Below are 70,807 nucleotides of genomic sequence, written 5' to 3' on the forward strand. Positions count from 1 at the left end.
ATACTTGTATGTTGTAGTACTTGGACTTCATTGTTTTGACTTGACATTGGAATGAGAATAGCACTAGGTTTCAATTACTTGACTCAATCACATGATGAACAAGATAGAACCAATTGAGTCAAGCCTCCAATGTCATTGGTACCTACACACATTTATCCACGTTTTGATGGTGCCCAAACTAGGTTGGGTCCTCTCAAGTTAGGAGCAACATACTTTGGTAAAGCCTTAGTATGAATAGCGGGATGTTTTGCAATAGTAACAAATGAGGTACCATCACCATCCTTTCTAAGCATAATATTTGCATCAATTGAAATAAGCTTAGAATTGTTACCTAAGGGACATGAATAAGCCATGTGTCCCCTTTCCCGGCATAAGTAGCATCTTCTCTTTTGTTGAGCCTTTTCTTTCTTACTCATTTGATGCTTCTCATTGCCTTGCTTCTCATAGTTTGCTTGAGCCTTCTTCTCAAGCTTGTTTGGGCAACCCGAAGCTAGGTGACCCAATATTGCACAACTATAGCACTTGATGTGAGCATGTGGATTCTTCTCTTGAATCTTGTTCTTGCTTAACATCTTGGCATCTTGAATATGAGTTGGATGCCTTGCTCTTGCTTTGCCACCCCTTCTTGTTCTCTTTTTCATCATCTTCAAGTCATCAACTTGATCATCATGGTTGCTCTTGACTTGAGGTTGGGATGCCTTCTCTTGCTCAACTTGTGGCTTTGATTGATGTTCTTGTTGCTTCCCCAATTGCTTGGTTGGGCACATTGCGGTGAGGTGACCCCAAGTGCGGCACTTGAAGCATTTGATATGTTTAAGCTTCTCTTCTTTCTTCTTCAACTTGAGCTTTTCTTTGTTGGGGCAACCATTTGCTAGATGTCCCATCTCATGGCATTGAAAGCACATGAAATGAGATAGCTTCATTTCTTCTTGCTTCTTCATCTTCCTATTATATTTATTCTTGCCCCATTTCTTGCCTTTGGCTTTGCTCTTGTTGGAACCAATGCCACTCATGTCACCGAAGCTTCTTTGATTTTTGATTATGCTTTCAAGGGTGACTTTTGATTTTGTCCATCTCTCTATCTTGTTGCTCAAATACTTCACTTGACTTTGGAGCTCTTTGTTTTCTTCTACAAGGTTAGTCTCATATTGCATAGTAGAAGAAGAACAAGCATCTATATGTGAAGTACATGGCATAGACAATAAATCATCACATGAGGTGGATACATGTTTCTTGCCTACATCACAAGAGTTAGCAACATTTTGCAATTGATCATTTGACCCATGTGATGAGCTCTCACTAGTTTTAATTCCTTTATTACAAAGCTTGCTAGTGAGTAAAGCATGGTTTAGTACCAAGTTCTCATGAGCAACACTAAGCTCCTCATGAGTCAATTTTAACTCCTCATGTGAACAACTCATGACATAAAGTAGATGCTTTTGTTGTTCACATGTGTCTTTGAGAAAAGAGTTTTCCTTTTCAAATTTGATTGTTTTGGCTAACACTTCCTCAAATAATTTGGTCATGCTAGCATATCTATTCAAGAGCTCATCATATGAATTAGGATCAATCACATTGCAATTTGATACCTTTGTGTCACCTTGTGACATGAAGCAATGTGATGATGGAGATGAGCTTGACGTAGCAATATCATCCCTGCATGAGCCAACTTGATCATCAAGTATGCTTGGAGTAGAATCATAATTTGCAAAACTTGAATCATCATCAATCATGTCAAGTGAACTTGTTGTAGATTGATTATCATCGTCATCACTTGACCATGAGGTGGAGCAATCTTCCACAACCACCATGTCATGGATGTGCTCATCATCCTCATGCACTTCCTCCTTGGTCTTATAATCATCATGATCATCGGAGGCCGCCCCATATTTCTCATTTAGATAACTCCAAATATCATGGGCAGTTTTCATATCCATGATCTCACGAAGTATACAATTATGCAAAGATCTAAATAAAATGTTAGTAGCTTGGATGTCTAGATCTAGGCATTTCTCTTGTGTTGGAGTTAGATTTCCTTCATCTAACACATGAGAAAAACCTACATCCACCATCCACCACATTTGAGGGCAAATAAATTTAAAATTGCATATCATCCAATTTTTCCACAGTGCAAAGTGTGTGCCATAAAAAATGTGTGGACACTCAACATCTAGCCCATAAGTCGCCATCCTCTCGGGTCGGTAAGGACCACAAATGAGAGACCTCGGCTCTGATACCACTTGTAGGGTCGAGATGGCGGACTAGAGGGGGGGTGAATAGTCCTTTCTAAAATTAATTACGCCGGCTAACCGAAACTTATGCGGAATTGAAACTATTCGCTTAGCCAAGACTTCACCCCTCTAACTATGACTCTAAGGCACCTCCAAAAAGGATCCTACACAAAGCAAATGGAGTGCCAAGCTAGTAAGAGCTCTCCTAACAATTCTAATGCCAAGTCACACAAGCCTAAGCACTAGTACTTCACAAACCGGGGGAGCTCCTAAACAATTCTAATGAGCAAAAGCACAAAGCCAAACCTAAGCTCACTAGATGCTCAAGGACAAGGATACACAATCCAAATCCAAGTGCTCAACTTGCTTAGCTACACAATCTAAACAAGAGCAACTAATTAAGCTACACAAGCTAACTAGTTACACTAGGATCTCTACTTCTAGCTACACAAGCAAGAAGTTGATTAGCAAGCTACACAAGCTAACTAATCACTAGAGAGCAACTACACAAGCACAAGATATAGAAGAATGTAAAAACAATGCTTGTGATTTGGAGAATGCAAACCACCGAGAAGAGTAGACAAAGTTGACACGGTGATTTTTATCCCGAGGTTCACTTGGTTGCCACCAAGCTAATCCCCGTTGAGACAAGCTCCAAGGTTGCCGCCGATCCTCTTGCTAGTGGTGACTCTCAAGCCACACTCTCCCACGTGGAGTGCTCACACCGAGCTCTAGCACATGATCCGGCCGGACCACTTGTTGCTCTTCACGTCTCGCTCAACTAGAGTTGCTCTTCGCGGCTCCCGCGGGGTGAGCACAATACCCCTCACAAACTCTTCTCCGGAGCACCGCACAAACTTCTTGCGGGCTTCAACGGAGTCTCTTGCCACCAAGCCGTCTAGGAGGTGGCAACCTCCAAGAGTAACAAGCACACCGGCTTGCAACACGATCACCTAGTGCCACTCGATGCAATCTCTCAAAGCAATCGCACTAGAATCGCTCTCTCACTCGATCGGATGATTTCTATCAAGTTAGAGTGAGTAGAGGGCTCTCAAGCACTCTCACACATGGACACCAAGTCCCCAAGGTGCTAAGCCATCTCAAATGGCCGGTCACACCCTCTATTTATAGAGGGAGGCCCAAAACTAGCCGTTACACTCAAATCCCACGAAAACAGAGTTTTCGCGGACTGTCCGCCTCACAAAAACCGGACCGTCCGCCATTCAAAACCAACGGCTAGAACTGCAATTATTATGTGTCAGAGTCGACCGTTAGAGCCCTTCGCGGACTGTCCGCGCCCCTGGGGCGGACTGTCCGCGGTTCAAAACTTCGAGCCAACCGATTTGCAAACGTCTCTGACTAAATCTGGAAGTTACCGGCGGACTGTCCGCTCCCTAGGGGCGGACTGTCCGCGGTTCAAAAAGTTAGCACACACAGAACCCGCAGTGTTTCTGTCCCAGAAATTTCAGTAGGAGGCGGACCGTCCGCCCCCAAGGACCGGACGGTCCGCAGGTCATTTTGGGCACCCAAGACAGAACAACCAAGTTTCTGCGCCCGTTTCCGCTTTTAAAGGCGGACTGTCCGCCCCCATGGACCGGACGGTCCGCAGGTCATTTTGGACCACCCACAGAGCCAAAAACGGTTCTGTTTGAGCTCAACCGAGATAACGGCGGACCGTCCGCCACTCAAGGGCGGACCGTCCGCAGGTCTAGCGGACCGTCCGCAGGTCTATTTCCAGCAGAAATGTACCTCGGTAAAACGGCCATAACTCTTAGCTCCGAAGTCCAAATTAGGTGATCTTGGACTCTATGGAAAGCTAATTCAGAGGGCTACACAACCCAACTGAATACTTGATCCAAAACACAATGGATCAAAGCAGTATTCCAATCCAAGGGACAACCTAATTTCCGGAGAAAACCGAAAAACCTTTCTTGCTTCCCAAAGTTGATCAACATCAACTCCAACTCTTTCTCCTTTGCAAATGTGCCAACACCACCACGTGAACAACACCATGTGCATGTGTGTTAGCATTTCACAATCATTTTCAAAGGATTTTCACTTGATCTCACCACGCCACTCGATCCTAGCAACATCGCAATGTTAGATCGCTCAAGTGGCACTAGATGACCGATATGCAAACAAGTTTGCCCCTCTTGATAGTACGGCCATCTATCCTAAATCCGGTCATGCACTTCTCTACACAACATTTGACCGGTGAAATGAAATGCCCTACAAGTCATACCTTTGCCTTGCGCATTCCATTTCATCTTCCCAAATGTTGATGCCTCACAAGCACCAAACTCCATCAAGCCTTTTGATCATCATTACGAGTCAACACTTGGCTTGATCTTTCTTAAATGATATGATCCACTCCATATCATCACATGACTTCTTTGGTCCATCGATCTTGACCTTGCTCGCTTTTCACCGTTGCCTCGGTCCATCGGCGCCAAATCTTGCCCAAGCTTCACCGCCTCGCGGTCCCTCGCTTCAAAGCCTTGACTTGCCCTTCTCCATTTCAACCGGTCCATCAAGCCAAGCCTTGTCTTGATCTTCTCCACTTTGGTCACATAACTCCATGTCATGTCTCATATGCAATGAGCTCCTCGATCACACTATATGAGCATAGCATCAACACTTAGCCATTTCTCCTCCATGGCACATGTTGCTCATACTAGTGTCTTTGTGTGGACTAATCTCCTGTGTATCTCAACATAAACACTTATTAGTCCACATAAGTTGTCACTCAATTACCAAAACCAAACAAGGGCCTTTCAATCTCCCCCTTTTTGGTAATTGATGACAACTCTACAAAGATATGGAAATTAAGGATATTCCAAGCTAGCACTTCACACATGTGTAAATAGCTAACTTGGTTTGGATTTTATGTTTCTTATCCACCATTAAGACCACTTGTAAAGATTGGATAAGCACCATAAAAATCCGACTTGGTAGTGATAACTCCCCCTACATGTGTGCTCAAGAGATTTGGTTTTAAACTCACACACATGCATAAATATGAAATTTGTGGGATTGTTATCACTACTAAGTGATGCTAAGGTATATAGGATAAACCTTTGAAGCGTGATACCAATTTGAGTTGCATCCTTGGAGTTCATTCCTTAGCATCAATGAGTAACTAGACATTCATCAAAAACTCAAGATACCTCATGAGATCAACAATATTAGCAAAGCTCTTGATTCACTTGTAAAAAAAAATGTCTAGCTACAATCTATGCATGCTAGTTGTTAAATCATCAATCAAGTTCTATGACTAGCATACATCACACACAAGCAATGCATATATAAATTTTAAAAAATGCAAGCAAGCGCATGAATATGCACATATCAAATGCAAACAACCAAGTTCATGAGCTTGCTCCCCCTACTTGTGTGCTCCTCTTGTCCAAGAATATTGATCCTCCTCAATATTGCTCCTCCTGATCCATGTCCATGATTGCACTCTCATCTCATCTCCCCCTTTGTATATCTTTGTTCATTTCTCTCCCCCTTTGTCATCAATGACCATAAAAAGGCCGAAACCACATGAAATTGGCCATGTGAAGATCAATGGCTACCACTTGAGGTTGTACCTCTTGTACTTATAGGGTTACCACTTGAACACCCCTTATAGGCAATCATATGAAGCATTTGTGGTTTGATACAAAGAGTTGGACTTGGGTAGATGGTTGAGTCTTGAATCTTCATTTTTGATGGACATCCCTTCAAAAACTAGCCGTTACACTCTTTTCTGCGAAGTTGCGGACCGTCCGCGGTTCAAAAACCGGACCGTTTGCCGTTATAAACCAGTGAGTCAGAGTGCATTTAATGCGTGTCAGAACTAGCCGTTAAGCCCTGGCGGATCGTCCGCGCCCCAGGTGCGGACCGTCCGCAGTGAGTGTTCCACATCACCAGAGACGAACATCGTCTCTGGTACAACTTTGAAATCAGCCTGCGGACCGTCCGTGCCTCAGGAGCGGACCGTCCGCAGTTCATTCTTGAAACCCACCAGAGACAACAATGTCTTTGGTACAAACTGTCAAATAGTAGGCGGACCGTCCGCGCCTCAGGTGCGGACCGTCCGCAGCACAGACCATAAGCCCAAACAGAGAAAACACCCTCTCTGGTACAATTTGAGTTAGAGCTGCGGACCGTCCGCCCACCTGGGCCGGACTGTCCGCCAGTCACACCTAAATTCTACCAGAGCCAAACATGCTGTCTGGAACGATTGCGGACCGTCCGCGCTCAAGGGAGCGGACTGTCCGCGCTTGTGCAGTTAGCTCTCAAACTTGATCTTTTTCAAATCTTTTCAAAACGTCATTAGCCCTCATGCATACAACTAGATATTTTGAGCAAAATGGCACTAAAGACCCGTCAAGCACGAGTACACAACCCCTCTTGATAGTACGGCTATCTATCCAACAAATCCGGTCACTTTTCATCCACTAAACACCTTGTGACCGATAAAACACAAAACCCCTATTTTATACCTTTGCCTTGAGCCCAAGCTTTGCTCATCATCTCCAAAACTCCATACGTTCACAACCAAATCTTTTTCATCCGAGGATCAACCTATACTCATTATCTCAAATGAAATCGTTAATCCACAAACCGTTGTCATTAATTACCAAAACTCGAATTAGGGGCCTAGATGCTTTCAGGTGCACATCTGCACTAAGCAATCCTCACCATGTCTGCATTTTGGCCACGGTTATCTACGGTTATCGTATTGTCGAAGAGGAGTTTCATTGGTAAATTCACTTTTGTGCTGTGGCGGAAACTCAAACACTGGTTCCGGAAAGGAATCAGGTCCAAGAGGCCCCTCCCATATTATGGGGTCTCCCTTTCTTCCCCATTTTCCTTTTCCAAAACCGTAGTAATTCTTCCCGCTAGACCCACCTCTAGACATTGGGTATACAATGAGCTTTGGTGTTTGAGTGTGGAGTGTAAATGCACCTGAAAAGCCTACAGTACTCGCACGATCTACAGCGCTCACTCCTACCACTTTAAACACGGACACGACCTCTCGTTGCTCTTGACTTGTACCCTCGCACGCTCAACACCGCTCACTCCTCCCACTTTAAACAACGACACGATGTCTCACTGCTCATGACTTCAGCACTTGCACGCTGCACAGCGCTCACTGGTATCGCATCGAGCGTATTATCGCACGAACCTAATCGTCGTACTGTCACTGCATCAACCTACTCGTGATTATTGCACTGCCCCGACACATCCCATCGCCCGGAACACTGCACGGCACCGGCCTAATCATCATAATTTCACTGCACGGACACATACCATCGCCCGAAACACTGCACCGGCCTACTAATCATAATGGTACGTAATAGACACATCCCATCATAGTCTGCACAGGCCTACATAACATAGTATGATGGAACAAAGTAATTAACAAGCTACAACATGTAAACTAGATGCATCCGCGCTTGCCCCCTCTTCTCCTGCCACGTCGCTCTGCAGCCTGGGCCGCCCTAGTGTGGTGCTGCGAGTACGTCAGTGGATCCGGTGGGATGGTCTCGCGAGTGGACCGACGACCCTGCTCAGGAATAGGCGTCTGCTCCACCTGACTGTAGTCCTGCGTCGCGAGTGGGGCACCCCCCAGCTGTGAAGTGCCGACGACCTCCTGCGTCGGTGTAGAAGAGAAGAATGTGTTCACCCACTCCATCTGCGCGATGTCGTCCACCTCCTGAATCTCCTCATCATCGTCTGTCCCTCCCACCTGCCGGTACTCTGATTCACAAACCTCCATCCATCAATGTTCGATTAAGTATGTACTTGTTATCGCAAATTAACAACTCGTCTTAGACGTACCTAAATCGTGTATTGGACGACGAAGAGATGAAGATCCGGCGTCGTCCGGATCTATCGACGGAAACAACGACGAGCCGGGCGCTATACGAATAAGAAGTACAAGTTAATGAATAAAGTTTTACATGATACGGTATTGTAAGTGACACGAGGTTAGAGTACGATTTACCTGCCGAGTACAAATGTGCCGGCCGCGGCACGTACGTGGGCCGAACTGCAGAACCCGAAGGTGTCGCCATCGTGTCAGGTGGCGGTGGCGGTGGACCTGACTATGCCGCGGGTGCAGACCGTCGTGACGATGGACCGGGCACAGGCACCGGCCCCGAACTGCGAGGTGGGAGGAAGGTGTCATCCTCACGACAGGTCACGGCTCGTCGAAACCGCTTGCACATGTCGACGATCTTTTGCAACGTGCTCTGGTGCTGCGCGGGCGTCATGTCATGGTACTGGCCCATGCTCGACGAAGCCTCGGACTCAATCGCTCGTATGACATCGTACTGAACCGAGAAAGTAGTAACATCATATGCAATCAGTTTTGTAGACTGCAAAATCAATCAAAGAAACGTACCGCTATGGCGAAGTTCTGGTCTCGAACTACGGGGTACGTCTCGGACACCCTTGCGGCCTTGATCCGAGCATCTGGTGGAACGTGCACGACACGTGTGCGTGTCCTCGGCGGGTACAATCGTAGGTAGTCCGCGAACGCCTCGTCGCTATGCGGCCGATCCTCGAAAATGACGTCGTCGAGGGCCGCGGCCCAAGAGTCGACGTAAGGATGGACCTTGTTCACGTGGTACTCCTCGATGTGGATGTCGTAAAGGATCGGCTTCCTCGTCATCCAGTACTCGTGATCTCGCAGGCATAAGGAAGAAAGACCGCTCGGTGCCCGGGCGTAAATGTCGGCTGCAGTGTACGGAGTCCACCTCACGTCCGTGTCTACAAGAGCGTCAAGCTGTCCCACGAAGTCGTGGTACGACTTCCTCGTCTGCACGCCGACCCAAGAAGGCTGCATAATGAAAAAATATGTTAACCGCTAAATCGTACAGTTGTGAAGGCATGTAACAATAAGTTAAACAAACGATATAATGTACCCTCCTGAGGCACCATAACGAACCCATCATAGGTCTGTCGACATCGTCGTGGTCTGCGGACAGCTGGACGTACGACACGAAGTCCATCTCTGGCCTACCGACGGGAAAGCGCTCATACGACCAGAGCTGTAACAGTAGAGGACACCCAACAAAAATGGGCTCCTCTGCTGAGACATTCGTCACGCCCGTGCAAAGACCCCTGTAAGTCACTGCCAAAACGGCAGAACCCCAGCTGAACTGTTGGACCTCGTGAAGTGGAGCATCAGCTATCGACCTCGCCAAAGGAATGAGCTGTTTGGGGCACGAGTCACCCTGGGAGCTGCAGAACATGACCCAGCCGAATAGCCACAGTAAGTAGGCCTCGAAGTGCCTGGCAATCGTAAAGTCATCTGCGTTTGCCCTCATGTAGTCCGCCTTCAAAATGGTACGAGTCGTCAATGCAAATACGTACGAATATAAGTACGGAAAGATTCAACATTTATGTACTCACACTGAACTGAAGGAGCCACCTCTTTGTCGGTCCGTGTGCGTGGTTCACAGGCAAGGGCCGGTACGGCAACGCTAGCTCGTTGCGCTGAACCCCAGCGAACCGAGCCAAAAGGTCGTCGCGCCACGAGAGTCCCACGTCCTCTGCACCCACGGCTCGTCCAGGACACGGCGAGCCTAGAAGCATCGCCACGTCCTGAAGAGTAGTGATCATCTCACCGACCGGGAGGTGAAATGTGTGCGTCTCCGGACGCCAATGGTCGAGAAGTGCCGCGAGGAGGGACATGTCGAACTGAAACCGTGGAGCCCTGTCCCTAGGTCGACGTGCAGGGTCGGCCATATCTCCCTCCACAAGTCGCGCAATCGGAAGATGACCTGAAGCGCGTAGCCTGCATCGCGAAAATGAAACATCAATTTAGAACAAACGATTACGGAAACAATTAAAATATGTGACAAATATAACCCGTACCTAGGAACCCAGCGATGGTATATCGGCATCGTCGATATGGGCACACGAGCCCGAAACGTCCCTAAGCTTATGCCACGGACCGCAGACATGTACGACCAGTGGCGCTTGTCGACGAGAGCATCGAGCAACTCAGGGGTGGCTCCTTCCTCGTGCTCCATACCTGTATAATTAGATTTATTAGAAAAAATTTCAGAACATAAATAACAATATTAAGCATAATAACATTAAGTAATTGAATCGTCCCCTCATAAGAGAAGACTTAAATGTGATATAAAACACCAGCCCCAGGAGGCTGATGCCACATTTATTACATCAGATGGTTCAAAACCGTACAAACCTTGGAGGACACTCGATACAGATAATGATAATAATTAACCAAGCTACAACATAACACCAGACCGCAAACCACATGGGGTCTAGCACGGGCTCAGAGTATTGCGACAGCGGAGGCATCTCGACAGGGCCGGTACCACAGGCAAGGTTGGGTGCAGAACGATAACCCTACTCAACGTCGTCTGGCACGAAGTCTGGGTCTTCTTCTGTAAAAAGTAAGAATGGGGTGAGTACAAACGTACTCAGCAAGTCCAACCACACCCACGGAGGGGGTTATATCAGAATAACATGCATAGGTAAATCAAGGATAAGGTTGCGGTTTAATTTGCAGAAAAATGATATTTTATGCAGGGGTTTATTTAACAGGAAACCTTTTTGAAATCAGTTTTTGTAGAAACACGGAGTTCAAATTTTAAAACTGCTACCGGACTCCCCGTCCGTCGTAGCACACGGCACAATTGCCGGACATAATTTCAAAACAACTCACACCAGCCCATCCCAATGAAACACTAGTCATGTGACCACACCGTAACTCGCCCAATACCGTGGGCATGGCTATTCGAATAGTTTTTAGCTCTGCAGAGGTGTGCAACTTTACCCACAAGTAGGATACCACAACTCGAACACCGTCGTGTCGGTGTAGATCCCAACATAGCCATTACCCACCTTAGCTAAGCCTGACTAGCCATCACGGGATCCACCAAGGGTTCATCGACCTAACTCTAAGGTATAACCGGGGTATAAGTCACACCGAACATATCCCTTCTCCTTGGGCACCCGTTGCTCTCAGCCCTCCTGATGGCTATCACACCAACTAGTGGGATTTATGCTACGCCGTTGCCCATTCAACGGTCGAGTGGTTTGCACGATAGTGGAGTTAGGTGAGATGACACACCAACTCGGTCCTTAACCACGACAAGATGGATATCTCCCTTCCTTGCCCTGCCACACAGGCACAAGCACACCAATCGGCAATTCACACAGAAATGCCGTCCATCCCGTCCATACTCATCTTTCAAAAATCCACATTTTATCCCCTCCCACACACACACATTTTATTTATAAAGTAAATCATATTATGAGTAAAGTCCTAAGCATTCTAATATCGATTAACGTCCAAGCAAAATCAGTCATTAATCTAGGTGGTCAAGGAATGGTCATCACAAAACAAGGGGTGGCTATCCAACCATGTTTTCATGCACGCAAAACATATGCAGTTTTATAAAGCAGGCCATTGGGTTGTGTTTATAAAAACTAGGACAGAAACATGCATCAAAGGATAGGATTGAACTTGCCATCTTCGTAGCCTTCGGGGAAGTCCTGTCCTTTGGGCTCGGGGTCGTGGAACTGATCCTCGTTCCCTCGCTCGTAGTACTGCTCGTTAGCGGGCTCTCCTTCGTTCACACCGCGGTCTACAACACACACAAACAAGCATCCAATCAATACAAAGATCTATCGTTGAGCTCGAAACGGAAACACATAAAATATGGAGATAGAAGTGGCATCCTTGAGTGGTTTCCTAACAACATGGCCGGAACTAAGTTAAAAGATACTGGGTAAGGTTTCGGGTTGATCAGAGCTCGTTCGATACATGAAATGATAGGTTTTGTAAGGGTTCAGGGGCTAGATCAGGAATCAGGGACCTAGTGGTAATTATTTCTTGAGAAGGCAGGGGCCTAACTGTAATTTCTAGAAACCTTTGGACTAAGCTAGAAGGGTCAAGGGTATACTTGGAATTATGTTTTTATGTGGAAGGGTTTACTTGGAATTAGAACAAAGGGCAGGGTTCTTTTTGGAAAAAAGGGTTATAAGGGAAAGGGTTCTTTAATAGAATGGGAGGTGAGGGAGGGCCTAAACACAAAATGGCCACTCATCCCCTTCCTCCCATCGCAGAACAGGGGAAGGGCGCCGGCTCGCCGGTGGCGGCCCGATTCGAGCGCGCTGGGCTTGGGCGGCGGCCGGGAGCGAGGGGGAAGGGGAAGGGAGGCGCACTGGAGGGGATCCCGGCCTCACCTCGGGCTGGGATGGTGCGCAGAGGCGGGGCGACGTGGGCCGGCGGCGACGGGCGGGAATGGCTGCGGCGGCGGCGCTACAGGTTAGGAGAGGGGGCTAGGGCCGGCGGGTGGGGTTGTGGGGTTGGCCGGGGAGGTCGGGGCCCCTTTTATAGCCGAGCTAAGGCAGTGGAGCGGCGGGGTGGGTGAGACGCGGCGGTCGCGGCCGGCGAATGGTGCGGGGTGCCTTTAATGGCGCTCCGACCGCTTGCCCGTGTCGCGATGCGGCAGCGCGGCCTGCGAGGGCGGGCCGATGCGACGGCTCGGCAGCGGCACAGGGCAGGGGGAGGTGCGCACGTGGAGGGGCCCGGTGATTAGGCTTGGCGTCGCGTTGCAAAGCCCGAGTGGCGGGGCGGCGGTGCTGCTGCGTGTGCGCGCGGCCGGCGGCGAGCGCGGCACTGGGAGGTGGCAGCGGCGGGTCTTGGGGGCGCGTGGAACGCGTGCTCGCGGGCGGCCGAGACGCGTGCACGCACAGGGCGAGTGGCAGCAGGGCGCGTCGCGTGTGGCTGTGCCGGAGCGGTGGCGTGGCGAGCTTGGCGGCAGGCACCATGAGGCGCACGCAGAGAGGCAGCGGCGGTGCGGGGCAGGCGCGCACGTGGCCGAGCAAGGGAGCGGGCGTGCGAGCGCGTGCGCGCGGGTGGCGCCGGGCGGAACAGTGAGCTCGCGCGCGGCGGCGGCCTTTGCGGCGAAGCAGAGGGCGGCAGGCGGCGGTGCACGCGCGCGCGTGCGTGCGAGGGCCGGCTAGGGCGTGAATGCAGGGCAGGAGAGCTAGGGGCGTCGGGGCGCGGCTCAGGGCGGCTTGGCACGGCGCGGCGCACGGCCCGGAGCGGTGGTGCGCGAGCGGGGCAGGAGGCGCGCGCGGGAGCAGAGAGCCGGCCGAGCCGTGCGCGCTCGGGGAGGAAGAAGAGAGAGGGAAAAGAGAAGGACGGAGAAAAAGAAAAGAGAAAAGAGGAAAAGAAATAGAGGAAAAGAAAAGAAAAAAATGGGAGGGAAAAGAAAAAGGAGGGGGGCGGTGCGCGCCAGCGGCGACTGCGGCCGCGGTCGGCCACGCGTGGCGTCGTCACGCGCGCGGGCGATGGGAGGTGGGGTACGCGGCCAGGAGGGGATGGAGGAAAAAGGAGAGAGGGAAAAAGAGGGGGCGAGATTCGCGGCGGCCGGTCGTGACGCGTCGCGTTGGATGGGGAAAGATGGGACGCGGATTGAATTCGGGTGTCGGGTTGTTCAGAAGAAATTCTGGGGCGAGGGTCCAGGGTTTAAGGGGGAGTCGAGCTCATCGACAAGGAAAACAGTTTTAGCGCATGATTTGAATTAGTGAGTTTTCGGGATGTTACAGTAATACAACAAATACTTAATAAAATACTAAATAAAACATAACATAATAAACTAATAAATGATGCACAACAAATTACATATCATATAACTTCAATTTCCAATTACAGCAACAAAGTTGAACATACGTTTGCGCCACACATTACAACAAATATTCGTACGCCAAGACGAAATCAGTTTACGACATACTCCCTCCATTCATTTTTGATAGCTATATTTCAAAAACTCAAATGTTCATAAATGATAGCTATATTTGCTATTGGCATGGGATGTGGCAATAAGTAGCATTAGTAACGAGGAGTTTCCAGTTAAAGCATTGGAGGACCAACAAAAAAATCCGTGTTGCATTTATTATATGATAAGTAAGGTTATTTTTCTTGGTCATTGTGTCAAGGTGAAATATAGCTATCAAAAGTGAATGGAGGGAGTAGTAGTTCTTAATATTACATAATTTAACATCGAACATGATTCAATAGCGAATGACACAGATGACAATCGTCATCGATCACATAAGGCCATCGTTGTTCGGACGGCGGCCACGACGACCCGTTGCCTGCGTTGCCGGATTTGGAGTAGCTTCTGATGGGCCCGCTCCATCTGTGCGGTCACTATAACTCAATGCCGTACAATCCTTGTACGTATGACCCGTCTCATGGCACTTCGAGCAGAGGCGGACGTCTCGACCAGCCTCCGATCGATCCATGTTATTTCTAATGTGTTTCTTCTTGCGTCGGCCCACCCCTTGAAATATTTCTGGATCTAGATCCAGAATGTAAGTTGCATTGTGTCCAGGATCAGTTATGAAGTCTCCCAGGATGCGGAACCCATAAATCCCGTGCCTCCAAGTCATCAAAATAGTTTCCTTCATGAAGTAATTTGAGACATACATACGAGGTTGTAGTCCACCAGCTTCAAAACAGGCAGCAATGACATGTGTGCACGGCAGGTGCAGCAGCTTTGGCTTATGACATGAGCAAATACAAGCATCAGGACGGAGAACACACTCCTGCACATGCTTCTCACGCCGGCTCCCATTCGGCCTTTGTCCCTACACATCACCTCGTACAGACGTTCCATAGAGCCAACTGGAGTCACCCGATGTAAACGGGCCTTTTTGAAAGCTTCCTCCATATACTCCGTAACCTTGTATCCGTAAACTTTGCGATTATCGACCATATCTTTCTGTGCCACAGCGTAATGGTCCCTAAAGTACTCGCAAGTGCGATACAAAAAGAACTCCACGATCCCAACAAGTGGCAATGATCTTACACCACGCAGCACCCAATTGTATACCTCGGCTAGGTTCGTAGTCATTAAACCGTACCTAGCACCTCCTTCATCAAACAGTGAAGCCCATTTCTCTTTTGGTTCGTGCTCAATCCACTCCGAGAATGTCTTAATTGCCCTTCTCCTTTTGCGCCTAACATTCGGACCGTCCAAGCCCACGTCTTCAAGTGAGACCTGGTCGTCCTCCTCTGTATTGACAGATCTCTTCGCCAACTCCGCCGTTTGCTTTTTTGTTAGCTCATCCAATTTTTTTCCATAGGAAGTTGAATTTTCTTTCCTGATTCTGGCTGCATAACTGCTTGAATAGCTTCATAAGGGTTTTGTTCTTGAACTGACTATGAAAGTTTGCCCCCATATGCCTCATGCACCACCTACTCTTTAGGTCCGGCCAAAGTGCAGTCCTACTACGCTCAGTAGAACCATTCTGTATGTCATCGATTGCTTGTAATATACCCTTGTGCCGATCATGAATCAAACACACGTTCTCTACATCTTTGATAATCATCTGCTTCACCATTTGCAAAAACCAATACCATGTATCCCCTGATTCTTTCTCCACAAAGGCAATTGCCAAAGGCAACAATTGTCTGTTACCATCAGCTGCAACAGCTGTGAGGATTGTGCCTTTATACCTTCCTGTCAAAAATGTCCCATCTATACAAATGACTGGCCGGCAATGCGGAAACGCCTCAATGCAAGTGCCCAAGGCCAAGAACTGCCGTTGGAGTACCTGCTTTCCAGGCTTCTGGGCACATGGATACGTTTTCAAGTCGTAGTAGCTACCAGGATTTCTAAGACATATAGTGTGCAACAATGCCGGCATATTGTGATACGAAGCTTCATACGTCCCCCACCTCATCTGCAGCGCTTTCTGTTTCGCTCTGTAAGCTTTGTTGTAGCTAATTTTATATTTAAACTCCTCCTCAACAGCACAAATGATTGACTTAGGTTCATAACTAGGATTATCCACGATCAAAGGGTACATATAGTTAGCTATGAAACCTGCACTAAGGTTGCGGTGCTGTGGTTCTAATTGCTCAAGCAGGCATGTGTGCTCCATAATTTTTTTGACCTCCCAGAAATCCTGCCACTTGCCCATAGAAGCGTACACCCTGAAAGGACATTCACTTCTCACACAACGCACGTCATATGTTCTCGGACTGCTCTTGACAACTTTGAATTGTCTTTGCAAAGAGAGAGTCGACCAACATTTTATAGCTTCCTTCATATTGCCACTGTTGGCATACACCGAACCGATGCATACCTCATTTTGCCTGCACTCCCAAGGGACCGCTTCACCTTCATTTACACTTAATTTTGAAAAATCATACCCGGACCAGTTGTGTGGGACATGATAATCATCGTCCTCATCATCATCATCCGAGGAGTCATCATTCATTGCATTGTGTTGTTGTTCACCCTCCCTCTGAAACTCTTCAACTATCTCTGGAATGTTTTCCCCTTCATCAGCCTGACCAGTTGCTTGACGAGGTTCGTGTGCAGCATGTCTATCATCTTCTAAAATCTCGAGTTCACCACCTTCTTCATGAGGTTCATGCATCGTTTCGGTTTCTTCCGATACTATATCTCCGTGCCCTTCATGATCTCCACCCGCTTCAGTTCTAAAACTAATCTTCCCGAATGCTTGAACAAACAACACAAGCGGTAATCCTCGGCTACTAATTATATTGACATAGTTCCTCCAGTTTTGCGTCCCTTCAAGCGGCAATAGCTCCCAAAATATTGGTTCCCTTCGACTGACCACTGTCATGACAGAGATCTCATGTTCATCTCGACTAAGGCCGAAAGCTTTAAATAGCCAATTGGATATTGAAATCCAAGTCCTCTCTCTAGCTCGGGGTACTTTTTTTTGATCGAGCTAAACTCTGACAAATCTACCCCTTCAGGACCATATCTAACTTCTCCTGACCCATAAAACACTTGAAAATACAAATCATCTGACATGCCTGCCAATATTTACGACAATAATTACTCGTCCTTAGAATTTAATCAATGCTAAAAAATATTTCTGCTATTTTTACATCTATCTGAATTGTTTCTCTACAATTTCTATTACTGACAACAATTTCTGTTTTTATGTAATATAATATCAATTAATAATATTTTTATGAGACTAATATATATGTTTGAACTCATTAATATTTTCAATTATATTCGTATGTAAACTAATATTTTCGATTTCATGTTCTACGATTTTATATTAAAAACAATTATATGTAAATCACTAATATTTATTTAAACTATTTCTACACCTAAAACTATATCTAAATCACTAATATTTCTAATACTAATCTACCAATTATTATTAATAAAACTAAATTTTAAAATATACCTGACACGAGTAGGCGCGCGACGCAAGGTGGCGAGCGCGCGGCCGGGGGAGCGCCGGCCGGCCAAATCCCGGCGCGCGGGGGCCGGGCGCAGGAGCGGGCGGCGGAGCGGACGGGCGGCGGCGCTTGGCGGGCGGCGGCGCGGGGGTGCGAGCTGGGCGGCGGCGCTTGCGGAGCCGGGCGGGGATTAAGTGGGGGGTCTTACCGCCGGTTGGTCCGGCGGTAGGTACTTACCGCCAGATGAGCCGGCGGTAAGCTCCAGCTACCGCCGTTTCAATTGGCGGTAAGTTCCCGGCCCACCAAGGCCCATCGGCCGGCCTCCTACCGCCATTTGATCCGGCGAAATGCTGTCAGGTGGGGCATACCGCCGGTGCATCCGGCGGTATCTCCTTACCGCCAAACGAACCGGCGGCAGGGTGACATATTTGCAAAAAAATATAACGACATATATTTTTGATAAATCGAAAAAAATAATATAAAAATAAAAAACTCCAAAATCGCAAGACAATAGTTTTATTGGGCTCTCAGCCCTTCATAGACTATGGGCTCTCTATGGGATGAAGAAGGGAGGCTGCTCACACTAGCCCAGATTTTATATTTTGAACTTAAACTAGTCTAATAAATTGGTCCACATATGTAATTCAGTCAAATTTATTTCAGGGAAAAAAAATTTTATTTAGAAATGATTTTTTAATTGTTCAAGTAATACAAAATTTTGTTCGGGAATAAAAAATTGTTCCAGAACAAAAATATAGTTATTGGGCAATCGCCGAGCGACTCCTAATATTTGCGTGAAGAACGGGAGATGGACGGGAACTTGACCGAAAACCTCTAACTATTTTTGTTTCCAATTTTATTTTATTTATGATCCGCATAGAAGCTAAAAAAAATTCGGAGATCCGTCTATACAAAAAGGAACCAATCGGAGTGAAAATAGTGCATGTAGTTTCCGGGTAATGAAAATAAGGATGTGACTTTGCTAAAAAAAATATCAAGATAACAATCGATGGGTACAACACATTAACAATAGTGTAGCATGCACAGGAGTACATGTACATCAGTGCATAACACGTGACAGATCTACAATATAGAATGACAAATTGACACACAAGGATATTCCAAATAGCATGGTAACTAGTAAGCCCAATTGCAAAGTGCAGAATTCAAACAGAAGTTTTGCACCTCGGCCCTTCTGGGGTTCTGGGGCCAAGAGTCCCAGTGTGACGTTAGGATCCTTTTCTTCTTGGGCCTCTCGGAGAAAACAAATCACCATAACAGGAGTCCGAAGGAAGGAGCGATGGAACTTATGGACATGGGAACTTATGGACACGTCGTCAGGAAATCAAGGCCCTGTTTGGTTCACTAAAACACCTAGTACTACAAAAAGAATTTTGTATAGATGAAGTACTAAACGAAATTTATTTTTAAAATCTTTTCACGGATGGGTACAACTTTGCGCAACGAATCTAATGACGATAATTAATCTGTGATTGGCTACAGTAATGCTACAGTAGCCATCCTCTAATCGTACGGTCAAAAACCTCTTAAATTCATCTCGCGGAGTAGCGCAGGGTTGTGGAGTTAATTTTACAAACTGCATTTATTTAATACTAGTAATTAATGGTCAAAGTTTCATAGTACAACTATTACTAGGGAACCAAACAGGGCCCAAAGCAAAGAAAGCTGACTTCCAAGCTTTTGAATTCGTCCATGAAGGTCGGGAGGCAAACTTTGAAGCGCACAGACTAGCAAGGAACTCTCTTGGCGAAAGGTCTGAAAGGTCTGGTAGACATGTTTGGCACTTTGGCTCCTACAGCCGCCTGATGGCATTTGCACTCATATCAGTGCTGGCCCTCTCTAGGCAGCGCTTGTAATCTAAAAAAAAACATAATAGTAATTCCTGAAGTTGGACGTAAGCTTGATCCCGAGCAAAATTGAAGTGCTTTGCCTTTGAGAGCACAATTAATCAACATATCAACTTAGCCTGTCAGAACCAAGTGACCTGCCAAGTAGTGGCGGATCTAGAAAAATTATTAGGAGGGGGTTATTCACTCCATCTTCTACCTATAGCTATTCCTTTCAAACTTCAATGGCTACAAATTCATAGGAGGGGTTTAGGAGGGGCTCCATACATCTAGCACGGGTAGGAGGGGCTCTAGCCCCGGCTGACCCGGTGCTAGATCCGCCCCTGTTGGTTGATTCTCCTCGGCGACTCTCAGCGTCTGAACGATTGTCCTCGCGCCATGGCGTTGCCACTGCCAACCACGGACCCGCCCTGTTCCCCTCCCACAATGCAACAAGAAGTTCATCCGTCTGATGGCGCGGTGCATGCTAAACGCAAGTCAATGCAACTGGATCGAGTCTTCGCCTCAAAGGGAAAACAAAGCAAAATTTGATGTCAGGTCGAGCCTTCAGTCTTCACCTAGGTTGGAAGGACAAAATGGTGAAGTCAAGTCAAGGGAGAAGCTACGGAACAAAGGGGAGTTCGGCTGGACCGCACGAATGAACGTGAGAATTCGTTTGACCGCGGCCGGGCAGATGGAGATTCAAGAGGTAGAGGTGGTGGACAAGGAAAGGAGAAAGCAACCATTTCCACGCGAACATTACTCGCATCAGACTGAAAGCGATCGGGTGCTCTAGTCTAAGAGGGGGAGGGGGTGAATTATGCACTAATAAAAACTTTGACCTATGGCTCCAACTAGTTTGCACAAAACTTAAACTAAAACATGCTATCTAAATGTGCAACTAGGTTGTTCTAGTGTGAAACCCCTATCCCAAAAGAGTTTAGCAACCTATAGCCTTTCCTATGAAGAAATTATTCTATGAATGTAAAGACACACAAATTGCTAGTATGAAATGTGGAAGCTTAAAGAGCGGGATAGGAGATAGCAAACTCTTGACGCGGGTGTTTATCCCGTGGTTCGGTTAGCCACAAAGGCACACCTACATCCACGTTGTTGTAGCACTCACTAAGAGTATTGCTACTCGGCCACCAAGTCTCTTCCGTGAACACAATCACGGTCACCTTAGCCCCGGGTTCCACTAAGGAGCTTCTCTACAAAGGATGTGGGTCTCCACGTCCCCCGCACAAAGATGTCGCCGCTCCACACCAAGTCGGAGGGTCGATGACGTTGCCGGCGAGCTTCACACTCCAAGGTGCCGGCGCACCAAACTCTTGTTTTGGTTCACTAGAGAACCACAGCACAAAGGCTCAAGGCCTTGCAATCACACTCACTAAGAGCTAATCTTTACACAACACTCTCAAAGTGTGCTAAGGGCTAAGGATATGATCTTGATGCTTTTTTATGGCTTGGAGATGTTCTTGGGTGTGTGTGGGATGTCCAGCAACTCCAGCAATCTTCAAATGGCCGGGGTGAGGCATATATATAGGCCACCAAGTCTTGTAGCCGTTGCTCCAACGGTTAGCAGAAAATCTACGTATCACCGGAAAAACCAATGCCTCTGGCAGGGGTAGCGTCGGTTCATCCGGTCACTCTAAGACACGAAGTAGCCGTTGAACTTCTGACTGCTGCTACAATGACCACCGGTTGAACCGATGCTTGCCCGTCGGTTAAACCGGTCACTCACAGCCTTCTTCTCTCCTGCTGACGTCATTTCACCGATGGTATGCACCGATGCATCACCGGTTCAACCGGTGCTGAAGAATCTTCTCCTGGGCTTTTGACATCGTCTCTGGAACATAGGACGCCCAATGCACCGATGCCTTTTTTGACCCGTCGGTTCATCCGGTGCCCATAAGCTGACTTGGCTTTGATTCCCTTCTGCCATGGCGTCGGTTCTTCCGACAACCATCGGATACACCGACGCTTCATGCGTCGGTTCTTCCGGTGCTTCAGACCGAAGAGCTTTCAGGGCAGCGCCCTGAGACCCGCGAGGGGCGGCTCCCCCTCGACTCCCGTCCGCTAACCGGGTAGCGGAACCCCCGTAGGGGCAGCCCTTCGGGCCTTGCTACGCCTATCTTTTCTTTTTCTTTGTCATCACTTGAACCTAAAACCCTGAGAATCGCCATCTTAACAATCATATTAGTCCAAGTGTTGTGTTGTCATTCGATCATCAAAATCACTTAAAATGACATAAATGATGCCACGTTCCTTACACAGACACCACCGCCTGAATCGAGTCCACCGCCGGATTTGCGTGGCTGAAGGCGTGAGGTGACCCTTCGGTGCAATTTCTGCTTGTGCTAGAGATGCCTTTTATTTGCGCCAAATGCTGAAAGCCTGAAACTGACTGGCGATTGCAATTGCATTGCTGAGTAGTTAGTTCTTTGGGATTTGTCAGCAATGCAGTGCAGACTGTAGTGCCTCTGAATTGACCAAAGGGACTAGCTAGCCAGATTATTTAGATGTGAGTCTACGTAAACCATCAGCAGAGATTATTCTCGCTTACAATCACTGGCACGGTATTGCCTCTGAATTTCATCTTTTGTTCAGTGCTTCAATACATCAAAAGAAGAAAAAAAGATACAGTGATTAACTCGAAGCACTAGACGAGCACCAAAACACCACTAGATAATTAGATTTTTTCTCTCTCTTTTGGGTACAATCGTAACCCCGATCGCATACTATGTTCTCCTTGTAACATGGAACTCTTGTCGATATAATTGCATTCAAAGTAGCACTGCAGTGACAGCAACAGGGCAGTTAGTTTGGGCAATTCTATAGAACTTTCCCTGAAGAGATATGCACGAGCTGAACAGATCGATCTGTTGGGTCGTTAGTCTACTATGTATAGTCTTATTAGGGGAGGGAGATCGACCATAAACAACAAAAGAGGAATCTTTCAGCCTGGATCCTGAGATATCTTGAAGCTCAGCCGTCTGAACCAAGCATTATTGCCTCTACGGATTTTATAGGTGCTGTGAGCCTATCACCCAATGACAAGGCCATGATGAAACTTGTACTTTCAAGTGGATGGCTTGCACTAAGCATAGCTGGATAGGGGGGGCTTAGGGACTAATGGCTAGTTAAAATTCCCTCAACCCAAAGGTCGTACTATTTATATTTGTCTCAAACAAAAGCCATATTCTCCGCCATCATTAGCTCAAAAGATATGTAACAAGGCAACTTTTTTTTTAGGAAAAAATGGATAAAGATTAGTAAGTGGTGTTATGTGTAGGAGCACCGCCGTGTGTTATCGCGCTTATTTTCACAGCAGTGGAGCAGTAGTCGCCTGCGCATTGGCTTGGTTTAGTTTTCAAATTTCAGCGAAAGGATTCCAACCTTTTGTGCGTATAAAGTGGGCGATTAAATAGTTATTAGGTTTAAATGATGTAAAGTTTGTACACGAAGCGGGGGCGAGCTATGAGTTTGCTATAGCTCTGCGTGCAGTGTGCAGAAACAGGAAAGTTCGATTCGGCCACGGAAGATTGCAAGATCGAATCGGTTCTACCCACGCCATAATTTTACACACAATTTGGTCGCCCGAAAGAATTTACTTTGGATTTAGAGAGTCAATATAAATCTAAAAAGTCGCGTGTACCGGAATCATATGCCCGTCTCCTTTTTTTTTCTTTCAGCTTTTTGGCGGTTAGGGTTCTCCACTGACAAATGGATATCTCGCTGCATGCTGAGGACGGACAAAATCATCAGTTAGTTGCGCATCCGGTCCGGACAAAGGATGGATCCGGGTGGCCATAAATGTCACCTCGCCAAGGCCGTGCACCTGCTCGATCAGATTTGCTTTTTTTTTTGCCCCTGTGCTCAGATCTTTGATCGAACCGATTCCAAACATCCGAATTTTGGCCGCATGGAGAGAGGGAGCAAAAATTGCAGGAATTAACCCTAGCTAGCTAGCGTCGAGGCTGAGCTAAGCAATTTGGTTACGAGGCTCACCATGCAGCTAGACTGCAGAAAGGTCAGAGACGACGATGCTATTGGTCGTCAATCCGTGCGTTGTGCATGTGAATCGATGCTGTCGCAACTACTAAAAACTACTAGCATTTTCTTTATTTCACTTTTCGAGGCCACAATTATTCATACACAAAAAGCAGGGTTTGATTTCTTGTGAATGAAATATACAATGTAGCAGCAGCAGCATACTATTAGCAATCATTTGCCGGCGCTAAACTCGTACCACGCACAGAGGGGGCGTCCGATTAAGAATTCCGGTTAGGCCGGGAGGAGATCGCCGCTCGTCCGGGCGCGTGCATAAAGCCGCCATCTTCCCCGTGGACTCTGGTGTTTAATTTCCCAAACTGAAAGGCGGATCGCCAAAAAAAACACTTGTTTTCTTCCCCCCGTGCGAGCCGTGGTGGGATTTTATTTGGTGGCGACGCCGGCCAACTCAGCCGCAACCGGCGGCTAATCGGAGCTCGACCATGGCGAGTCGGCGACCTCCCCGGCCGGTTCGGCCGATTTGTCTGCACAAAAGCATGCGCTCCCGTATTGACTTGCCGGACTTGGGCAGCTAGTCCGCATTCGGCAGCCATTGCTCTCGCCATGGAACAGCTGATGAGGAGAGCTTGCATCTGGAGCCAGAATTCCGGCGACTGCCTGCTGCCTTGTCGCGGCAACAAAACTGCTGCTGTCCAAGTGGTGGACTGTGGTGGTGATGGCGCGGGCGTCCGGCGGGTCGACACGTCGGGCCTGGCTGTCCCCGCGTGCGTCCGAAGGAGTTAGGCAACAGTGGTGGACTTGCAGGTCGTTCCTTTCAGCATTCATTCAGATGATGTCTGCCCTGCAATCTGCAAAGGAAAACGATGTCTGCACCCAACCCAAAAGGCGATAAATGGCCGCCTTCAGGCTCGACCGATCGATCTCCCCCAACAACAGCGCACAGCGATCCGGCCGGGCTCCCCTGATTTCTTCGCGATTGTCTTGTGTTTGCTTGCGAGCTTCCTGCGCATGCGTCCGCGCGCTGCACAGGTGTGTTTCGGCGTGGCTCTTGTCCTGGGAAAAGAACGTTTGCACCAACGGCGCGGGTCGCTGAAAGCAAGCCGTCTTTTGAATATGAATCATCATCAGCTGTTCACCTAATGGATTGGGTACAGCTGATCTCTATCTTTTACTACCTTCTCATGTTTCAGGAGCCTGAATGAGTTCCCAGTGCAATCATGCATTTGGTCGATGCAGAGATTGTATCTTTCTGTATATACTAGTTTCAGCTGCATACCTACTCCGGGTACGCCGACTGACCGTCTACATCTTGTGATGCCATCGATTTGTTGTGGAAAAGGGACCGTATGTTTGTATTGGCACATGTTCAACCAATGGCATGTAACATGAGATGCGCCCAACTCGATCATTTTGTTCCGATGTACCAACTCATGCATACCTTTTTTAAGTAAAATTTAAAATGCACCGGGCGGTCCTCAGATTTGTCTGATGGTCAACATTCAAGAACCAAATACCACTATTAGCAGTATGAAGTATATGCTAGATCTCACCCTAATATTCGTGAAAAGAGAGTAGGGAGGAAGATGTTAGGAGATGACAAGTGTGTGGGTCCTAATCAGATTTTTTTACCCCCCACCCCTTTTTTTTACATTGGTCTTCATGTGAGACTCATCCGTGATATGAATGGTAAATTTAGTTGCACAGGTCCCAAGCAGAAATGTCAATGAATAAAGATCTGCAAATTAAATAATTCGGGACCTGTATGACACATAGAATAAGTTTAGAGAGCAACGGTGTATATTTAGCTTTTCTTTTCCGCCGTTCTCGTAAACTGCTAGTGAAGTTTCTGTAGAGAAGTTAAACGAGACTGGCTGTCGACTTGTATTCAATAATTGTTGTGGTTTGTGCCTTGTTTAAGCAAATTTATCCTAGTAGGTTTTTAAATTTTCTTTTATTTCAGAAAAAAAGAAAAGAGAATTGCATGAGGAAAAAAGAAAAGAAGAATAAAACAGGGTCCCAGCAGTGCATTTTCAAATCTTTTGTTGCCAATGATTGAGTCATCTTTACAAGGACCACGCGAATCTGAACTCCTATAAATACCGCCCCCCGTGCTGCAGCTCTGATCATCACACAACGCAGCGCAGCAGCTACGAGTCCAGAACAATGGAGAGCTCAGTTGAGAGCTGGTGGGTGCTTCCCATGACCCTGATCCCGGCCATCTCCGTCGAGCAACACGAGAACATTGCCACCATAGCCACTAGCTTCGCTTACCTCGCCGTCTTGGCATGCCTTGCATGGGCAGGCGCGTCCCTGCTCTACTGGGCTCACCCAGGTGGCCCTGCGTGGGGCAAATACTGGAGGGCAAGGGGGAAGCCGTCGACGATCCCGGGGCCGAGAGGGCTCCCGGTCGTCGGCAGCCTCGGCATCATGTCCGGGCTGGCGCACTGCTCGCTGGCCGACCAGGCGTCGCGCCGCCCGGGGGCCAAGAGGCTCATGGCGCTCTCGCTCGGCCCCGTCCGCGCCGTCGTCACGTCCCACCCGGACGTGGCCAAGGAGATCCTCGACAGCCCGGCGTTCGCCGCCCGCCCGCTCAACCACGCCGCCTACGGCCTCATGTTCCACCGCTCCATCGGCTTCGCCGAGCACGGCCCGTACTGGCGCGCGCTCCGGCGCATCGCCGCGGGGCACCTGTTCGGCCCCAGACAGGTCGAGGCCTTGGCGCCGTACCGCGCCGGCGTCGGAGAGGGGATCGTCACGGCGCTGCGCGGCGCCGCCGCCGGCTCGGGCGCCGTCCAGGTGCGCGGCCACCTCCGGCGGGCGTCGCTCTACTACATCATGCGGTTCGTGTTCGGCAAGGAGTACGACGTGTCGCGCGCGGCGCCGGCGTCCGGGAAGGAGGTGGAGGAGCTGCTCGAGATGGTGCACGAGGGGTACGAGCTCCTGGGCAAGGAGAACTGGTGCGACTACTTCCCGGGGCTCGCCGCGCTCGACCCGCAGGGGGTGGGTGCGCGGTGCGCGGAGCTCATGCCGCGGGTGAACCGCTTCGTGCACGGCATCATCCAGGAGCACCGTGCCAAGCCGATCGCCGGAGAAGAGGCGCGTGACTTTGTTGACATCTTGCTCTCCCTGCAGGAGAGCGAGAGGCTCGCTGACGAGGACATCGCCGCTGTGCTTTGGGTAAGAATTGAACTCGATCATGCACCTAATACATAACTAGAGGTCTAGAGCTCGCTGCCAACGCGGTTGCACAATGATCACAAAACGTCTGATCCTAGGCTCCTAGCCACTACACTTATACACGTCGAGTAAAACGTCGTGTTTGATCGATGAAAAAATTACAGTAGGGCTCAACATGCATAAAAATATAAAATCAGTTTTGCTGAGGAAATATATGGCAAATCGTGCAAACTACTTTTGCTCTGATCGTATCTGAAGAAAGAGTAGCGAAACCTTTTAAAAAGGGAGAGATCGTGCATACAAAAATTCCTCCAACTTTTGCTATTTCCTGTCTATTCTTTATGTAGAAAGAATCCCATAATTAAACGGATGGCTGCACGTTACAGATAGATTGCGGCACTGAACTAGTAAATGAAGTAGCTACTTGTCCTTCAATTCATCAGGAGATGATCTTCAGAGGAACTGATGCCATGGCCGTGCTCATGGAGTGGACCCTGGCCCGCCTCGTCCTCCACCGCAACGTCCAAGCCAAAGCGCACCGCGAGCTCGACGAGGTCGTCGGCCGGAGCAACCCCGTCGCCGAGTTCGCCGCGCCGTCGCTGCCTTACCTGCAGGCCCTGCTCAAGGAGGCTCTCCGGATTCACCCGCCGGGCCCCCTCCTCTCGTGGCGCCACCGGGCCATAACCGACACCTACGTCGACGGCCACCTCGTCCCGGCGGGCACCACCGCCATGGTCAACCAGTGGGCCATCAGCCGCGACCCGGAGTTCTGGGACGCGCCGCTCGAGTTCCAGCCCGAGCGGTTCCTCCCCGGCGGCAAGGCCCAGGACGTGTCCGTGCTCGGCGCCGACGGCCGGCTCGTGCCGTTCGGGTCCGGCCGGAGGAGCTGCCCGGGCAAGTCCCTGGCCATGACCACCGTCACCGCCTGGATGGCCACGCTGCTGCACGAGTTCGAGTGGCTGCCGGCGTCCGACGCCGTCGACCTGTCGGAGGTGCTCCGCCTCTCCTGCGAGATGGCAGTGCCGCTCGAGGTCCGCGTACGCCCCAGGCGCGGCGTGTGACTGGAAGGTTGCCGATAGCTTCGTTGTCGTTGGACCGTGACTCCATTGTGTGGTGAGTGTGTAACCGTGACCCTAAGCTTTCCGTTAGTAAATTGTGAATAAGCAGCTGGCAAGGACTGTGCACCAGCTCACCTCAGTATTTGGTTCAGAATTTCAAATCGCCTATGTACCATCGGGTGTGACTTGTGAGTATGAATTTCCACAAGATGTACAAATCACAAAAGTTATCAAAGTTTATGTTAAGTGTGGCACTCATGTACATGTACTGTAGCCTGTATTCCTGTCCGGCTGTCACGCATTAACTTGGCACGTGTAACCTGTCAATCTGACCTTAACAGGCTTAGCTTTCATAGGAGAAAGGCAATGGCAAAGGAATACATTTGTCGGGCTGCTTGACTGTTTGACCTTATAGCTGCACCGACATGTGTGTTTTTGCATTACCAGTGCAAAACAAAAAAAAAATGAAGAGCAGAAGGGCATACAAGAAAAAAAAAAAAGAGAAATACTTTCAAGTGTACAACTGATGCAGGCTTTTGCTTTCACCCCGAAACTGGCTCAAGTAAAAAACCAACTACGAATGTGGCGGGAAAGCTTCACAGGACATCAGATGCATAAGAAAAATAAGAGCAAACATGACAGCGGGGCATGAGTTGCCGCTTATTCATTCTTTTCACTACGGAGGCAAACGTTTTGGGCTTTATTCATTTCAACATGCCCAATTATTCAGAACTGCGGCATGCGTGATTGGCACACAGAACACACACCCAGCAACGGAATCTGATATCTAATCAACTGGTACAACAGATACTCTCACGCAACTGATGCCTAGCTAGAGTATGTAACTATGTATACACGATGGTACAAAAATTTCCTGGAATGATGAGACCATGGCAGGCATTGCAAATGAGGCTCAGTTCTGCATACAGATACATCCACTTCAGCAGGAACTAACAAATGTGGTGCTGAAACAATAAAAACAGATCATTGCAAAGGAGAGAGAAAGCTTACTCTTTCGCACCAAGTTACAACCCCAGTTCTGTGAGAAGATCGCGCCACCTGAGTGTTTCTTCATCAAATATGTAAGTAAGCTTTGTCACCAAGACTCCACTGCCACCAATCTGCGGTTCAAAGACCATATCGATTCACATATAAATATTTGACATGTCCAACAAGAGTTATATAAGCCGCGAAGTTATATGGACCAAGTATTCTGTAGGATCTAAAAGTAATATGAGCTTCACCAAGTTTATGCAAAAAATCACAACAATATAGTTCCCTTTTTTTCATATTGGACTGGAGGTGGAGAAGTTCCATGCTTGCCAGTTGTAACTGCTAGCGATGGAGCTTAAACCCGTATTTAAAATCTTTACATACATCATAAAGGTAAAAGGATAAAGTGCCTTACAGATCTCAGTTGTTGAATAGCCTTGTAAAGCAACTTTTGTGGAACAACCGCATTCATAGCATAGTATTCCACAGCAACCTTGCCATCGCGTCGGCAATAGACAGGACTTATAGTTGGGCCCTGTACACATCAAGATTCAGTAAATGACATCATAATCATGGGTTAGAAGTCAACCAGATAGTTCAAAATGGCATGGTTTCAGTGTTTAACTTGTAAAATCATGAATACTTTCACTCGATTGAATGTTGATTGTATAACTGGATAATGCTGATATATCCTCTAGGAGATGTGACTAATATAATCAACTAATCACTAATTATCATTAAGTTAATAGGAGCCATTACTTCCGCACCAAAGGGCTAGAACTTCCCTCATTAATCAAGAAAAAGAAAGATAAAGAAATACTTTAGTGGCTTAATGGCGGGCCAAAAATAAATGAAGCAGAGTAAGATATGTTTATGTAGATACTTGAGTTGCTACATTTTGTGATTTCAATAATGAATGCATCCATATTTTAATGATCTGTATCAGTGTCCACTGTCCATATATGATGATATACGTCTCTATTTTAAAATAGAAAAATATCAGTACAATAAGGTTGCACAACCACGCATGATTCATGACCACTTTTTAGAAGTTGAACTTGTTGAATATTTATAATTCTTACCTGCAATCCGCATATTGATGTCAAGCTAAGAACTCTCTCCGCGACATCTTCTGCACTATTGCCTCTCATGTTTGCTGTGACCTAGTATGACATTTAAAGGGCAATAAGTTAGCCAATTAAGCGGGCATACTCATCTACACATAGCCTATAAGAAACATAAATATTTACCATAAGCTCCGTGCTCGCTCTGAGATGAGCTTCTAATCTTTCAAGCAGCTCATGAGTAATCTCCAACACACCATTACGTTTGTGCAGAGATCTCCTACTTGCAACAAGAGTAGCCTGCAGAGCGTTGGATATTTAATAAAAGGAATGAAACATTTCTCTCTAAAATGTGCGTGCACGTGTGTGAGAGAGTTACCTGGCTTTCCAAAACTACTCCACCTTCAATTTCCTTCAGGTTATTCTCACGCAAGGTCGTTCCGCTACTCACGAGATCCACGATAGCATCAGCCATACCCATCTTCATAGGAGAAAGAAACAGTTACAATCATTACCTTGGTGGCCTCTTGATAGATTGTGTCATAACTCATAAACTAGTAAATGAAAACTTGAGACAGCATTGTAATATTCTAGCAATACAATGATGACAAAATTTGTGTGTTCATTACCGAATGCAAAGTTCAGACCTAGCATAACCTACATACTAGACATGTGTGGCCCATAGACACAAGAAACGGGGTCAGTCCCAGTATTCCTCGACCCGGAAACATATTCCCCATACCAGGAACACAGGAATAATCTCGTCCCCTCCTTGTAAAAACCTTTCACAAGTAGCACTCCCCGATTCCATTCCTCAACCGAGGAACATTGTGGTATGGTATGGCCAATACAGATTTGTGCCACATCATAATTAATAAAGAAGGAAAAAAAAGGGGGGAACACATTACACAGCAAGACAACAGATAATATCCCCTGTCCTGGCCTCTGAAAACAATGACTAGCATATAATTCTATTAAATGCTGGCATTTTAAATACTATGGTGGGACATAAATGGATATCCAAATTCCAAATGAACAAATGGAAGAAGTACAAAGAACAAAAAGGAAGTATCACAAAGAAACAGAAGGAAATTTTAAAAGAAAGGAGCTCAAATCTCACAGGAGGAAATGACTCGAGTGCTCCATCAGCAGATAAAAGACGAACATGCTTAAAACCATTCTCTTTCAAAAACTTAGCACCTAGCTGCAGCACAATAACATAAATTAGGTCATTGATTAGAAAAACAGTGATGATGGGAGTAAGAATTTGACAAGTCAAAATTTGTACATGGCCATACATATCCAAATCCTGTAACAACACGTAGTGGTTGTTCTTCAGTCCATTCAGGCATCTTTGCCATATCCTCCACGGAGTGTATGTTTTCAAAAATGCCTCCCTTAGGTACCTGGTCACATGCTTTGACCGCTTCAGATAAAAACTTCAATTAGGAAATCAAGACTTATACACATGAATGCTCTTGGATAATATCATACCGCAAGGGATAAACGACACTGTCCGAAATCCAGAGCATCATGAACAACTACTAAGTCATCATTGACCTGTCACATTAATCTTAAACCACATAAATGCCCAACAAGTGCAACAAAATCATAATGATTTTCTTCACAAAAAGTTCATGTAAAGTACAATGTGTTAAATTTACACAAATTTATATTAGAGAAAAGATCTAACTTGATTCTGCATAAATTTACCTGCCCGTATTCACTGACTGTGTCAAAACCCACAATACCAAGGTCAAGATCCCCTGACTGCAGTTTACGAACAATGTCTTTAGGCCTTTGAAACCAAACCTCCAGATTTGGAATCTGCAACAAAAAAAAAGGATACCCTGAAATATTCAAGATGGCATTCACGATGACATTACAGATCACGTGACTTGAACCGTTAGACTTTTGGCATCAGCATATTTTTTTTTACTGATATGACATATAGGACATTAAGAAAGATGGCAAATATGGTCCATTCCTTAGCAACCATGTTCCACAATGTCACAGCTTCAAACATGAAATTTAACTTGAACTTATGGTGAGATGCTGGTCAAGTCGACAAGCCTTCGCACACATTAGTATTAGCTCACGCGCACAGGCGCCAAGCAAATGACCTGTGTGGTAACCAGTCCCTCTTGCTAAACTTAATAACATGTCTTGCATTAAGCTATATTAAGACAGATCCAGAAGCTAGGCTGTTGTTAAACCATGCAATCCTATCATGAATCAGAATCTAAAGGCCTACCGATCCAACACTAACTAGCCACAATTTCCCTCCTCCCTGCCAGATCCAATAGAGGTCACTGTAGAGAACAGGGATGGAGACCTCACCAGCGGGATGTCGGCAGTGTACTGCCGTGGGTTGAGCTGCCTCACCGACAATTGACAACTCTGCGCCATCAAGCACAAGCAGAAGAGAAACAATAACCCAAATCAGCCAAAAACGGGAATAAATTCAAACCCGGCAACGGAAGCGAAGCATCGCGGAGAAGCACGGAACCTTGAGGAGGCTTAGGGTTTGCTCCGCCATGCGGCCCTTGCTGGGGAGCCCAATGCGCACGACGGTGCGATCCGCGGACAAGGGAGCCGCAGCCGCCGCCGCCGGTTTAGTGGCGACGGCGGTCGCCGAGGCCGCCGCCCGCGGGGCGAGGGAGCGGGAGCGGGAGCCTGCGGGCGGCGAGAAGCGGAGGCGGATGCTTGGCGAGGGCAACTGGGGTGAGGGGATGGCAGTGGAATCCAGCCGCGCCGCCAGCATCGTCGACATTTCTGCTCGGTCTCGCGCTCTAGGCTCCTGCCGCGGCGAAGCGCCGGTGACTCGTTGGAAAAGGGAAAATGCCCCAATAGGCGGCGGTCCGATGAGAGCGAGTGGGGTTGTTGACTGGGTCTGGGTGGTGGGGTGGTGGGTGGGTCCTGTTAGGAGTGGTAATGGGTCATGGTCATAGTGAGCTCTTCACAGTCCAACAAAACTCTTAAATTATTTAGTTCAAAATTATATAAGATTAGAGCTCGGTCCTTTTAGATCCGGCTTTTATTTTTTCCAGTTTAAAATGTTCGGCTCTTTATCATCCGTTGTCCTGGTAGTGGTAGTGCAAGGGGGACCACCAGGCAGGCAGACACATGCGGCGCGGCCGCGCGCACGGGACTTTTGGAGGTAAGGGAAGCACGGATATTCGCGGTTTACTCTGTTCGCTTCATCTTTGCTGCATCTAGTCAACTGTATTTCTCTCTCATATAAAATAGCATCACCCACCAGTACCAGCCAGCCAACAGTATTTTTCTCTCAAAAAAATCAGCACCAGCAATCCGCTGGTGCTGGTGTTGAGGGCGAGAGAGTGCGCGTGTGGTTACGTAAGCAAGTTTGGAGCATTGCAACGTTTTTTAGTAGATGGAGCATTTTTTTTGGGCATAGGATCAACGGATAAGTATGGTGACGATGCATTGATCTGTGTGAGCATTGCAAACCTATGCGCATGGCACGTAACCCGTTTGATATTTTAGGTCGAAAAATACGTTTTTGTGCTGTGGATGAGATGCATTGATAGTTGAAAGTGACTTTTATTGGAGATTAAACACCTGTGTCAGCATTGGATAGACCATGTTGTTAATTACTAATTCACGATTATTAGGTATTTTGTCCATATATATTGTTGATCACCAAATTAAAGCCGGATTTTCTGTAGATGTTTTGCCAATAATTGATCCATTGTATTCATTCCAAGTTTCTTTTTTTGTTGGTAGAAAATTGATTTTATTTTAAATTCAGCAGCGCATCCTCTCACCCTAACACTAACAAGTAGGGATATAAGTCATTTCTATCCGCAACCTAGTGATTGGTTTGTATATTGCATAAATGAACGGGATGACCTGTGTTACACGAACTTGACATCACATACGTACTTCCTTTATACTTCTTCCCCGAAAACCTAAAAAGTGATAATAAAAATATTTGATAAGCTGTGCATCTAGTAAAAATATTTCATACTATAACCAATTTCATGGTTATGAACAAGAAATCAAACACGTCTTCCGTAGCCTTGTTTGGTTCTCAAGATTTTTTTTAGTTCCTATCACATCAAAAGGAATCTTATAATTTTGAAATATCAAATAAATTCTGTTTATAAATTTTTTTTTGACAGTTGAGTGCTAATTCGCGAGACGAATCTAATGAGTATAATTAATCTATAATTTGGTACAGTGATGCTACAGTAACCATTCACTAATCATAGCTTAATATACCTTATTAGATTGTCTCGCAGTTTAGCTCTAAAACTCTATAGTTAGTTTTATAATTAACTTTTATTTAATATTTTTAAATATTAAGATTCTCTTTAATGTGACACGGACTAAAATTTAACCCCTCGACAAGCTAAAAAGGCGGTGAACCTTTGGCACGGCCTAATGCCAACAAAGGACCAGTAGCACTGTAACAGCGACGCGGCACCAGAAGCTACTCGTCTGTTTGTTGTCAGACAGGCTGCAGGAGGGATACACGGCAACCCCGAGCGTGCGTGTGGCCTGTGGGTCTGGCCGTGTCCAGGCAGGCAGCCGGAGTTTCCTGCTCCCCCACCATCGCCGCGCCGGTCGTCGTCGGCGCCTCCGCGGCACGAATCACGCAACCACAGCTACCTCCAGTGAACCGGGGGGGGGGGGGGGGGGGCGATCCGGCTTGTCTGCCGTGCTGAAGCAAAGTCAGCAAAAGGTACAGTAAATCGTGCCTGTGTAAACAGTAGCCTACCGTTAGTTACTGCAGTGGAGGTACCGTGCCGATCTCACTGTTCACAGATTTACTGTACCATGCTCTCTGTGGCACTGGATCTCATCCATCCATCCGCAAATGTACGGCCGGGAATGAATCAAAAATTACCGCTACAGTACTCACTGACTGAATCCCGATTGGGGGGGAGGGGGCGACCACGGGCGCCGTGACCCCACTGGGGAGCCGTGCCCGTGCGCGCAACGTTTCCGCGCACCACACGCCCCGAGCCCCGTCCACCGGCCCGACGCGCGGACGCCGCGCCACCGCGGGGTGGATCCGCCACCATCTGCCTCCGCCAAAAGGCGTAGGAGGCAAAGCCGTGGCCGCCGTTGCAGCACCAGCACCGGCCGCCGCGCCCCCGCCCCTGGGGCTCCACCGCCCGCCGCAAAATCCCCGGGAAAAGCCGTCACCGAGCACCGAAAAGCGCAAGCCTCCAAACCCTCGCCGCACCGGCCCCGGGCCAGGCGCGCATCCCCAGACGGCGTGGGGCCCCACCGTTGTCTCGGCGATTTCGATTGCTCCCAACCGCTCTTTTTTTCTCTCCGCTCCTACAACCAGTGCGCCTTCGCGCCTCTGCCTCCGCCCCGCCGCCGCACGCGCACGCGCACGCGCACGCCGCGTCGCGCCGCCGCGGCAGCGCGCGGAACCCTAGGATCGCGGGCTGGCCGGGCTTACGGCTCTGGCGCCGCCGCCTGAGACCATGGCGTCCTGCGGGTGCCTGGTGCTCGAGAAGGTGGAGGACCACAGCGGCGAGGCGGCGCGCGGGAGGGTCAAGGTGGCGCCGTCCGCCGCCTCCGGGTGCGGCGGATCGTGCGCCGGGGTGTGGAGGAGAAGGTCCGAGGCTATTTTCCCCATCTACGTCATGGGGAGCTCGCGGGCGAGCACCGTGGCGGCGGCGCGGGGCATCGTCGACTCTGCCGACGACCCCATATGGGAGGCCGTCAAGTCGGAGGCCAAGTCTGAGGTCAGTATGTCTCGGGAATCAGGAACCTGCTCTCGCAGTGCGATTGGACCACTGGTTGGATTTGATCGTCGCGCAGCCCGTGTGATTTTGTGGCGCGCAGATGATGAATAATGCTTGCAAAAGCTTTTCTTTTTTCTGGCTCTCAGTTGTCATCAGCTTTCCTGGATTTTTGCCACCTTACTCTAGACTCCACTTACTTATATCCAGATTTCTGTGGCAAAATGCTACAGCTTTTTTTTCTCCAGTTCTTGGGTTTAATAGCACCGTTATTTTCTTTTGCGCGGGGTGGTCAAGTGCGGCATCTTTTTATTTTATTTTACTTCGACAAGAGAGTGGATTGGTCAAGATAATTTATTGGCTATTAGTTGATGTGGCAAAAGAAGCTACTTTTAAAAGCACTAGTTCTGTCCTGATTTCTTTTTAGTTCGAAATAGCTGTGGGTTCAGCTTAGCCAACAAAATCAAATGTTTCTATGGCGACCCGGCAACTCAAGTTTAATGACGCTGTAATCTGTTTCTGGCAAAAAGTTGCGAGTAGAACTGAAGACAAATTTAATGATGTGCTGTAATCTGTTTCTGGCAAAAAGTTGTGTGATGAACTGAATATGCAGGATCCGGAATATCTTTTGCATTTATTATGTAGGGAAGCTAAGTTTTGCTCAAGTAAACTGAAAAAGCAACAATAAAATCCAGTTCCATGCAACTAACGTTAAACATAACTACAACCTGCAGAAGATCTTTATGTCTACTTAATTATGCAAAGGCAGCAAATCCTGTAAAAGAATGTCGCGAAAAAAAAATCATGCTGATAATTTGCACTCTTATTAGTACTCTAATCTTATGTGCGCCCCTCTTTATGTATTGTCGTATCTGGCATGATTTTACTGATATTATTGGTTACCTGATGGCTGACAGTGTGATGTTCACATTTCACAGGCAGAAAAGGAGCCTATTTTAAGTAGCTTCCTGTACGCCAGTGTGTTATCTCATGACTGTCTGGAGCGAGCGTTGAGCTTCGTCCTTGCAAACAGGCTTGAAGATCCAACATTGCTTGCTACTCAGCTAATCGATATTTTTAATGATGTTATGATGAATAACAAAGATATATGTCGTTCCATTCGCCTTGATGCTCAGGTGAGTCACTATTATTCTGCGAAGCCATTTGTTTTGTGTTTACATATTGATTCTTCTACACCATCCTGTTAATGATCTATTGGGAACTGCTTTTCCAATTCAGGCCTTCAAAGACAGAGATCCAGCCTGTGCGCAATACAGCTGGGCATTGTTATACCTAAAGGTATGTATTATGACTGAGAACCATTCCAGGTTGATGTCTGTGCAGGGTTTGATTGCTCATTTTACTCACTAGGATTAAATTTCCTGTGGCATCCTTCTGTATTATGTTTTTTTTTTACCTTCGTATGCCAACGAATTCTTACAGACATAAGACCCTGATGTCCAGTGTCTTATTACATTGCTTGTATGCTGTTTTTCAGGGCTACCAATCCTTGCAATCGTATAGGATAGCTAATGTATTATGGAACCAGGGACGTAAAGTTCTGGCTTTGGCGCTGCAAAGTCGTATTAGTGAGGTGAAATCTGATTTCTTTAACAGCAGACAAATTGTTACAGTCGGCATAACTTCCCTTTTTGAGTAACTTTTGCTATTATGTTGCTTGCAGGTCTTTGCTGTGGATATACATCCAGGTATCTCATCTATGAATTTAGAAGACTATATTTTAGTTATATAATTTCAAATTTACACATGATTTTCAGTACATGTGGGATTGTTGTTTGCTTAAAAATATTAGAGAAGTTATAAACAGCCATGCCACAGAACACTAGAAAGTCACTAGAAGTAAATAAGGTGTTAAGACACAGTCAGCCATGATAAAAAGTCACCAGTCAACTTAGTAGTAACTCACTGACTATCAATTTATTTGTAGGACTGCGCTGTTTGATCTTAATAAAGTACCAGGTCATAATAAAGTTCTGTACATAATGCTTATGTAGTTATATCTATTGCCATCCTGTAAGTGCTTTGTTGGTTTGTTCTTCAGGATAGAAAATAAGTGGCAGTCTTTCAAAAAAAAGAAAATAAGTGGCAGGACCCTGCAAGAGTGCATAGTGCTTACACCTTTTATGTTTTCATCTGTGAAATTCAGATCATGGTGATTTATTTTTGTTTTGTAGTATGCTTTGAAACTTTAGTTTTTTCCCCTTACCGTTCTTTATTTCTTATGTTGTAGCTGCCAAAATTGGTGAGGGAATATTGTTGGATCATGGAACAGGTCTAGTCATCGGTGAAACTGCTGTAGTTGGAAATTGGGTTTCGTTAATGCAGGTGACTGCAGAAATCAGCTCTCTTTTTCCCCTTAAAAAGTAGTGCGATGCTTCGCAATATAATCTTTTATTCCACAATTTGGTGTATTCCTTTCATGATTGAGAGAAATTGTTTAGTCTTTTTGCTTCCAGAATTTGTGTGTTCCTTTCTTGTTTGAGAGAAATTGTTTAGTTCTTGAAGTCGTTCTAAATGCTGAAAATGGGTTTGTTGGATTGCGGTTGTTGGCTCCTTTCCAAGATCCCTTTGGGTTGTTACTTTCTTGTTGATTACAAAGAAACAGGAGATAAAGAAGTTGCAATAGTGTATCAAAAATCATAATAGCAACAAGCATATGAAGCATGCATATTTATCTTTGGTTGTTCTTTCTATGTATAGTCAAGCTGGTATGCTGCAACATGCTGTTACAGTAGCTGCATATTTCTATTACCTATTCACGAAAATAGAGTAAATGCAGTACATAAAATTGATGATGTTAATTTGTTATGGTTGTAGAGTTGGCCATTGTCATAACGAATCTGTTGCTATTTCAAATGGTGGAAAAGACAGGCAGTTTAAGTAACCACAAATCCTTAGACCCCAGGCAAAATCATGTATAAGCAACGAAATTAATTTGATTATTCTCCATCCATTCATTACTATTCGTTTCAATATAGTAAGTTGCAACCTTCATGGCTAATCAGTTGTAGGAGTCAAGCTAGGCAGCAGGCTGTATCAAGGTATCCAGGTTTTAATCAACTGAAGCTGTGAATCTTCCTTTGATAGACAGTAGGTCCTCTTTAAAAGGCAAATTTGCCAAGGCAATGCAGTATTATTCTATGATGATAATATTCAAAGAAGATATAAATGCCAAGTTAGCTATATATCACTACTGATAAATAAATATGTAGTGTTCCATTTTTTTAAGTTTTCTGTTAAGTCAATGGATATCTAATTCAGTTAGACTAATCTCTATGCACACCATTTGTACTTATTCGATGAATATTATCTTTTCTGTATTAAGTTCAGAAGATTTTGCATTTTAGTCTAGACTAGAGGCACGAGAAACTTTTGATGTGCACATATACAAGTATGACAGAAGAGGAAAAGGAAAACATGCATATACTTGCTTTGCAGTATCGAATTACTTTTTTCCCTTCAGTTTTTGGTAATCATAAATAAGTTTAGTCCTCACTTGACTAGATTCCCATATGTATTCTATAAGAATTGCATGATTTCCCTATTTCTACATTTTTATTCATGCTGGTTCCATCTCGTTCAAAGTTTAATTTTGTAAGATCTCTAACTTTTCTTTGGGGAAACCCTAGTAAGAATGAAAGTTCACCAGCTTATGAGTCACACCTTTGATACAGGGTGTTACACTTGGAGGTACAGGCAAGGAACATGGAGATAGGCACCCCAAGATCGGTCAGGGTGCTCTTATTGGAGCTGGTGCTACTATCCTTGGCAATATAAATGTAGGTGAAGGTGCCATGATTGCCGCTGGCTCCCTTGTTTTGAAGGATGTACCTCCCCACAGGTTAGAAATTAGACTCCCATATTACAGTCTTAAATCAACAACAACAACAACAACAACATAGCCTTTTTTTCCCAAGCAAGTTGGGGTAGGCTAGAGATGAAATCCGAAAGAAATAAGTTCAAGGTTCAGGCACATTGATAGCTAATCTCCAAGCGCTCCTATCCAAAGCTATCTCTTTAGAAATATTCCAATCCTTAAGGTCTCTCTTAACCGACTCATCCCACGTCAGTTTAGGTCTACCTCTACCCCTCTTTACATTATCGACCCGCTCAAGAACTCCATTACGCACCGGCACCTCAGGAAGCCTTCGTTGGACATGTCCAAACCATCTCAGCCGATGCTGGGTAAGTTTCTCTTCAATTGGTGCCACCCCGACCCTATCCCGAATAACTTCGTTCCGGACTCTATCCCTCCTTGTGTGCCCGCAAAACCACCGCAACATCCGCATCTCTGCTACACTCAGTTGCTAGACATGTCGCCTTTTTGTAGGCCTACATTCAGCACCGTATAACATCGCCGGACGAATTGCTGTCCTATAGAATTTGCCTTTTAGCTTTTATGGCACCCTCTTGCCACAAAGGATGCCAGAAACTTGCCGCCATTTCAACCAGCCAGCTGAAATTCTATGCCTAACATCTTCATCAATGTCGCCATCCTTTTGTAGCACCGATCCTAAATACCGAAAAGTATCCTTCTGGACCACCACTTGTCCATCTAGACTAACGTCTCCCCCCTCATGCCTAGTCGCGCTGAAATCGCACATCATGTACTCGGTCTTGGTCCTACTAAGTCTGAACCCTTTCGACTCTAACGTGCGTCTCCACAGCTCTAACTTCCTATTAACCCCTGCCCTACTCTCGTCAACTAGCACCACATCATCAGCAAAGAGCATACACCAAGGGATCTCACCTTGTATATCCCTTGTGACCTCATCCATCACTAAAGCAAATAAATAAGGGCTCAATGCTGACCCCTGGTGTAGGCCTATATTAATAGAAAAGTCAGTGGTGTTGCCATCACATGTCCGGACAAACGTCGTCGCATCCTTGTACATATCCTTAATGAGGGTAATGTACTTAGTTGGGACTTTGTGTTTCTCCAAAGCCCACTGTGGCAGTCCCGCCTAAATTAATCTGGTTTAAGTGCGCTAACCATCACCGAAACGGCACCTAAGGTTAACACGCACTTAAAACGGAGTAATCCGGCAGTGCTGTCGGGTAAAATCCCGATTAAACCACTTGAAACAGGATTGACAAAGCAGTCCAGAGAATGCAACATTCCACAAATTTTACAGCACAGAGTATAAAATTGAATTATTATTACAAACCAAGTTTGAATTTATAAAAGTACAACAGAGTTTAAGTTTGACGGAAACGAACGATAGTCTAGCGACGAAACAAGATGTCATGTTGAAGCCTGTACATGACGTCAGCCACAACCCCAGATGTACCACCTGAAAAACAAAGCCACAAGCAAGACTGAGTATACTAATACTCAGCAAGGCTTACCCGACTAAGGGTATACTTAACCCTTTATCTAGACATGCAAGGCTTTTGGCTGGAGGGTTTTGGTTTGCCGAAAAGCAGTAAAGAGTAGATCCTTAATTTCAGATTTTAGCTTCCAAATTATAGTTCAATTAACCATTCTAGGTGAGCATCTATCCAATAGCATACATGGTGAGAAACAATTATCTTTCATCATCCAACCAACCATATTCATCATCATCATCATCTTTCACTTCTTACTCTATGTGACAAAAGGGTTAAGCAGTACCAAACCGTGAGAAGCGGACGATTCGAATCGAATTTGTTAACCTCGCCAGGCAGACCTAACACACACGCATGGGGATCGACATCTCGCTTCGCCCACGCGACTTTTCCCTTCAATTCCCACTGCACGGAACAGGCCCACCGCCCTCGACTACAAGAATCCACGCCACGGTACGGCGCCGGGTCGTGAGCCTCCTTGCACCCGCATGTGGCCATATGAGAACAACGTTCAAAGACGGTGAGGAGGTATGTTCCGGTCTCGGTGCAATCCAGTACTTAAGCTTACCGATTACCATATTTCTTGGCATGTGGTTAGTACGTTCAAAAGCTTAACCACCACTACCACACACTGCGGCCTTATCCATTTTCACTAAACAGACGGGGTATCACAAGTACCACAACCCCGCCCGTGAGCCTTATAGTTGCAGTATGTAGTAGATATTCAACTCCTATAGTTCTCGCGAGTGACAGGAAATCACTCGACTTCTACCGAACCATTAGCCTAGCCATCTAGCGACCTCCACATACTAGTGTTCAAGCATAGGCACCTAGGATTATGCAGCTAAGGTTCCAAGCAACTCCTGTAAACTTAAATGCGCAAGTAGATAGAAACAATAATAAGTTGCATAAATTTAAAATAGATAGGACATGCTCCGGGGCTTGCCTGGAATTAACACTAGGTCATTGTTAGTTAGAGGCTTCTGGAGTCGGGTTCGGGTTCTCCACGGCGTCTGCGAAGTTCACTCGAGTTTCTCCTGGACCTTCTTCGGCTTCAGCCACCAGCTCGTACGTTCCGTTTGGTATGTTCGTCGGCTCTATATGAATGCATATGTATGAAATGAAGATAAATCATTTATTTCGTGACATAGATGGAGATCAACCAAACTCAAGTTGGAGGGTGCTACTACTTTCTTTTTCATCCAGTTGGGCAGTCATTTATAGAGTAGGAATTTTATCTATACTAACTCATAAAAGAGCTGGGTGTGTTATTTTTCTTTTATATAAGTACAGAAAAAGCATTTCTACCTAAAAATAATTCTCCAGGCTAGGGAATGTAAGTGCTGGTAATGATCTCTTAACTGAGGATTGGATTCCCTAAGATAAGCTTGTGGTAAAATTTTCAGGATTAAAAGAGCTTCACAGCAAGCATGAGAATTAAAATTCCTTTTTCGAGGCATATATCTAACTAAAAATCTACAGAGTAAACTACTAAGTTTCAGTGGCTAAAATTTTACAAGCATGTTCATGTACTGAAAACCAAGCTCTAGTAAAAAATATGAGATTTTTCTAATGAAGGAAACTAGAGCTTCCGATTTACAAAGTTTATTCATGAATAAATCAAAAGGACTAGTTATACATTACTAAAAAATTCCCAAAATTTTTCTATATCATCTAGAAACAAATGTAAGCCTGTTGTAAAAATTTCAGCTCAAGAAAACTAGTATAGAACCCTGTGGATTTAATTCTATTTAACACAAGCATAAACCAAGATCTAATGAAACCTATAGCTAGAGTTGTCAAAATGTCCTCAAATTTTTACAGTAAGCTATCCATCTAGGGTATAGCACACTGTCCAAAAATAAACTAAATATCATGGATAGAACTTGAGATACATACAAATGTGGATAAAACTAATATTTAATATAGAGATAAAACTATTGGTCAAATGCAAAAGTGGATGTAACAAAAGTTGTAGGTTTTGATCTAAGGATTCCAAAACATTTTAGTTTGCATTTTTCTGATTTTTATACGATTTTATACGATTTTTCAAACTTTGCTGTTTAAAGTTCATGTCTATTTTGCAAACTAGCCCCTGAAACTTTGGTTTCTTTTAACCCGAGGTCCCTGGTCGGACCAGGAACAGAGGAACGGCGGCCGGCCCTTTTCTGGCGAGGAGAGGCACCGGAGGTGGGGGCTAGGTTGGGGGAAATGGAAAGGAGTTCGAGCCGCACCTGTAGATGGGCTCGGTGGGGGCTGGGGTGACCTGTGGCGAGCTGTCCACGGGCGGCGGCGGCCGACGGCGGCCCTGTGCCGCGGCTGCGCCGGTCCGGCGAGGGGGAGGCAGCTTGGCTGAGCTGAGAAGCTTCACGGAGAGGCTAGGAAGGTATTGGGGGTACTCGATTTGGGCCATTGGTGAGCGGACGGGCGGCGCCACGGCGAGCTGCTAAGGGGCGGCGGCCATGGCTCACGGCGACAGCGTTCCAGTGGGTCTGGGTGGCGATGACCGGGCCGAGGAGCTGCGGAACGTCGAGAAGAAGCTCGTTAGGGGTTTGGTTGGGGGCGAAGACGAGCGAAGGAGGGGGCTCCGCGTGGAGGTGGCTCGACGGCAAGCAACGGCGGGCGGCGGCGTCGCTGAGCGACGGGGGAAAAGGGAGCGCGGCTCTGAGTTTCGGCTCTAGCGCGAGGAGGAGGCTGAGGGGAAATCGGAGTTCGCTTCGTGAGACGACTGGAACGGCGGCGAGGCAACTTCGTAACGGCCGGGCACGGCGACGGCGTGCGGCGGCGTGGCGCGCGGAGGGGCACCGGGTGCGCGTGTCGCCGGCACGAGGTGCCAGGGAGGGGCGGTTGGAGCAAAACCAGGGGCGCGGAGGCAGTTTTGGCCGGGGCGCGACGCACGTGGCCGGCGGCCAGAGACGGCGCCGTTCCCGACGTTCACCGGCGTGCGAACGCCGTCAGGAAGAGAGAGTGATAGAGTTGATGGCAATCTCGTAAATAATTCAAAGTTCAAACTTTCCTTTTGTAAACTGAATGTTTCTCCTTCTTGGCCTCAAACGAAAAACTTTTGAATACCAAACTTGTTTAAAATTTCGAGATCTACAACTTTCGTTTTAGGCACTTTTTCATTTGAGGCTTTGTTTGAAAGATAAAAAAATTTGAAACTTGAGTGTATTTGAAAAGATACTATATGCTTCGAAATTCAAAATTTTCTCCCATTTTTGTGTGATAACTCGAAAAACTTTGAACACAAAAGTTGTTCGTCTTTTGAAAACCTACAACTTTGGTTTTGGACAAAAATTCTTTTGAGCTATATTTTAGAAATTATTTTCAAAGCATTTTAGTTTGAAATTTGAAAGTTAGTTTAAATCTTTGAAAACTACGATTCCAAGGACCTGTCATTTTATGTTCAAATTTTTATTTTCTCTCTTTGACTTCAACAAGACTTTGATTTAACATGATTTTAGAGAGACGCCTATTCAATTTCATATGTATACTTGTATTGGTTTAAAAATTATTTACGGTTTCTGACCTATGCATCTATACACATACACATGCATGCACACATAAATGTATTCGATTCCATTTTCTTGGTTGATTATGCATGATATCATATTTAATATTTCTTGCTTAGCATTTTAAAACTCTGGGATGTCACACCCACCACATGACATTTCTCGGTACTTTGTCATATGCCTTCTCAAGGTCAATGAAGACCATGTGCAAGTCCTTCTTCTGCTCCCTATATCTCTCCATCAATTGTCGTATTAAGAAAATTGCCTCCATGGTTGACCTTCCAGGCATGAACCCAAATTGGTTTTGGGTCACACTTGTCACTCTTCTTAGGCGATGCTCGATAACCCTCTCCCAAAGCTTCATCGTATGGCTCATCAGCTTAATCCCACGGTAGTTAGTACAACTTTGAACATCGCCCTTGTTTTTGAAGATAGGTACTAATATACTTCTCCTCCATTCTTTCGCCATCTTGTTTGACCGAAAAATGAGATTAAAAAACTTAGTTAACCATACTATTGCTCTATCTCCTAGGCATCTCCACACCTCAATGGGGATACCATCAGGGCCCATCGCTTTACCTCCCTTCATCCTCTTCAAAGCCTCCCCGATCTCGACCTCCTGAATTCTCCTCACAAAACGTCTATTGATGTCGTCAAAAGAGTCATCTAACGTCTGAAATCTCCTGAATATTACAGTCTTAAATCAACGCGGTGAAAATTTTAGAAAGGGGGAAATCTGAACTTGGGACCTCATACGTCCCTTCAAGGGCCCATCTTTTTACTTGATGAAATTTTAGCAAGGGGCAAATCTTAACTCCAACCTTATAGTGAATATAGATGCAACACTAGAGTATATTATTGCATCTATATTCACTATCGAGCTACTAGAGGCTACATCTTTACACACTTTTTGAAATGTCTAATATTAACTTTCATGCTGGTTTAAAACCTAGAGCACAGTTTCATTAAGTAACTTAAATAGCTTGTCCAGCATTATGACACTTGTGTCTTGTCTAATGGCTGCAGATCGAGACTTAGTATCACTTGGTAGCTGAGCCTTATAATAATCAGTCGCATATATAAGCACCTGGTCTTTCAGCACTGCAATATCCTATTGACAATTAGTGAAGAACCTATAAGGAAAGCTAAAATCCTGATGGGAATCAAGCTTGTATTGGCCCATCTTTGTACAACCTATGATTACGACAGTATACATTTTGTTAGTGCAATACTTATTTTGTTAACATTTAGTCATCATTTCTGCTATAACTGAATGGTTTTCACTATATTATAAGGTAATCATTGATTTTTATACTATTGTTTTCCTTCTATTTCAAAGTATGGCTGTAGGTAATCCTGCAAAGATAGTTGGTTATATGGAGAAAGAAGACCCTTCTTTAACTATGAAACATGGTAAGCATGGCCAAAGATTTTAGCAACCTAAATTATCTACTTTACATTATCCACATTGTTAAGTTGTGATGTTACCATTTCTTCTGATTGGATGCAGATGCAAGGAGAGATTATTTTGAGCATGTTGCCATCAGATATTCAGATGATTGATACAGCTAATGGTGACTCTTCTATTTATTAATGGTGAGCTTTCCATTTTAATTTTTAACATGCTGTTTTACGAAGGCAATACATGTCCTAGTAGCAATGTTCCTAGGACAACCCATAATTAGTTATTTGAGCCATCAATTTATAGACCTAACTGAACACCGTTATAAAATGCTTGATTCATGAACGTTGAAGGTTGCTTCTTGCCCGAGTGAATCCATGTATTATTTGCGGGGTGAAAAAAAGAGTTGTTTTATTTGCAGGAAGTATTGTTTGAGTGAAAAAAAGGTTTCGTCATATTATTTGCACGAAGTCTTGACTCTTGAAGTAAAAAGTTAGACGAAATGGGATGAAGCAAACTAATGCGTAATGCCATTTTGGACATTTCATCGTGCGCACTATAGCTGGATAAGTTGGTGATCTTTGAGTGCTCCTCTTTCTGCCCAGGCAACCTAATGAAGAAGCTGGAAACGGGTCACCACTCACTAGGGCTCCAAAATCTGCCAGTTTTAGTTTTCTTGTACCTTAATCTGCTGTAATAACGTGAAGCATTTTGACGACAAACATGGTAGGAAACTAGGAATGGTTTATTCCTATGTAGTGATCTCCAAGATCAAACATATACAGCAGTCTAGACGTCCATGGACTATTGGACTATGTTGGCTTTCATGAAGCAAAAGCAATACCCAGTGGTGTCGTAGAGACACACTAGGATTGCCTATGTAAGTCCATCCGAGAAGCCTTCTTCAGTGCTCATCTTTTATAGAAAGTTCATTACACTTTTTTTTTTTGAAAACTAGGTCCAGTCAGTAGTTAACTGGGAATTTCATCTTATGTTCGCAGAAACATATTTGATCCAAATGGCCGTTGAACTGCGCTGTTGTCTATCGTGTTATCTACTCTAGGTGTACGCAGAAACCCCTGGATTGAATCAAATAATTATCTTTAGACCCCTGTAACATGCAAATAACCCCCTGATTTGGATCGCGATCCAAATATATGCAAATGGACCCCTACTTCGGACGGGAGTTTTACAAGGTGCCCCCTGGTTGACTCTCCCTGTCGACATCGGCTCTGCTCCGGGCCCCGCGGCCGCCTTCCGTCCCCGCGGTAAGAGCAAAGCCCAACCAGAGCACGAACGCGACCCGGCTGAAACGAGTGGGGTGGGCCTTGGGCCCTTAAGCGTGCGATGTTGGATCCGGACCTTCCTTTTTGGGCCTCAGATTGGGAAAATGCTTTTGCCTTCTCATTTCCCCTCTTCTCTGCGTTGGCGTGGCCAAACTCCAGAACAGGTTTCAGCTATCTTTGCAGAAGCTGAACTCTACTAGATTTGCGCACAAGAGCTGAGACCGCCGAGAATGCCCGAGATGAAGCTCCTCCTCAAATTTGCTCCTCGTGTGACCAGCCCTCAAAACTTAAAGCGAAATACTAGAAGCACCTGGCCTGAATGAATCAACAACGTACCTAATCCCAAAGAAGCTCTTGATTTCATGACGGTTAGTCATTGCACGCTCCAATTCAATCCCTTTTCGAATTAATTTAATTATCACGAGCTTCAGCTAATTTCAGCTTGTATAACAAAGCCGGCCGGTGTCAAACAGCTCAACACGAGCTAGTTAGATGCCGAGTTGAAATCGACCGAGCATCCCTTCCCGTCGCTATCCTCCTATCCCTTCCCGTCTGACCTGCGCGGTCTGAGCTCGCCCAGGCCGCGACCAACCAGGCAGCCACACGCAGAGCAGCAGCCAGCCGGTGGCGTAAGCCATGAGGGCCGCCGCCGCCGCCGTCGCGCTTCGTAGACTAATCCGCGGAAGCTGCGTCCGATCGCAATTCCGGGATCGGCCCCTTCATCACCCCCACTTGGATTACTCTGACCACCTCGCCCGAGCTCGCGCGCTACTAAATTCCTCGCCATGGTTCCCGCGCGGGTCGTCGCCCCCGTCCGCGGCATCTCTCCTCTTCTCCAGCCTCTCGGGGACGGAGGAGTCGGAGGCGGTGGTGCTGGACGTGGAGGCCGGCACGGTGCGGTGCGCGGCGAACTACGCGCCGCTGTCGCCGATCAGCTTCCTCGAGCGCGCCGCGGCCGTGTACGGGGCCCGCGCCGCCGTGGTGTACGGGGAGCGGCGGCACACGTGGGCGGAGGCGCGGGACAGGTGCGCCCGCGTGGCGGCCGCGCTCGCCACCCGGTTCGGCGTCGCGCGAGGTGATGTGGTGAGTGACACTCGTGGCCCGTGCTGCTCTACCTTTGCTTGATTGCTTTGCTAATCTCCTTTGTTTTGACCGCGTGCCTGCGTGTATAACCATGCTTAGGAGAACAAAACCCAGTAGCATTTGAGAGATTTTTCTTTTTAACGAGGGAACTCTCCTTTAAGTATATCGAAAGCCATAACACCAAAAACCAAAAGCATCACAAAAAAACAAAACAAAAGCACACCATTGGGGAAGCCAGTTCACGCTAGAGGGTAGCAACAACATACTAGAGCTATTACAGCCAGATCAAAAGCAGGAGAATCAGATAACACCAAAGTCGGAGACAGAAGTTGATGACGTCGGGGTGAAGCCTCGTCCATGATTTCAGACGCTCCACCAGCTCGATCGGAAGCTTTCGACAACGGGTGCATTTCTGCATAAAGCCTAGATGGCATTGTTTTTTTTTTCGACTTCTGGATGGCGTTGTTAGGGAGAAACAAGCTCGATGGCCATTTTGATTTGAGAGGATTTCACTCCCTTGACGGTACTGTAGCTGTCCCTGGCTTATCATTTCACTGCGTTGTCGTTACCGTAGCTCGTGCGGCATGTGGTGTGACAAGGCTCTAGAAAAATGCCAATTATTGACTTCTCCCAGTCCCAGACCCATGTGGGCTTCTGCAAATCGAAATTGGATAAGGTTGGGGATACGTAGTATTCAACATTCCACGTCGTCTTTCGCAGTTTTTTTTTCACATAGGAGAGAGAAGATTAGGAAAAGTGATTAGTTGCTCATATGGACAGAACTGGTGCAAATGGATGAAATCCATTGTCAGAATCCCCTATAGAAACATGCTTTAACTGTATACACTAAAAAAGTATTTTTATTGCAAATATGAGTTGTGGCACCAAAGCAAAAACAAATGCTCACAGCTTCATAAAGCTTTCTTTAATGATTAACATAATCAACATATGTAGAAAATTATTCTATATCAGGGAATGATAATTTTCATACTAATTAGTACTTTGCCTAACTAAAACATTATTTTGCCTAACCACTATCAGTATTTTGCCTAAATAACAATATTGATTTGCATATCAGGATTTTTTTTTCCTAATTCATGAATGTAGCATGCTTATAAGAAACTAGAAAAATAGAAAAAATCAATATTTGTAGTAACTAGAAAAAAATGGAATAACAAATCCTCCTAGAGCATGCTCAGCCCAGTAAATTTCCAAAACAGTTTGCCCCAAATCCTCAAGCTCCGAGTTCCGCCGCCGCCGGCCAACTCCGCATCAGGCAAAAGAAAGCAGCTCACCTCGAAGCTGAAGAGACGAAGCATCCCTGTTGCGCCAATCAGGGACAGCCCCATAATGAATGAACATAACATTTTGCTCAACTATATATTTGATACTTTACGCGTACAACAATAAGCATTTTTTATAGAAGATGTAGGCATATTACAATGAACTTAGGAGCAACTTAAAATAAATGGCAGTAAAAAAATTACTCAATGAAGTTGTCTAATGTAACACATGAATTTGCATTCTGCCGTAACTATTATTGTCTAATTCAGAAATCACATAATAACATGATAGGTAAAATGCTTTAGACGTAAAAAGAATCGTTAAAGTTGCCTAATCTGATGCATAAATTTGCCTCTGCCAAGAAGTATTATTTGCCTAATGAAATAGATGAATTTGCTTTCAGCTAAAAAAACCAACATGAAAATGCATAAACATACTGGGGATGATAGGGGAACAGATTTGGTTTTCAGAATGATGCTAGCCAAGTAGGCCATGCTAGCAGGATCACAACCTATTATCCTCCAACACCACGTCCTCCTGGCTGTTGCTGTCATAAAAAAATCACCAAATGCATACTCTTCACTGCAACAATTTTGTAACAACAATTTCTGAATATCTTAGCTACGAAAGAATCAGCACACCTTTTCTGTAAATAAATGTAATTTCAATTAACATTGTCAAAGTATATTCTCATTACACTATGAACCTATCTTAAAGAATTGTGATGATCTATTTGATAAAATGTCAAGACAAACCAACAAAGGGACCTGCCGACCTAACAGTCGCCAAAGACATTCAATTAAATTTGGTAGAGACCAACACGAACCAACAATTAATCAATAAAAGTGGGAAAGGGGGGAATTACTCCAGGAGGAGGCAGAAGAGGTTGAAGCGAGCAGCTTAACGATGGGAGCCGATGACGCTCGAGATGGAGATTCCGCGTGTGCCGACGCACACCTCGCTGGGCACTAGCCCCACCTCGATTCGCACATCGATCGCCTAGATCTCAGCACCGCCGAGACTTTCATTTGCATCCGCCACCACACGAGGTCTCTACCCCACCCACCTACCGTGGGGAGCCGCGCGCTCTCGCGTTGAGCCGCTACTCCCCCGCAGGCCTGCGTCGTGCCGGGATGAGATACTCCCATGGAGCTCCGCCTACCATCTCGATCCGCGATGATGCGTACATCTCGACACGTCGCCGGAGCCCCATAAGCCTCCGCCGTCACGCTCACGGCGGCGCATGTCGTTGTCCGACAGAGCCCAAGCTGCATCCCTGCATCGCTGCTCTGGATCAGGAAGAGAAGAGCTGAAATGAAAGAAAAATGGGGAACGAGATAGATGGGAAACAAAATGGGGAAGAGACGCTGAATAGCGTTGGTGGGAGGTTTTTTTCGAGACCGTGTCTGACCACGTTTTTCATTAAGAAGAAGAGAATTACAACGACGCAGCTACGAGAGAACTCTCGCAGCGCAGGAATACAAACCACCAAGAAGGTGACTAGCGACCCAAAACAAACCTAAAAAAGCAAGAAAAGAAGGGGGGGACCCATCAGCTCCGGGAACCTAAGACGACCAAGAACCACTGAACCTGTGGATAAAGAGCCCGAACACCATGACTGCCTACACCTACCGCCAAACTTAAAAGATGGCAAAGCTTCCATTCAAAGATGACGAACAAATCGAGCTACCATGGCGGCAAAGCATCCGCCAATGCGACGACGGCGAAGCATCCGTCAGAGCAACATGAAAATGGTGCCAAAGCATCCACCAGCGGCGGCAAAGCATCCGCCTAAGCGACGACGACGAAGCATCCGTCAGAGCAGCAAGACAATGGTGGCAAAGCATCCACCAGCGGCAGCAAAGCATCCGCCGAACTCCAAGTAGCCAAACCAGCAGCACAATAGGGCAGATCAAGGTGAGGCAAAGAAGCACACGCAGGCACATGAGCAGTAAGGCTGGATCCACAGCGACGAACAGCACACCGCCGACGAGTGGGGATCCCGAGCAGGCGACACCACCAGGGGCCCACACACCGGCGGTAGGTGGGCCCAGCCGCAGCACCGGCCGCCGGTGCAGAGGCGCCGGCGACGGGGGCGGCAACCCCGGGCGGGCCCAGGCATGAGCCCAGGCACGCTGCACAGGACAGCGCAGCAAGTGCCCGTCGCCAAGCGCCACCTCGCCGCGGCAGGGGATGCCTCGCCAGCGACCCACACTGGCGGCCGGAGATCCGGACCGACGCCGGAGACTGCTAGCACCGGCGAGGGGAAAGCCGCCCGGCGACACCGACCGAGAGGGCCACGACCGGATCCGGCCTGGGGGGGGCCCGGATCCGGCGAGGGGGAGGCCAGATCCGGCCCCCGGCGGCCGGCGAACGGCGGAGCTGCAAAACCACGACCTAGGCTTGGGGGCCGGGGGGAGGAGGAGGTAGAGAGAGGGGAGGGAGGGAGGACGCAAGCTGAGCCGGCTTCGGCTCAACCGCAGGCCGCCGCCGCCACCCGGACGGTCGCCGGCGGCGGCGGCCACCGGAGGTGGACAGGCGCGGGGGTTGGTGGCGGCTCGGAGTCGCCCTCGAGTCGCCAAGGAGGCGGCGACGCGTTGGTGGGAGCGGAAGCCAGAATCCCACGTGATGGGCATGGGCCTTATCCGAGATGGACGATAGATAGAGCCGGCCATTTTACGGAACTAAAATACGGCGGGTCGGATAGAAGTCTTTACCTTTTAGGCCCTGTTTAGTTGAAACACAAATTTTTTTTGCGAAAGAATCTTGCTAATTTGAAATACTAAATGAAGTCTATTTATAAAACTTTTTGCATATATGGGTTGTAAATCGCGAGACGAATCTAATGATGCTAATTAATTCATGATTAGTCCATAATTAGCAGATGGTTACTGTAGCATCACTGTTGCAAATCATAGATTAAGCAGGCTCATTAGATTCGTCTCGCGATTTACAGTCCATTCATGCAAAAAGTTTTGTAAATAGACTTCATTTAGTACTCTATGCATGTGTCGAAATATTCGATATGATGTTTTTTTGTGTTTACGGGGTTCATGGGTGGGAAACAGCGCCTTATTAAATCGCATTCACTCTCACCGACTCACCGTCGGTCATATCTCAGGTCGCTGTCCTCAGCCCAAACGTGCCGGCGATGTACGAGCTGCACTTTGCCGTGCCCATGGCCGGCGCGGTCCTATGCACGTTCAACACGCGGCACGACGCGGCCATGGTGTCCGCCCTGCTCAAGCACTCCGGCGCCAAGGTGTTCCTCGTCGAGTCGCACCTCCTCGACGTCGGGAGAGCCGCGCTGAAGCGCCTCGCCGACTCCAGCGCCGCCGCCCTCCCGGTTCTCCTCACCATTTCCGACGATGCCGACTCCGACGACTACGAGGATCTCGTCCGGAACGCCCCCGCGCGGTTCGACATCCGGTGGCCGGCGAACGAGCTGGACCCCATCTCGCTCAACTACACGTCCGGCACGACGTCGCGGCCCAAGGGCGTGGTCTACAACCACCGCGGTGCGTACCTCAACACCATCGCCACCGTTCTCGCGTACGACATCGCCGCCATGCCCACCTACCTGTGGACCGTGCCCATGTTCCACTGCAACGGCTGGAACCTCCCGTGGGGCGTCGCGATGCAGGGCGGCACCAACATCTGCCTCCGCCACTTCACGGCCAGGGTCATCTTCGACAGCATCGCGCGGCACGGGGTCACGCACATGGGCGGCGCTCCGACCGTGCTCAACATGATCGCCAACGCCCCCGCCGCGGACCGCAAGCCGCTGCCGGGGCCCGTGCGCGTCATGACGGGCGGCGCGCCGCCGCCGCCGCGCGTCTTGCTCGCCGTGGAGGAGCTCGGCTTCGTGGTGTACCAGATCTACGGCCTCACGGAGACGTACGGCCCGGCGACCGTCTGCACGTGGATGCCGGAGTGGGACGCGCTGCCGGCGGAGGAGCGCGCGCTGCTCAAGGCGCGGCAGGGGTTCCACCACGTCGCGGTGCAGGGCGTCGACGTCAAGAACCCGGACACGATGGAGTGCGTGCCGTACGACGGGCAGACCGTGGGCGAGGTGATGTTCCGGGGCAACACCGTCATGAGCGGGTACTACAAGGACCTGGACGCGACCAAGGAATCGATGGCCGGCGGGTGGCTGCACACCGGGGACCTCGCCGTGCGGCATCCGGACGGGTACATCCAGCTCAAGGACCGGGCCAAGGACATCATCATATCGGGCGGCGAGAACATCAGCTCCATCGAGGTGGAGTCGGTGATCTTCAGCCACCCGGCGGTGCTCGAGGCGGCGGTCGTGGCGAGGCCAGACGACCACTGGGGCGAGACGCCGTGCGCGTTCGTGAAGCTCAAGGACGGCGCCAGTGCCACGGAAGCCGAGATCATAAGCTTCTGCCGGGAGAGGCTGCCGCATTACATGGCGCCGAAGACGGTGGTGTTTGAGGATCTGCCCAAGACTTCGACGGGGAAGACGCAGAAGTTTGTCATCCGGGAGAAGGCCCGAGCTATGGGCAGCCTGACAAAGACCGCCAATAGCAAATTGTGAGGTCATTGTTTTTGCATGGTTCAAACATTCTTTTTTTTTCATGTTGTATGATTGTACTATATTTTCCTGTTGAACTTGCATGATGTTTAGCTGATGGCGAATCACTTGCTCCTCCTTGGACTGGAATTGAAGCATATTCTGAATTTGTTGGATACATATAGGGCCTGTTTGGATCGTGCTAGATCCCAGCACGTACTTTTTTTTGAGAAAAAAAATCTTGCATGCATGAAGTATTAAATGAAGTCTATTTGCAAAACCGCTTTAAGAATAGGTGCAACTTTTCGCGACAATCTAACGACGGCAATTAATTCATAATTTGCTATAATGATGCTACAGTAATCATCCTCTAATCGTGCGGTCAAAGACCTCATTAGATTCCTCTCAGAAGTAGCACAAGATTATGAAATTAGTTTTGCAAACTGCCTTCGTTTAATACCAGAAATTAATGGTCAAACAGAGCCATAATTGCTGACCAGCGACAAATTTTAGCCATGTTTAGTTCCCAAAAAATTTCCTACAGTACCCGTCACATCGAATCTTCGAACACATGCATGGAACATTAAATGTAGTTGAAAAAAATAATCAATTACACAGTCTAACTGATTAGCACGAGATGAATCTTTTAAGCCTAATTAATCCATGATTGGATATTACTTGTCAAGTAACAACAAAATATGCTACAGTACCAAAACCCAAACTTTTTCATCAACTAAACACACCCTAACATGTGGCACTTGCAACAACTATAGATTTAGCGCGCCAAAGTGCAAACAACCAACAACGGAAGAAAAAAAAATGCCGCATTCGGGTACTAATCAAGTCCCATAATGCATTCACGTACTGATTCCGATTTTTGAAATCGTGATCACGCCAACGGGCTACGGCAAGCTGCATTCAGAAGAGAGAAGCTTGGCGTGCTCGACAAAAGAAAATGGTTTCTGCACTGACTTGTTCAATGCATTTGGCCATAGACAAGTACGGGAGAGATTCCCATCGATGATGTATGTTTCTACAAAAGAAAATGGTTTCTGTACTGACTTGTCCGATGAACATGGCCCTAGAGAAACATGGAAGAGATTCCCTTGGATGATGTATGTTTCTACAATATTCAAGTTTTCCCCCTTAATGTTTACTATAATGAACACATGGGACTTTTACTAATACACACGAAATGTGACTGATCCAACTGGCCTCATAGGCGTCCACAGATTACTCGCTCATCTGGTTTATATAAGTGCTGTAACCTCGTTATCCACAAAGGCGTTGAACAATTGGATCGCATAGTACTTCATCGAAGAAGAAGCTAACTTGGGAGATCGAGAACAATCCCATTTCACATGGACGCTGCAATGGATGGATCCGTGTGGTGCGCAGCCAACTACGTGCCGCTCTCGCCGCTGAGCTTCTTGGAGCGCGCCGCGCTCGTGTACGGTGACCGGGTGGCCGTCGTCTCCGGCGACAGGCAGTTCTCGTGGGGCCAGACGCGAGAGCGGTGCCTCGCCGGAGCGTCCGCGCTCGCGCAACTCGGCGTCGCCCGCCGAGACGTGGTAAGCCACTTGACCTTGACGAGCAGCTGTTCTTTTTTTCCCCCCTTTGGATGCCTTGTCATCTCCCGACGAGACGACGAATGATTGAGCTTCCACTCCGTGTACTCCGGCGGGACAGGTCGCGGTCATCGCCTCCAACACACCGGCGATGTACGAGCTCCATTTCGGCGTGCCCATGACCGGCGGGGTCCTCTGCACGCTGAACACCTGGCACGACGCCGCCATGGTGTCCGTCCTACTGAAACACTCGGACGCCACGGTGTTTCTGGTCGAGGCGCAGTTCCTCGCCGTCGCCCTCGACGCCCTGAGGCTCCTCGCCGGCGCCGGAGCCAACCTTCCTGTCGTCATCACCATCTCGGACACGGACAGTGGCGGCGGCAGCGGCATGGACTACGAAGCTCTTCTGCGGAGCGCGCCGCGCGGCTTCGAGATCAGGTGGCCGGCCGACGAGCGCGACCCGATATCGCTGAACTACACGTCGGGGACGACGTCGAGGCCCAAGGGCGTCATCTACAGCCACCGCGGCGCGTTCCTGAACTCGCTAGCCACGGTGCTCGCCAACGACGTGGTGACCACGCCGGTGTACCTCTGGATCGTGCCCATGTTCCACTGCAACGGCTGGTGCATGGTGTGGGGCACCGCGGCGAAGGGCGGCACGAGCGTCTGTATCGGGAGCATGGCGCCCAAGGTCATCTTCGAGAAGATCGTGCAGCACGGGGTGACCAACATGGCCTGCGCGCCCACGGTGCTCAGCATGATCGTGAACGCGCCGGCGTCGGAGCGGAAGCTGCTACCGAGGAGGGTCCGCATCTTGGCGGGCGGCGCGCCGCCGCCCCCGCAGGTCCTGGCCAAGATGGACGAGCTGGGGTTCGAGGTCGTGCACGGGTACGGCCTCACGGAGACGTACGGGCCGGCGACAGTGTGCGCGTGGAAGCCGGAGTGGGACGCGCTGCCGCTCGCCGAGCGCGCCCGGATCAAGGCGCGGCAGGGCGTGCCCCACAACATGCTCCAGGAAATCGCCATCAAGGATCCGGTCACCATGGAGACCTTGCCCTCCGACGGGCGCGCCGTCGGCGAGGTCATGGTCCGCGGGAACACGGTGATGAGCGGGTACTACAAGGACGCGGCGGCCACGGAGGAGACCATGCGCGGCGGGTGGCTGCGCACGGGCGACCTCGGCGTGCGGCACCTGGACGGGTACATCCAGCTCAAGGACCGGGCCAAGGACATCATCGTATCGGGCGGCGAGAACATCAGCTCGATCGAGGTGGAGTCGGTGCTGTTCGGGCACCCGGCGGTGCTCGACGCAGCGGTGGTGGCGAGGCCGGACGACCACTGGGGCGAGACGCCGTGCGCGTTCGTCACGCTCAAGGACGGGGCGAGAGCTACCGCGGGCGGCATCATCGAGTTCTGCCGGGCACGGCTGCCGCACTACATGGCGCCGAGGACGGTGGTGTTCAGGAGCGAACTCCCCAAGACTTCGACCGGGAAGACGCAGAAGCATCTGCTCCGGGAGAAGGCCAACGCCATGGGAAGCCTGCGTAAGCCAGACACAAGCAGGCTCTAGCTTTGTTCGTGGGAACAGGCTCATTATTCCTGAGAGCCTGCTGGTGGTTTAGCTTGTTCAGTTATGGTGATGCAGTTTCAATAAGGTATTCAGCCTTCAGTCACTACGGGAACAGAGAATTTGTTCGTGGAAATAGAGAATTTGCCGTGTGTCAAAGCACACGGCAAAGGCCGATATGCCCACGGCAAAGTCTTTGTCGTGTGTCGCACATGGCAAAACCCACATGGCAACCAGGCATCGGCAAAGCTGGCCTTTGCTGTGTGCTATATATCGGGCACACGGCAAATGGCAGGTTTGTCGTGTGCCTGAGTTTACACACACGGCAAACGTTTTGGCACACGACAATATGGGGGTTTCCGGTAGCGAGTCTTGTTCTAACAACCAGCATGAGCATCCTGTGTGTGTGGGTGGATTGCTCATTATTGGATTATCCAATCAAATAAATGTTCATAGGAAACAAGTAAACAACTAACAAGTAGTAACTGGCCCATAGACAGACGACGCTTCATGCGCCTGGTTGCACAAATCCAATTCAGCGACCCATCGCTAGTAGCGATTCCAACAATCAAATGTACACTAGCTGTCCCCACATGAGGACCCCACACGAGACCCACGTGACCCTATTTTCCCTTGCACACGGACACATTCTCCTGCTCTTTCCCTTTCAATTTTAGTTCAGTTCTAATCATTACTGCGTCGGTGGTGGCTCGGCACCCTTCCTTCTCAGTTCTTAACTACTTTTTTAAATAAAAATCGTAATAAAAAAATCAAGAATTGTACTCAGAAGTTGTGTGATGAACTTGTGCGTAAAAAGATTGTACGAGAAATCTTCCTAATAAAGATAAATTCATACAAGTTGTGCTAAAAAATTATCCTCCAAATTATTTGAAGAAAATTCTATGCGTTAAAATTGTATATATCGTAAAAGTTGTGCCGAAAATTATTTTTGAAATAGTTGTTAAGAAAGAATTATTCGTAAAAGTTATATGTATCATAAAAGTTATGATACAAATTTATCTCTCGGAAGGCGCATGTAAAAAGTTATGCGTAAAAGTTATATTAAGAAGTTATTACTTTCCAAAAAGAAAACTGTGGAGAAAAAGTCATTTTTTAAAAAAAGAAATAGCCTTGCTGTAGGAAATCGCTCGTTGGGAGCGCTCATGGCGCGCGCTCGCTGATTAGCACTCCCCGTCTGGTTGCCGAGTAAACGTCCATTCCATGACGCATGACGAGTGACGATGTTCGGGCTACGTGTGCCCAAAAAATTTCCTTCCATAATGCAACATCCTAATAACGGCCGCCATGTCTTTCCCTTTATTTCGAACCCTAGCTAGACTCCTCGCTAACCTAGCCGCCCCCGCCGGCACCGCGCCGCCTCTGTGCCCTGCCCCCACGCTGGCGACCCCGGCGGACGGTGCCGCCTGTCCCGCCTCCACCCCGCCCATCGGACCCCTAGCTACAACGTCGCTTCAGTTCGGCCGGGTCGCCGTCGTTGCCCCCTCCGATCTAATCTCTTACTCCCAATACATCTGCAGCTACAAAGCCGGCGTCGAGATCCAAGGTAAATTAAACTCGGGGGTGGGTGTTCTCCCTATATGTTCATGCATGTATAAGACCTGGATAAGACACTTCTCTGTATTCAGATTCACCTTTTTATTTAGAATCAACCTGGACAGGACACTTCTGTATTCAGATTCAGTGAATCTATAGATCAATTCCACAGGTAGCTAGCGCGGCTCCACTGATCGAAGATGAACAAGTGGCGACGGTACCTGTATCTTGTGGTGGACGAATGGGGACAAGGAGCATACCCTCTGCGCCGCATAGACTCATCAACCTTGTTCTTCTCAAGAAATCAAGTGAAAGAGGCTGCTACTGCTGCTGCTGCTTTTACCATTGAGGAAACTCCGCTCCCTCGACCCCAACTTTCTTTCACCCCTTCACTTCACAGGGGAAACCTGAAATTCATCAGCTTATTTGGTAACGGCCGGAAGAAGAGTCATCTGGCTGCCCTGGAGTATGGTGGAGTTTCCCACATATATGACGTCGAGCACCGTACCATGCAGGAGATAGCCTCCCCAAACGAGTGCCAGTTCTGCGATCCCGTCGCTCTTGCCGTCGCTGAATCCCTCTATGTTTGGATCGAGAACCCATCCCAGGCAGGAATTGCAGCTTCGAGGTCCTCAACAATGTTTTGTGCAAGACAAACGACGACAGCAGCTGGCACTGCCTCCAGCCGCTTCCTTTCGTGCTTGAGCCGGGCTATGAAAGAAGGTTTATCGAGTCTTACACCACGTCTGACGGTGGCTCAAACATCTTGATATCCACACCTGGCGTCGGCACCTACTCCCTCGACGTAGCAAGCGGCTCGTGGAGGAAGGCTGGCGACTGGGAGCTGCCCTTCCGTGGCCGCGCTGACTTCTTCCCCGAGTACGGCGTATGGCTTGGCTTCTCGTCTCAAGACAACCTCCTCTGCTGCTCGTCGGACATCACAGCAGCTGTGCTGGAGGGTGCGCCATTGGACATGGTCTGGGAGGATCTGAACCCGCCGCGTCGTTGGATTCCTCGAAAGTCTCACCTCGTCTATCTGGGATCTAACAAGTTCTGTGTCGCCAAGTTATTTGAAAGGGAATTCAACATCGTGAGCGAACTAGGCTGTGTACCGTATACTGAGGCGTTCGCTGTGTTTACTGGATTGGTGCTGAAGCCATCCACAGATCACAGCGGACTCGTCATGTTGAAGCACCGGTCGCATATTTACAGGTTTTCGGGAATCACCACCTGCTGGGTGTTTTGAGTTGACTGTTCAATCAGTCAACTGGGCTCTGGAATAAAAATGGAAATCAATTGGGCGTTCATCCTTCCCAGACAATTATTTGACTGGATAACTAGTATCCTTCATCAGTATAGTAGTATGGTTATCAGAATTTACTGTTTTGTTATGGAGATTGTGTAACAGAACCGCCTAAATTAAACCGATTTAAGTACGCTAACTATCATCTTAAGTATTTATCACGTCACCGCGCACTTAAAACGGTGTAATCCGACAGCATGTTAGGTTATGGATCGAAAACACTGGAAGTCTCGCACGAAGACGAGCACAGATGATTACAAGCAGACAAAAATTCTCAAAATTAATTTACAATGCGGAGTTTAACAAACAAGTTTTCGTAAAATATCAGAGTTCAAAATGCAATGGAAATTAAATAGAAGTTTAGTTTAGAAAAACAACACTAAACACGTGAGGACGTCACATTGAGCCCACCGATGTGAATCCTGGTTAGCTCCAGCCAGCAGTAGTTACCTGAAAACAGGGTGACAACAAACCCTGAGTATACTAATACTCAGCAAGGCTTACCCGACATAGGTATACTTAGCCTACTATCTAGACATGCGAGCTTTTTGGCTCTGCAGTTTATTTTGCGGAAAAGCTACTAATAGTGGATCCTTACTTTCAATATTTTAGCTCAAATTTAATTTCACAAGTACCAACTAGATTTGTCTGAATATCTAAAGTAAGCATGGTTGATCACATTATATTTTCCAAGAGTATCATAAACATATCTCATCACATTGCCATTCTCGTTTCACTTGTTTACTACGATGTGACAGAGAGATCAAGCCTCTCATAACCGCGAGTCACGACGAATTGATCCGATTTAACCTTGCAAGGTGGACCTAACTCACACGACACATGCAAATCTCGCCGGGCCACACGCGTCAGCTGTTCCCATCATTACCACGACATCTGAACTACGCCTGCTAAAACCCAGTTGAAGGGCCCCTCACGGTGAACTTCCGGAGAACCCGGAGGCGACATCCAATCCAACACCCGCCATCATCCCACGCCCAGCGTAGTAGGACAGAATTCAAAGTATCATCGTAAAGCGGTACACAGTTTACCGGTTTCGACTACCTCCTACTTCCGGTATGTGGTTAGTACTGTTCAATTCTTGATCAATAGTGCCAACAACGGTACGGTCCTCAATCGACATAGGCGGAGGTCCACTTTCCATACATTCCATATCCATCATTCAATTCCTCTCCGCCCGGTCTCCATTTTTCTTTTCTCACAGATTCATTCTCAAACCACTTTGCCATAAATAACAAGATCTTATATCTCGCGAGTGACAGGAATCACTCGACTTCTACCGAGTTCCTACTTAGCAAAGCATATCTAACGACACATGTATACTAGTATAGACTCATAGGTACCTAGGAAGAAGCATGCATACTAGGGTTTCATACAACTCCTAGAAATATAAATGTACAAATACTTAAATAAACATTGAATACTGAAATTAGGGGTTATGCTCCGGGGCTTGCCTGGGAGTAACACTAAGCTAGTGTTAATACTAACAAAGCCTTGGGCCCTTCCGACTTTGAGCCGGGTCTTCGGTTGCTCCAGCGGGTCCTTCTTTCTTCAGGATGCGTCCACCCAACACCGCCTTGTGGTTCGGTTCCGTCAACACGTGCTCCACGTCCGCATACCTAAATGATATGCAACGAGACGAGTGCATGAACATAAAGAAAATAACACATGATGCATTAGTGCTCATGATGCAATGCAATTACAAAAAAGACCTGACTGGGCAATCATTTATCGAGTAAACACAACAAACAAGCTCAAAAGGCAAAAACGGGTTGGTGCTACAATACGAGAGTTCATTCAATTTATTTTAGCCTGAACTGTTTCCTACTAACAATAGCTACTAAACTTGCTCCGAAGGATTAAACACAACCCTAGAGCAACATGGATTAAAACAGGAGCTTGTTTTGTTACAAATACACATGCATGAAAGAATTAATTAACCACAATTACAAAGGAAATGAGCATATCTAGGAACAAATTAAAAGCAAGGACCTAATTTACAGATATGATCTAGCAACAAGAATTTATCAAAATAACCTGATTTTGATAAAGCATGCCACATAAATTTTCTAACATGCATTGATGACCGAAAACATTTATTTTCGCCCTAGGATAGAAATCAAACAATAACAGGTCCACAAACATGCACATAGTTCATGCACCTGAAAATTTTTCAGTGGACTACACGTGCAAGGAGTAAGCTACTGCCAATTTTTCATAATTTTTAGAGCCACCAAACAACAAATATTAAATAAACCAGCTTAAGATCAAACCAAAATTTTAGCAGGGGCAAAATTGACATTTCACATGCATGAGTATTTTTCCTCTGAATATCTTGATCTAAGCAACCCACCAAAATTTAGTTTGCATTTTTTGCATTTTTCTACACTTTTCTACAAATTTTCCAAAATTTTCAGCCCTTTAAATAAAATAAATAAAACCCTAAACCAGGGGCTGACAGCCGGGCCCCACATGTCAGTGGGAGCCAGCCCAGCCCCCAGCTCCTCTGTTTTGCGCCCGCACGCGCCGTGGCCATGGCCGCAGCCTGGCGCGGCGGTGGCGGCGGCGCTACTGCCGGCGGTGGCTGGCCGGCGACGTGGCCTGGCGGACCGCGACCAGAGCGGGCCGCGCACGGGGCAGGGCAGTGGCATACGCGCGGAGGTGCAGGACGCTTGCGCGGCGGCGTGGGGGCAAGGGCTGCGGCACGGCGTTCCCCGCCGGCGGCGAGGCCGGCCGGCGGCGGGCAGGGCTGTCCCTTGGCCAGGGGAGCCCGGCGGCCCCGGGGTGCGCGGCTGCAGCCTGCGGGCCCGCACAGGAGGCCGCCCGCGGCGGCGCAGTGGCGGGGCCGAGCGGCCATGACGGCGCGGCGACGTTCCGACGCTGGCGGCCGCGGAATCCGAGGGGGAAAAAGTCGGGGAGGTACGGTGGACCACGGCGAAGCTCGCCACGTCGTCCAATCGAGCGGAGAAGGGCTGGAAGTAGGAGATTGACGGCGAGGGCGGAGCTTCGGTGAAGATGGCAATGGCGGCCGGCGGTCTGGAGCTCGATCCAGCCGTGGCACGGCGCAATCGGGCTCGGGATGGGGCGGTGTGCGTGCGGGGTGAGGCGAGGGAGGCTTTGGTGCGAGGAAACGAAGCGAGGCGGCGAGCTACGGCTGGCGCGGCGAGTGGCGGCACCTCTGCTCGAGCTCAGCTCGACGTGAGCGCGAGGAAGGAGAAAGGGAGGGGAATGGGTAGGGACGGGCGCTGGGAGTGGACAAGAGGGCTCATGGGGAACGAGGTTCGCCGCGACGGCCGATGCGTGGCGTCGCCGGCGGCCACAGTGCCGGTATGGGTGTCGATACGGGCACAATGATGCACGGGAGATGAACGGTAACGTGTTTGACTATTTTTGACCTGATTTTGACAGCTTGAAACTCAAAATTTCATATAAAAATTTGAAATTTGGCCAAAATAGAAGTTGTAGAGGAAAAGAAGATCTACAACTTTTGTTTTGGGTGAAAATTGATTTGGAGCTTGAATTAGGGAGAAAAACGTACTCAAATTCTTGCGAGGTTTAAGTAATAACAACGGTCATTAGGAAGCTAATGACATTACTTAACCATAGTTAGCGATTAAATACGTGATTAGCGCTAGGATTAACACATGGGTGTTACAGATTGTGTTTAGTGTATAATGATCTTTTTCCAAATCCGATTTGCACTTCTTTCTTGGGAGAATGGAATTGCGTCATAGGAGAGTGGTAGTATCACATAATTCCGATTGGAGCTGGCACTCCACATTCAACAAATTAGACGTACCAGCCTATCAACCCATGCTGCTAATTAGAATTAATATAAAGATAAAACTTATAACTAATAATTATAATTATCTATTTCACACCTTCTTTCATCTATATAATATTCTAAGGCATACTCTAAAATACATATTTATTATTATCTAGTTGCAATAGATTTTATTTTGCACCACACCTTCATGCGTGTTTGATATATTTAATTGAACCATTTATTTATGAATAGGTATTCTTGTCTCTTCTATCGTACATTAATATATGGTAACACATATCGTGAATAGTATTTTTTATATAAATAATAACATAAGTAACATATTAATATTGATAGAAATAGTAATTTAAAAATTTATATTGGTGCACTTTAATGGGCGTACCCAGTGTTGTAGGCTTCCCACACAATTTAGATTCAGATTTAGAGGTTACTTTAACTTTAAATAATGATATAATTGGATAATTACACATTTATAATGGCACAGGTGGATAATTTACATAAAAAACTCGACCTGTGTGTGTGGGGTGGGGGCAAGACCGCCCCACGACATTGTGTTGCAGGAAGAAGACCTCCTCACGCAGATCGAGAAAACCCTCGAATCCTTACCCCACCCATACACAGCGGCACCACAACCCTTGTGAGGCTGGACCGGCCATAGACCTGTGCTTTGGATTGGGACGGGCGAGGATTTTTTTCAACACGCAGATAAACTACGCCGCCCCCCCCCCCCCCCCACCACCACCAACTGGTCTGCCATCACTCGCTAGGGGTAATTTATATAAAGATTAAGGGATTACTTTGGTTTTTTTATAATTGCAGAGATGGGTAATCTAGATGCATGTTTTGTGAGTTATTTTAGTCTATTTTCATAATGGCGGGGATGGATAATTTATTATAAAAAATAAAAGATCTAATAACCATTATGATTATAATTGTCGGTTTTTGTGAGAATTTCTAAGATTTCTCTATTTTTAAGGTGTCCACATAGGATTCTAGATGATTTTACGTGAGGCTTCAAAAAGAGCTTCCAATTAGTAAGATATTGTTTTTTTACATGTTGTAAGTGGACTTTTTATCTTTCCTGTTGAGCCCTGTAACGAGCTCATCCTATATATATATATATATATATATATATATATATATATATATATTCCTATCTGTGATGTGATACCGTTACTGCCAGTTGGATATGTGACTGCTAACAGCCTTAACTTCAGCGATAACGATCTTTTTTTAAAAAAAAAGCAACAAAGGCGACAATCATCTACTTGTTAGGTAACGGAAGCGATGTGTATATGAGTATAGATGTCAGAATTCATAATGATTGAATATATGTATAGTGTATACGTTTAAACATACTTGGTGCACTTTAGATTAAATAGTTTGTTGTATTGGTATGTTATTGGATTTCTGAATTACCGAAATCTACAGTTTCATGTGAGTCTTTGAATTAGTTTATATTATATGATTTTGGATTGCTATGATATTAATAGATAAATATAATTTTACGTTTGATGCAATTCAATTATTTTTAAATATTATTTTTTAAATACATGGATGTGGGACGTGCGTCTTCACTAGTTTTTTAAAGCAAAGGCGACAACCATCTACTTGTTAGGTAACGGAAGTGATGCCATGTTTAGTTCCTAAAAAATTATCTACAGTGCCCAACACAACGAACTTTCGGACATATGCATGGAACATTTAATACAGTTGAAAAAATAACTAATTACATAGTTTAACTGTAAACGATAAGATAATTTTTTTAAATCTAATTAATCTATAATTGGATATTAATTACCAAATAACAACGAAAATACTACAGTACAAAAACTCAAAAAATTCCGCGAACTAAACAAGAGTATCCCCCTGCCCTGTTTTGGAGTTTGCTAGAGAAACTCAGCGCTGAAACGATTCCCTACCTAAAATCTAGCCTCTTTTATTTCAGCTTCTATCATTTTTTGTAAGCTTAATTTTGGAAAATCTAAAAAACAGATGACTTCTTGGATTTTAAATTTAGAAAGTATAAAATTACGCCCTCAAAATCAGCCATTAAGCTGAGGGCTCTAGCTGCCGCAAGAATCTCTCGCGAAGCCGGCTCCCAGCACACGGCGCCCCCAACCCCGTCGTCGGCCCCCGAGCAGATCCCCTTCAACCTCGGCAACTCGTCGTCAGTTAGTAGCGCCGTCGTCGCCGCTGAGGGCTTTAAGATCTGTTGTCTCCCCTCCACATCTCCAACTCCACGCCGGCATCGAGAACAAAGGTAAACTCGTGGGTGCCTTATGTTCATATACATATCTATAACGTGCAATGCATCGGTGGTAAAATTGGAAAAATATCCTGGATGTGAGGCGACACTCATATTTAGATTCAGTGATTCTATCTAGAGTAAAGTCCATCACCGGTTTGTAAACTTGCTCGACTGTGTCATTTCGATCTCTAAACTTGTAAGTCGATCATTTAGCTACTCAAACTTGTTCGGCTGTATTATTTCGGTCCCTAAACTTAGTTTCGAGTCTGATCTAGGCCAAAACAAGGTGATCTAAAACTCTATATTAAAAAATAATTTATAACTTTTTTATATACACTTGAATGAATATAAATTTTATGTCAAAATTATAGCTCTTGACATGGTCTACAACTTTGTAGTTGAAATTTTTTTTACTTGAAGTTGTTTAGTGCCTCAAAATTTAATTTTGAATTTTAAATTTTAAAATCTATAGACTTACAACAATATTTTGGGACCTTAAATAATTTTAGTTTAGAAACTTTTCAACTATAAAGTTATAGATCACGTTAAGGGTTACAATTTTGATATAAAATTTGTCTTCATTCGAGTTTATATGAAAAAGTTATGAATTATTTTTTATATTGTTTTGACCTAGATGAGACTCAAAATTAAGATTACGGACCGAGATGACACAACTCAACAAGTTTGAGGGTCTACACGGTTGATTATTAAGTTTAGGGACCGAGATGACACAACCGAACAAGTTTGAGGACTAACCCAGATGAGTAAGTTTGAGGACCTAAATAGTCGATTTATAAGTTTAGGAACCTAGATGATACATCGGTACAAGTTTAGGGGCCGGTGATGGACTTTACTCTTCTATCTATAGGCCTTGCTTGGTTCGCATTCCAGGATCCTAGCACACGATCCTCGAGAAGAGAATCTCGCATGCATGAAGTACTAAATGAAGCCTATTTGCAAAACTTTTTTAGGGATGGATGTAACTTTTCGCGACGGATCTAATAAAAATAATTAATTGATGATTGACTACAGTGATGCTACAATAAGCATACTCTAATCACGCGGTCGAAGGTCTCATTAGATTCTTCAGAGTTCCTAGCGCAAAAATTCTAAAATTAGTTTTAGAAACTGACTTAATTTAATACCTCTAATTAGCAGTCAAAATTGATACAATTTATAGCATAACACAAATCAAACAAGTCCATAGATATCGATTTACAGGCTAAATAGCAACGTTTTGAATCTCCACCGAACGAAGATGAACAGGTGGCGGCGGTACCTGCATCTTGTGGTGGACAACGTGGACGGAACATCAACTTTGTTCTTCTCAAGAAATCAAATGCAAAGATATAATACGTTGCTGGAAACTCCGTTGCCTCGCCCCCACCTCCATTTCACCCCTTCACGCACCAAGGACGGCGACGGGGCCCTGGAATTCTTGGGCCTTTTTGGCCGTCGGCAGACGAAGGCTGTGTTTAGTTCTAAAATTTTTGTCTCTAAATTTCACTATTTACCTATTACATCAAATTTTTTTCTCATGCATGGAGCATTACATGTAGCTAAATAAAAAAACTAATTGCATAGTTTTGATGTACACGACGAGACGAATCTTTTAAGCCTAGTTAGGTCATGGTAGGACAATAATTACCACAAACAAACGAAAAATGCTACAATATGATACAATATCCGATGTGACTCTTTTTACCATCATTTTACGGATCTAAACACAGCCACCCATTTGGCCGCTGTGGACTACAGGGGAGTTTCCCACATGTACCATGCCCAGAACCGCACCATCCATGGTATCGTCCCGCCTAATGAGCCCAAGTACCGCAACCCCGTCTCCCTCGCCGTCGGTGAAGCTCTCTATGTCATGGACAGCGCGCCGGTCCCAGGTAGCTGTTGTGGCTTTTAGGCCCTCGCATTCGACCCGTCGAAGGAAGAAGAGATGGGCTGCGACTGGCACTGGAACTGCCGCAAGCCACCACCTTTCGTGCTTGAGCCTGGCTACAGGAGCACAAGCATCCAGGGTTACAGTGCTAAAAAAAAAAGCATCCAGGGTTACACTGTGGTTGGTGGCTCCAACATCTGGATATCCGCGCGGGGCATTGGTACCTACTCATTTGATACGGAGAATGGATTGTGGAGTAAGGCTAGCGACTGGGTGCTGCCCTTCCATGGCCGTGCAGACTTCTTCCCGGATCATGGCATCTGGCTTGGCTTCTCATCTCAGGGGAATCTGCTCTACTGCTCGCCAGACCTTGAAGTCTCTATGGAGTGCAAACCAGAGGTGGACATGATTATTTGGAATGATCTGAACCCGCTGGGTGAGTGGATTCCTCTCAAGTCACACCTTGTGCATCTGGGGTCTGGCAAGTTCTGCGTTGCCAAGATGTTTGAAAGAGTAGACACCCCTATGCGTGGTAACATACCTCATGTCGAGAGGATTGTTGTCTTTCACTGGATTGGTGCTGCAACCCAGCAGGGACGGCGGAGAGCCTAAGATGGTAGATCATATTTCCCGAATATACTGGTGTCATGGAATCACAACCTCTTGGGTTTTCTGAGTTGACTGTACCAATGAGGATGACATCAGTCTGCAGATGCTACCTATTAACAAAAAGGAAGAAGTCCATTTTTAATCATCTAACTATTGTCCAAGTTTAGTTTTGGCCATCGAACCGCAAAACTAAAAATGTTTGGCCACTCAACTCTTAAAACCGTTCATTTTTTGTCATCCGGTGGTTTTAGTGGGTGGTTTTGCTGACGTGGACGCCACGTGGCAGTGGGACCCACTCGTCAACATTTTCTCTCTCCTCTCTGTTTCTTCACTCCGCTCCCCATCTCCACGGCCGGCCGTCCTCCTCGCGCCGCCGGCCGACCCCCGCTCCGGCCGTCCCCGTGCCTCGGTGCCTCCCCTGAGCCAGCCTCCCTCCCCGCTCCAGTCGCCGGGCCTCCATCTTCGTGTATCGGGAGCAGCTCCCGTGTTCACGTCGTGAAGCTCCCCTGCGGCCTCGCGACCTCCATGCCCGTCGACCACCAGAGCAAGGCACCACTACCATTTGACCGGCTCGATTCGGCGGGACCCGATGCCGGAGGAGCAGGAGAGCATCACTACGAGCTCTGCGTGCGTCGGGAGCCCGCCATGGGAGAGGAAGAGTGTCGGGGAAGGTGAGGGAGCCGCCCGTGCTCTGCTGGGTGTGGCGGAACCACCCAAAACTACTGGGCCCGGGTGCACTGATCTTCGTTGCTAAGCAACTCTGACCCAATTTGGCACTCATCGGTAGTTCCTCGAGTGAAGCCTCGATAAAAGCCACGCTATTCCAGGATCAGCAGACAACACTCACACGAAGGTGAGCCCAGAGATTACAACACAAACCATTATTACAACACAAACCATTTCATACATCTCAGAGTGATTGCAGCGGAAAGAAAATTTATTACAAACCATGTTCAGACTAGCGAAGTACTACGGAGTTCCAACTCCTCAATTATTCAAGTCTCAAAGTTCAGCGGAAGCATTAAAAGATAACTAACGAAATAACGTGACGCATCGGTAAAGCCCGTACGAATGCGTCACTCAGCGGGAGGGAGATTAGCACCAGCTGAAGGGCCATCCCACTCAACAGACCAACCCGGAGGCAGAGTACAAGGCCAAGTAAGACTTGCAAACAGATCTTCAAAGTTAGTACCTGAAAAATAGTGCCACAAGCAAGGCTGAGTATACTAATACTCAGCAAGACTGACCCGTCTCCGGATATAACATAGTCCGATAACTAGACATGCAAGGCTTTTTGGTTGGTAGGGTTTGTTTGCCAAAAATGCCGCTAAGTGTTGATCCTTACTTTCAGGTTTTACTTAGCCAGATTCTAGTGGAATTAACCATTCTAAATTTGCAACTAACTCTACTCAAACATGGTAGAGCAACCATTTAATCAACCAGCAGTATTTTCATCATCGTATTCCACTTGTTACTCTATGTGACCGAAATCATTAAGCAATCTCATGCCGTGAGAGGCGGACGATTCCGAATCGAATTTCAACCTGGCCAGGGGAACCTAGACCACACGCATGGGGATCGACTTCGCTCCCGCCCACGCTACTTTTCCCCTTTCTTTCCAGTCCGTGGATCCGGAACACCCTCCCCGACTACAGAGTCCGACCACTCTGCACCCGTACGTCGCGACATAAAAATAAACCCTACTTCTACCAGGAGGGTGCGAGATCGTTCCACTCGCCGGTCCAATCAGGTACTTAAGCTTACCGATTACCATATTTCTCGGTATGTGGCTAGTACTTTCAAACGCTTAACGAAATGAGCCACACACCGCGACCTTAGCCATTTTTGACTACACCAGCGGGGTATCACAACTACACAACCCCGCCTGTTGTCCTTACATTTCAACAGGAATTAAAGTCAGTACAATTCCTATTTGCTCGCGAGAGGCAGGGAACCACTCGACTTCTACCGTACCTATTTAGCATGGCAACTAGTCGATAGAGAGATCCGGTATCAAACATAGGTTCCTATGGATCATGCATCTAGGGTTTTCGATCAACGCCTAGAGAACTTAAATGCAGAAAACCAACTATTACCATACATTAATAAATAGATAGCAGAATGATAATTCGGAAAAATAGTGGGATTATGCTCCGGGGCTTGCCTTCTTGGGCACTGTCAGGCAGAAAAGCTTCTGGGGCTTGGCCCAGGTCTTGAGACAAGTTAGTTGTAACACCTCAGGTGTTTGGCACTATTAAACAAGCAATTAACATGCAATGACACAGTTAACCCTAGTCGGTTAATTACTTAAAAGCCGGGTTCCGTTTAAATACACCAAAAAGTCAACTCTCGCATCTTTGATTAAATGAACTTTTGCCCAACATGAAAGTTGTAGAGCTTGACAAGATAAACAACTCTCGTGTCCAAAGTTTTTCAAGTTCTAACATGAAAATTTGAGAAAAACCCCGAAACACAAGCG

General features: G+C 47.0%; 5 protein-coding genes across 10 annotated transcripts; 4 read left to right on the forward strand and 1 right to left on the reverse strand.

Moving 5' to 3' along the window:
* Positions 1-25,452: 25,452 nt before the first annotated feature.
* Positions 25,453-27,814, forward strand: LOC120647404 (cytochrome P450 78A9-like). The gene is made up of 2 exons (XM_039924181.1): positions 25,453-26,492; positions 26,936-27,814. Exons 1-2 carry the CDS (start codon positions 25,479-25,481, stop codon positions 27,551-27,553), a joined length of 1,632 nt encoding a protein of 543 aa, XP_039780115.1. The 5' UTR covers positions 25,453-25,478; the 3' UTR covers positions 27,554-27,814.
* A 347-nt stretch (positions 27,815-28,161) lies between these two features.
* LOC120647405 (ATP phosphoribosyltransferase, chloroplastic-like) lies at positions 28,162-32,473 on the reverse strand. The gene is made up of 12 exons (XM_039924182.1): positions 32,117-32,473; positions 31,948-32,007; positions 31,321-31,434; positions 31,102-31,167; positions 30,906-31,013; positions 30,728-30,811; positions 29,987-30,088; positions 29,794-29,907; positions 29,626-29,706; positions 28,959-29,078; positions 28,562-28,671; positions 28,162-28,469 (listed from the first exon to the last, which is right to left on the reverse strand). Exons 1-11 carry the CDS (start codon positions 32,378-32,380, stop codon positions 28,576-28,578), a joined length of 1,209 nt encoding a protein of 402 aa, XP_039780116.1. The 5' UTR covers positions 32,381-32,473; the 3' UTR covers positions 28,162-28,469; positions 28,562-28,575.
* A 2,136-nt stretch (positions 32,474-34,609) lies between these two features.
* LOC120647406 (probable serine acetyltransferase 2) lies at positions 34,610-46,545 on the forward strand. 6 transcript variants are annotated; one of them, XM_039924185.1, is made up of 11 exons: positions 34,610-35,336; positions 36,272-36,469; positions 36,573-36,632; positions 36,832-36,927; positions 37,018-37,042; positions 37,585-37,679; positions 39,029-39,195; positions 41,660-41,764; positions 45,534-45,607; positions 45,705-45,768; positions 46,018-46,545. In XM_039924185.1, exons 1-10 carry the CDS (start codon positions 35,073-35,075, stop codon positions 45,755-45,757), a joined length of 1,137 nt encoding a protein of 378 aa, XP_039780119.1. In that variant the 5' UTR covers positions 34,610-35,072; the 3' UTR covers positions 45,758-45,768; positions 46,018-46,545. The 6 variants fall into 6 exon arrangements, 5 of the variants coding, with proteins under 5 accessions (XP_039780119.1, XP_039780118.1, XP_039780117.1 ...); XM_039924184.1 differs by having other exon boundaries at positions 34,612-35,336; positions 45,705-45,790; positions 46,202-46,545; XM_039924183.1 differs by having other exon boundaries at positions 34,613-35,336; positions 45,705-45,790.
* Positions 46,546-47,394: 849 nt separating this feature from the next.
* On the forward strand, positions 47,395-53,963 carry LOC120647407 (probable acyl-activating enzyme 1, peroxisomal). Its single transcript, XM_039924188.1, has 2 exons — positions 47,395-47,965; positions 52,371-53,963. The coding sequence occupies exons 1-2, from the start codon at positions 47,519-47,521 to the stop codon at positions 53,805-53,807; spliced, it is 1,884 nt and encodes a 627-aa protein (XP_039780122.1). The 5' UTR covers positions 47,395-47,518; the 3' UTR covers positions 53,808-53,963.
* Positions 53,964-55,027: 1,064 nt separating this feature from the next.
* On the forward strand, positions 55,028-57,381 carry LOC120648909 (probable acyl-activating enzyme 1, peroxisomal). The gene is made up of 2 exons (XM_039925541.1): positions 55,028-55,354; positions 55,473-57,381. The coding sequence occupies exons 1-2, from the start codon at positions 55,145-55,147 to the stop codon at positions 56,919-56,921; spliced, it is 1,659 nt and encodes a 552-aa protein (XP_039781475.1). The 5' UTR covers positions 55,028-55,144; the 3' UTR covers positions 56,922-57,381.
* The last annotated feature ends 13,426 nt before the right edge of the window (positions 57,382-70,807 follow it).

Source organism: Panicum virgatum, chromosome 9K (assembly GCF_016808335.1).
Source record: "Panicum virgatum strain AP13 chromosome 9K, P.virgatum_v5, whole genome shotgun sequence".
Lineage (NCBI taxonomy): Eukaryota > Viridiplantae > Streptophyta > Magnoliopsida > Poales > Poaceae > Panicum > Panicum virgatum.

Bases quoted from the DNA above. Each gene is read 5' to 3' on its own strand.
- LOC120647404 (XM_039924181.1), top strand. From the start codon at position 25,479: ATGGAGAGCTCAGTTGAGAGCTGGTGGGTGCTTCCCATGACCCTGATC. The intron at 26,493-26,935 runs GTAAGAATTGAA...TCAATTCATCAG, and splicing joins ACATCGCCGCTGTGCTTTGG to GAGATGATCTTCAGAGGAAC.
- LOC120647405 (XM_039924182.1), bottom strand. From the start codon at position 32,380: ATGTCGACGATGCTGGCGGCGCGGCTGGATTCCACTGCCATCCCCTCA. The intron at 31,435-31,947 runs GTGAGGTCTCCA...TTTTTGTTGCAG, and splicing joins ACACTGCCGACATCCCGCTG to ATTCCAAATCTGGAGGTTTG. The intron at 29,908-29,986 runs GTAACTCTCTCA...AACGCTCTGCAG, and splicing joins GAGTAGTTTTGGAAAGCCAG to GCTACTCTTGTTGCAAGTAG.
- LOC120647406 (XM_039924185.1), top strand. From the start codon at position 35,073: ATGGCGTCCTGCGGGTGCCTGGTGCTCGAGAAGGTGGAGGACCACAGC. The intron at 35,337-36,271 runs GTCAGTATGTCT...CACATTTCACAG, and splicing joins AGTCGGAGGCCAAGTCTGAG to GCAGAAAAGGAGCCTATTTT. The intron at 37,680-39,028 runs GTGACTGCAGAA...CCTTTGATACAG, and splicing joins ATTGGGTTTCGTTAATGCAG to GGTGTTACACTTGGAGGTAC.
- LOC120647407 (XM_039924188.1), top strand. From the start codon at position 47,519: ATGAGGGCCGCCGCCGCCGCCGTCGCGCTTCGTAGACTAATCCGCGGA. The intron at 47,966-52,370 runs GTGAGTGACACT...GTCATATCTCAG, and splicing joins GCGTCGCGCGAGGTGATGTG to GTCGCTGTCCTCAGCCCAAA.
- LOC120648909 (XM_039925541.1), top strand. From the start codon at position 55,145: ATGGACGCTGCAATGGATGGATCCGTGTGGTGCGCAGCCAACTACGTG. The intron at 55,355-55,472 runs GTAAGCCACTTG...CCGGCGGGACAG, and splicing joins GCGTCGCCCGCCGAGACGTG to GTCGCGGTCATCGCCTCCAA.